Source organism: Manihot esculenta, chromosome 9 (assembly GCF_001659605.2).
Source record: "Manihot esculenta cultivar AM560-2 chromosome 9, M.esculenta_v8, whole genome shotgun sequence".
NCBI classification, from domain to species: domain Eukaryota; kingdom Viridiplantae; phylum Streptophyta; class Magnoliopsida; order Malpighiales; family Euphorbiaceae; genus Manihot; species Manihot esculenta.
In genome coordinates, this window is record NC_035169.2 from 26,318,512 (window position 1) to 26,390,600 (window position 72,089).

General features: G+C 37.7%; 1 protein-coding gene across 1 annotated transcript; it reads right to left on the bottom strand.

The window, feature by feature from the left end:
• Window positions 1–28,898: 28,898 nt before the first annotated feature.
• Window positions 28,899–39,419, bottom strand: LOC110623254. Its single transcript, XM_021768182.1, has 2 exons — window positions 38,584–39,419; window positions 28,899–28,989 (listed from the first exon to the last, which is right to left on the bottom strand). The coding sequence occupies exons 1-2, from the start codon at window positions 39,417–39,419 to the stop codon at window positions 28,899–28,901; spliced, it is 927 nt and encodes a 308-aa protein (XP_021623874.1).
• Between the last annotated feature and the right edge of the window lie 32,670 nt (window positions 39,420–72,089).

The window sequence follows — 72,089 nt, forward strand, 5'->3', positions numbered from 1 at the left end:
AGAAAAACACTAGGGTTCACAAAAACTTACACATCAGAACATTCAAAAGTGAGCATACCTGGCACCACCATGTTCGATGTGTCTGCCTCTTGCTGAGCTTGGGTGAAGATCCGAGCTGGAGCTGACGGACCTTCTCCACGGGAACCTGAAGAATGAGGGACTGACCCTCTTCCTCTGCCTCGATCACTAACCTGAACTATGGCTGGAGCTACTGGCTGAGCTAATCTACCTGAAACTGCTTGCTGGGACAGAGCCAACCTGGGCGCAGTGGGACACTCACGTGCTATGTGTCCTTCCTGTCCACACCTAAAACAAGCTGTCGTTCCAACCCGACAGGCTCCTTTGTGCGGCCTTCCGCACCTCAAGCACCTTGAACTGCCCGAGCCAGAGCTTGAACCACCAAAACCCAAACTAGCCTTCAGATTCTGCCAAAACTTCTTCTGCGACTTCCTGAGACCTCTCTTCCATTTCTTACCTCTCGTGGCAGCTGTACTCAGAGTGGAGGGATCAATCCCTCCTGAACCTGAAATCCTAGAATCCTGAGTCTGAGCATCCTCCTGAGAATCTCCCATACCTTCTTCAGGTACTCTGACTCCCATACTGACATCCCTCCTCTGAACATCTGACTCTACTTCCCTCATACTAGCTGACATCCTTCTTGGAGCCATCGCTTCTCTGCTTGCATCAAAAGACCTTCCAGGGTCCCTTGATGTTTCCCATCTGCTAACTCCCCAAGACTGCGCTCTTGGCAGAGCAGGGGGAAAGGTGTCCATACCTTCCCTCTCAGATGGAACTCCAGTCGATTCCACAGATCGACGAGCACCTCGCATTCTGGCTCCTCTGAAGAACAACACACAAGCATACAATCCATCATTAGCATCATACGGTCCATGTGGAAACACATGAACCTACATCATACATACATAGCATTTATGCACATGCATGAAATCATGGCATATCACATCATCATAGCAAGACAGGACTCAACATCCTATCCTAGTGGACATGATTGTACTCTTGATCTTTCTTATTGTGCTTGCCCTTCTATGACCTCTAAGCCAACCTCTTTCCGATGTGCAAGACACCGTACTCTCGAGGCCCAAAGCTCTGATACCATTCTGTAACAGCCCGGAAACCGATACCCCTCTGTAACGGCCCGAACCGCCACCGGCGCTAGGATCCAGATCGGCTTAAGGCCGCCGGGACCCGTAGCAAGCCAAACATACATACTATTACCTGGTCAAATCCCATACATGATTAAAAACTTTAACATGAAACCTGAAATCTGAACATACACCAAGCTTGATTCGTAAGTTGCAACATAACTGTGAACATAAACTTTCCCATGCTAGAGTCATCATCAAATGCTCTAGCTGGGTCATCATTACATACATCAAGCCTGGTTCTCAACTCAACATAAAAACATTTCATAATCATGCGTCAACAGGGATTAACCAGTCTATAGGGCCAAGCACACTCTAATCCATAAACATTAACTCTACTATCAGCTACATACATTATCTCAAATTACATTACATCATCTTATATTACATGTCCACTTCTAAAACTACTAAACTGAAACATAACTATTACATACATAACTTAACTTAGCCTTGACTTTACCCTGCTGCCTCTGAACTCTGACTCAACCTGCAACACTGGGGTTAGGGGAAAGGGATGAGCTAAAAAGCCCAGTGAGTAGAAACAGAGAAAACAGTTCATTAATTACATGCTTTCATGAAATGCGTCATAACACAAGTAAATCACATAACTTGTCCGTCTCGGGGCTCATGCAATATTTATTCCCCACGGACCCTGGTTTCTGAGAGTCTGTCTTTTTGCATGCATCTTTCCTCTCAGAGGATGGACATGACATCAAAAATCCCTCTGTCGGTGCCCGGCTCCCCCATAGGAGCTCACAAAGGCCTGTAACATACATGACATGGTGTCTGATCCACAGAGAGCTCACATGGACTTTCCTACATGTACTTGTCCGGCTCTCAAAGGACTAAGACAAGACTCGTGACAGATATGGGCTATTGAAGTCGCCTCGGTCCACCCTTCCTCTATCAACATCAAATAATGCAATGCGTCATATTCGTGAAACTAGTGCAATCAACCTACTACATATAATCATGATGCATGAACATGCTTTAGGCATTAGATTTTGTGCATAAAAGATTAAGTTTAGTTCTACTCACATCCTGGCAGACGCTGACTGACTCTGCAACTGCTAGCATTACTGGCCTCCTCGGTCCCTCGGGTCCGATCCTACACAGGTGGACTCGAATGAGGTGCCAAACACATTCTAACAACTCATAAACAACTCCCCAAAAACCCCTCTAAACATCACTTAATCATGCATGGAAAACACCCAAGAAACGGCTGGACAGGGCACTTTCGGCGGCACCTTCGGCGGCCGAAAGTCCCTTCCAGAGACGAAACTCGGGTAGGTTCGGCGGCAGGTTCGGCGGCCGAAACCCTAGGACAGAAACGAAAGTCCCTCCTTCGGGGGCACATTCGGCAGCCTAAAGACTGCCTCCCATGCAGGTTCGGCGGCCGAAACTCCTTTCGGCGGCCGAACCTGGTCCCCTCTGGACGACAGGTCCGATTCTGCCAAGCCAAAAAACCAAACTCAACATACCCAAATCCTTACATACTCTCTCCCAACATGCATACTCACTCCCACAAGCATAAAGGAGCATAAACTAACATAAACTCCTCAACACAAACATCACATAACATACACTGGGTATAAAACCCACATAAACCTAAACATGCCATTCTACCCATTCAAAACTCCAATAAACTTACTTAAAACTCATTAAAACATAAAAGGAAGCATAGATCTACACTTACCTCTTGAAGATCGAGGGTTGCGTGATCTCTAACTCGGAGGTATGGAGAATCCAAGCTCCAAAAGCTCCAAGCTCCCAAAACTCCTTTTAAGCTTTAAATCTTCAAACACAAAGGTAGAAATCATGAAAAACTTGAGAGATGGGTAGAGAAAACACGAAAACGACCAAAGGAAGGCATAAACTCACCTGAGCTCGAGAATGGGGAGAAAACTCACCCATTTCCGATCTGAGGGCCTTTTATAGGTGGCCTGGTCGAAGACCTTCGGCAGCCTAACGTGCCCCTAAACTCATGCATGTTCGGCGGCCGAACTTGACTTTCGGCGGCCGAACCTTGGCTCGTTTAAACAAGACTTTCGGAGGCCAAAGGCGCTCCCGAAGCCTTCCCATGTTCGGCGGCCGAACTTCCACTTTCGGCGGCCGAACCTGGCAATTGCCTCCTTGGTCTTTTCCCTTTCAAAACTCAATTCTCTTTCCTTTTAAAACCATGAAATCATGTGAAAAACATTTTAGAAAACACATTTTACCCCTTCTAGAGAGATCCAACACCCTTAGATTCCGCCGGAAGGCAGGAATCCCGATGCCGGATTCTAGCCGGGTATACATTCTTTTCTGTAACAGCCCGGAAACCGATACCCCTCTGTAACGGCCCGAACCGCCACCGGCGCTAGGATCCAGATCGGCTTAAGGCCGCCGGGACCCGTAGCAAGCCAAACATACATCCTATCACCTGGTCAAATCCCATACATGATCAAAACTTTAACATGAAAACTGAAACATCTGATGTACAAACCAAGCCTGACCTAAGTTGCAACATAACTGTGAACATAAACTTTCCCATGCTAGAGTCATCATCAAATGCTCTAGCTGGGTCATCATTACATACATCAAGCCTGGTTCTCAACTCAACATAAAACATTTCATAATCATGCGTCAACAGGGATTAACCAGTCTATAGGGCCAAGCACACTCTAATCCATAAACATTAACTCTACTATCAGCTACATACATTATCTCAAATTACATTACATCATCTTATATTACATGTCCACTTCTAAAACTACTAAACTGCTACAAACATAAACTATTACATACATAACTTAACTTAGCCTTGACTTTACCCTGCTGCCTCTGAACTCTGACTCAACCTGCAACACTGGGGTTAGGGGAAAGGGATGAGCTAAAAAGCCCAGTGAGTAGAAACAGAGAAAACAGTTCATTAATTACATGCTTTCATGAAATGCGTCATAACACAAGTAAATCACATAACTTGTCCGTCTCGGGGCTCATGCAATATTTATTCCCCACGGACCCTGGTTTCTGAGAGTCTGTCTTTTTGCATGCATCTTTCCTCTCAGAGGATGGACATGACATCAAAAATCCCTCTGTCGGTGCCCGGCTCCCCCATAGGAGCTCACAAAGGCCTGTAACATACATGACATGGTGTCTGATCCACAGAGAGCTCACATGGACTTTCCTACATGTACTTGTCCGGCTCTCAAAGGACTAAGACAAGACTCGTGACAGATATGGGCTATTGAAGTCGCCTCGGTCCACCCTTCCTCTATCAACATCAAATAATGCAATGCGTCATATTCGTGAAACTAGTGCAATCAACCTACTACATATAATCATGATGCATGAACATGCTTTAGGCATTAGATTTTGTGCATAAAAGATTAAGTTTAGTTCTACTCACATCCTGGCAGACGCTGACTGACTCTGCAACTGCTAGCATTACTGGCCTCCTCGGTCCCTCGGGTCCGATCCTACACAGGTGGACTCGAATGAGGTGCCAAACACATTCTAACAACTCATAAACAACTCCCCAAAAACCCCTCTAAACATCACTTAATCATGCATGGAAAACACCCAAGAAACGGCTGGACAGGGCACTTTCGGCGGCACCTTCGGCGGCCGAAAGTCCCTTCCAGAGACGAAACTCGGGTAGGTTCGGCGGCAGGTTCGGCGGCCGAAACCCTAGGACAGAAACGAAAGTCCCTCCTTCGGGGGCACATTCGGCAGCCTAAAGACTGCCTCCCATGCAGGTTCGGCGGCCGAAACTCCTTTCGGCGGCCGAACCTGGTCCCCTCTGGACGACAGGTCCGATTCTGCCAAGCCAAAAAACCAAACTCAACATACCCAAATCCTTACATACTCTCTCCCAACATGCATACTCACTCCCACAAGCATAAAGGAGCATAAACTAACATAAACTCCTCAACACAAACATCACATAACATACACTGGGTATAAAACCCACATAAACCTAAACATGCCATTCTACCCATTCAAAACTCCAATAAACTTACTTAAAACTCATTAAAACATAAAAGGAAGCATAGATCTACACTTACCTCTTGAAGATCGAGGGTTGCGTGATCTCTAACTCGGAGGTATGGAGAATCCAAGCTCCAAAAGCTCCAAGCTCCCAAAACTCCTTTTAAGCTTTAAATCTTCAAACACAAAGGTAGAAATCATGAAAAACTTGAGAGATGGGTAGAGAAAACACGAAAACGACCAAAGGAAGGCATAAACTCACCTGAGCTCGAGAATGGGGAGAAAACTCACCCATTTCCGATCTGAGGGCCTTTTATAGGTGGCCTGGTCGAAGACCTTCGGCAGCCTAACGTGCCCCCTAAACTCATGCATGTTCGGCGGCCGAACTTGACTTTCGGCGGCCGAACCTTGGCTCGTTTAAACAAGACTTTCGGAGGCCAAAGGCGCTCCCGAAGCCTTCCCATGTTCGGCGGCCGAACTCCACTTTCGGCGGCCGAACCTGGCAATTGCCTCCTTGGTCTTTTCCCTTCAAAACTCAATTCTCTTTCCTTTTAAAACCATGAAATCATGTGAAAACATTTTAGAAAACACATTTTACCCCTTCTAGAGAGATCCAACACCTTAGATTCCGCCGGAAGGCAGGAATCCCGATGCCGGATTCTAGCCGGGTATTACATTCTACCCCCCTTACAAAACATTCGTCCCCGAATGTTAAAACAACAAACACAAGCATGCAAGCAAGCAAGCGAATCCTAAAGCTTCTCTCCAAAGAGAGACACCAAACGCTGGAGTAAGAACTCCCAGGTTCCTAAACTCCACGAGCTTCTGCTGCGCTACTCTGATCCTTCTCTATCTTCCTCCTTCTCTACTCTTACTCGTCTCTTCTCATCTTTACTAACTGGCTTCTTCTCACTACTAACCCAAAACTAACTCTAACTCTCACAGGTAGTACCCGAATTTCAAATCTATCTGGGAAAACAAACAGCTCCTACTAGCTGTCCCAATAGATCATCCATCCTACATGGGAATACCTGCCCTTGGTAGTGACCTTGTTTAACCGCTTACAGTCGTTACAAAGTCTCAAGGATTCATCCTTCATTTCCCACAACCATACTGGAGCAATCCAGAGTGAGGTACTAGGTCGGACAAAACCCCTTGTCTACCAAGTCTCGCCTCTACTCTACTGCTACCTCTCTCTATGCAGGCGCCATCCTATAGGGAAGGGTAGAAATGGTTCTGCGTCCAGACACCACTCCTATACCAAACTCTAACTCCCTGACAGATGGTAAACCTGACAACTCGCCTGGGAAGACATCTAAGAATTCTCTCGAACAACTGGCACTGAGGCTGGTTCCCCGACCTGACTGCTGAACTCTCAAACAAGAGCTAGGACCCTCTGACAACCCCTCCTACGCACCCTACGAACCTTACAGGCTGACATCAAACCTCTAGGCACCCCTACTGTGTCCCCTCAGAAGAAAATCTTTGACCCATCCTGTCCTCTAAATCTGACTACCTTGTTTCTGCAGACCAAGATAGCACCACGAGTAGAAAAACCAAATCCATCCCTCGATTGACGTCCAGACAATCAAGTCTAGGACCTCAAAGTCGAGTGGAAGGCATCTACTCCCAACTGACACAGAACTGGACCGGCAGACTGACTCTGCCACAGATGGATCACAATTGAGTCTACTGACCCAAAAAGAACACTTTAGCCCAGAAGTTATCAACTCAACCTCTCGACGGCTCCTAGAGCAACTAAAGAAAGAGAAAAACACTAGGGTTCACAAAAACTTACACATCAGAACATTCAAAAGTGAGCATACCTGGCACCACCATGTTCGATGTGTCTGCCTCTTGCTGAGCTTGGGTGAAGATCCGAGCTGGAGCTGACGGACCTTCTCCACGGGAACCTGAAGAATGAGGGACTGACCCTCTTCCTCTGCCTCGATCACTAACCTGAACTATGGCTGGAGCTACTGGCTGAGCTAATCTACCTGAAACTGCTTGCTGGGACAGAGCCAACCTGGGCGCAGTGGGACACTCACGTGCTATGTGTCCTTCCTGTCCACACCTAAAACAAGCTGTCGTTCCAACCCGACAGGCTCCTTTGTGCGGCCTTCCGCACCTCAAGCACCTTGAACTGCCCGAGCCAGAGCTTGAACCACCAAAACCCAAACTAGCCTTCAGATTCTGCCAAAACTTCTTCTGCGACTTCCTGAGACCTCTCTTCCATTTCTTACCTCTCGTGGCAGCTGTACTCAGAGTGGAGGGATCAATCCCTCCTGAACCTGAAATCCTAGAATCCTGAGTCTGAGCATCCTCCTGAGAATCTCCCATACCTTCTTCAGGTACTCTGACTCCCATACTGACATCCCTCCTCTGAACATCTGACTCTACTTCCCTCATACTAGCTGACATCCTTCTTGGAGCCATCGCTTCTCTGCTTGCATCAAAAGACCTTCCAGGGTCCCTTGATGTTTCCCATCTGCTAACTCCCCAAGACTGCGCTCTTGGCAGAGCAGGGGGAAAGGTGTCCATACCTTCCCTCTCAGATGGAACTCCAGTCGATTCCACAGATCGACGAGCACCTCGCATTCTGGCTCCTCTGAAGAACAACACACAAGCATACAATCCATCATTAGCATCATACGGTCCATGTGGAAACACATGAACCTACATCATACATACATAGCATTTATGCACATGCATGAAATCATGGCATATCACATCATCATAGCAAGACAGGACTCAACATCCTATCCTAGTGGACATGATTGTACTCTTGATCTTTCTTATTGTGCTTGCCCTTCTATGACCTCTAAGCCAACCTCTTTCCGATGTGCAAGACACCGTACTCTCGAGGCCCAAAGCTCTGATACCATTCTGTAACAGCCCGGAAACCGATACCCCTCTGTAACGGCCCGAACCGCCACCGGCGCTAGGATCCAGATCGGCTTAAGGCCGCCGGGACCCGTAGCAAGCCAAACATACATACTATTACCTGGTCAAATCCCATACATGATTAAAAACTTTAACATGAAACCTGAAATCTGAACATACACCAAGCTTGATTCGTAAGTTGCAACATAACTGTGAACATAAACTTTCCCATGCTAGAGTCATCATCAAATGCTCTAGCTGGGTCATCATTACATACATCAAGCCTGGTTCTCAACTCAACATAAAAACATTTCATAATCATGCGTCAACAGGGATTAACCAGTCTATAGGGCCAAGCACACTCTAATCCATAAACATTAACTCTACTATCAGCTACATACATTATCTCAAATTACATTACATCATCTTATATTACATGTCCACTTCTAAAACTACTAAACTGAAACATAACTATTACATACATAACTTAACTTAGCCTTGACTTTACCCTGCTGCCTCTGAACTCTGACTCAACCTGCAACACTGGGGTTAGGGGAAAGGGATGAGCTAAAAAGCCCAGTGAGTAGAAACAGAGAAAACAGTTCATTAATTACATGCTTTCATGAAATGCGTCATAACACAAGTAAATCACATAACTTGTCCGTCTCGGGGCTCATGCAATATTTATTCCCCACGGACCCTGGTTTCTGAGAGTCTGTCTTTTTGCATGCATCTTTCCTCTCAGAGGATGGACATGACATCAAAAATCCCTCTGTCGGTGCCCGGCTCCCCCATAGGAGCTCACAAAGGCCTGTAACATACATGACATGGTGTCTGATCCACAGAGAGCTCACATGGACTTTCCTACATGTACTTGTCCGGCTCTCAAAGGACTAAGACAAGACTCGTGACAGATATGGGCTATTGAAGTCGCCTCGGTCCACCCTTCCTCTATCAACATCAAATAATGCAATGCGTCATATTCGTGAAACTAGTGCAATCAACCTACTACATATAATCATGATGCATGAACATGCTTTAGGCATTAGATTTTGTGCATAAAAGATTAAGTTTAGTTCTACTCACATCCTGGCAGACGCTGACTGACTCTGCAACTGCTAGCATTACTGGCCTCCTCGGTCCCTCGGGTCCGATCCTACACAGGTGGACTCGAATGAGGTGCCAAACACATTCTAACAACTCATAAACAACTCCCCAAAAACCCCTCTAAACATCACTTAATCATGCATGGAAAACACCCAAGAAACGGCTGGACAGGGCACTTTCGGCGGCACCTTCGGCGGCCGAAAGTCCCTTCCAGAGACGAAACTCGGGTAGGTTCGGCGGCAGGTTCGGCGGCCGAAACCCTAGGACAGAAACGAAAGTCCCTCCTTCGGGGGCACATTCGGCAGCCTAAAGACTGCCTCCCATGCAGGTTCGGCGGCCGAAACTCCTTTCGGCGGCCGAACCTGGTCCCCTCTGGACGACAGGTCCGATTCTGCCAAGCCAAAAAACCAAACTCAACATACCCAAATCCTTACATACTCTCTCCCAACATGCATACTCACTCCCACAAGCATAAAGGAGCATAAACTAACATAAACTCCTCAACACAAACATCACATAACATACACTGGGTATAAAACCCACATAAACCTAAACATGCCATTCTACCCATTCAAAACTCCAATAAACTTACTTAAAACTCATTAAAACATAAAAGGAAGCATAGATCTACACTTACCTCTTGAAGATCGAGGGTTGCGTGATCTCTAACTCGGAGGTATGGAGAATCCAAGCTCCAAAAGCTCCAAGCTCCCAAAACTCCTTTTAAGCTTTAAATCTTCAAACACAAAGGTAGAAATCATGAAAAACTTGAGAGATGGGTAGAGAAAACACGAAAACGACCAAAGGAAGGCATAAACTCACCTGAGCTCGAGAATGGGGAGAAAACTCACCCATTTCCGATCTGAGGGCCTTTTATAGGTGGCCTGGTCGAAGACCTTCGGCAGCCTAACGTGCCCCCTAAACTCATGCATGTTCGGCGGCCGAACTTGACTTTCGGCGGCCGAACCTTGGCTCGTTTAAACAAGACTTTCGGAGGCCAAAGGCGCTCCCGAAGCCTTCCCATGTTCGGCGGCCGAACTCCACTTTCGGCGGCCGAACCTGGCAATTGCCTCCTTGGTCTTTTCCCTTCAAAACTCAATTCTCTTTCCTTTTAAAACCATGAAATCATGTGAAAACATTTTAGAAAACACATTTTACCCCTTCTAGAGAGATCCAACACCTTAGATTCCGCCGGAAGGCAGGAATCCCGATGCCGGATTCTAGCCGGGTATTACACCTAACTCATGCTTTCGGGGGCCTAACGTGCCTCCAAAACGCATGCATGTTCGGCGGCCGAACTTGACCTTCGGCGGCCGAACCTGGGTTTTCCTCCAATGCTATTTTCATGCAAAAACTCATTTAGTTTCATACTTTAAAACCATTAAAATTCATGAAAACATTTTATAAAACATGTCTTTACCCTTCTAGAAGTTTCCGACATCCGAAATTCCACCGGACGGTAGGAATTCCGATACCGGAGTCTAGCCGGTTCTGATGAAATAAAATATAAAAATCAATTACAGAGATTTTTAGGATCTTTAAATTATATTTCAGATTTCTATCCTAATTTAAGAATTTTTTGTAAACCATTGTATAACAGATTAAAAACAAATCCTAAACCATGGACAGAAGAACATACACAGATAATTCAAGAAATTAAAAAATATGTTAAAAATTTACTATGCTTAAACATTTGTAATCTAAATTATCCAAAAATAGTGGAAACTGATGCATCTGACCAAGGTTATGGCGGAATTCTTAAACAAAATATACATGACAAAAATTATATTATAAGATATTACTCTGGGATTTGGAATCCTACACAAGAAAAATATTCTACAATTAAAAAAGAAATTCTAGCAATAGTTTTATGTGTTACTAAATTTCAAAGTGATTTATTAAACCAAAGATTTACCATCCGAGTAGACTGTAAAGCTGCTAAACATGTATTAACAAAAGACGTAAAAAACCTTGCAGCTAAACATATCTTTGCTAGATGGCAAGCCTTTTTATCTATATTTGATTTTGATATTATTCATATTAAAGGTACTGACAATTCTATTGCAGATTTTTTAACTCGAGAATTTTTGCAGGGAAAATGACAGACAAAGGGAAAGAAGCAGAAAAGATCTCTTTAAGATCACAGACCAATAGTTCAAAGACCAATTTGACCAAATTACAATTATTTACTTCAGGACATAGTCCTATACAAAGTCTCTCTTCTGGACAAAATATTTCAGGACAGTTATCTATTCCTTGACCATTGTATACTAACACCACTAGTATTATAAATAGACCAAAAGGTCATATATCAAGTGCTCTTATTACACAACCTCATTATCCAAGACCCAGATCACCAAGACCCAATTTTGTTTCACTCAATAAATTTAGCCCATTGCAAGCAGAACCAATACCCCTTCTACTTTTAAACAAATAATTGTTGGACCATCTTCTCAAAGCCCAACAGCTTCTTCAGGCCCATCATCCTCCGAACAAATTGATCCAGCCCAATACAAATATAAAACCATTGAAGACCATATCATCACTATAGAGCCAGAATATTGGGCACAGAACCCCAATCTAAATGTTTACCAACTTTGTGACTCTATTTTCCCAAAAATCCATTATTATATACCAGACAATTTCCAAAAATCCCAACCATATTATGAGGCCATACTAGTTCATACAAATTCCATTCTTATCCAAAACAATTTTGATCCCAAAATCCATAATAAACTCAGATATTGCAAAGTGCGATTATTAAAGGTATGGACTCTTACTGAGTGGGGACAAGAGCCCCATCGAACAAAAGAATTTACTTATACCAATGGACAATTGAGACAAAATGCAAAGTATAATTATTACGATTATCAAATTGCTTGGGAAAGAACCTTCCTGAAGCAAAATGACCAATTATCCATTTCCTTCTTTTTCTATATTTCTGACAATTTTACATACCCCATACCATATTGGTTTCACCAATGGTGGAACAAATTTGGACTCAATAAAGACATTATTCCTGACCAAATTCAAATTGCACAGAACCAATTTTTTGATAGACATAAATTACCAGACACTATAATTTGCTCTCCTAAATGGCTGATATATTCCCATTATTTCCATATACCATGGATTTTTATGGTTGAATACCAGATTAAAGACCAGACCATTGATAATTTTCAGATACCAATTTTAGTCCGAAAATTCAAAATCAAATGGTGGGCCAAGACTGACCTCCAAGCCTGTGGCTCAACAGCCATAGAACAATTTTTCTCCAATTATCCACAATATTGCAAAATCCCAAGCCCATCATCCATAACCAAGCAAGAGACCTTTTTAGCCAGAAAACAGCAAATCGTGGCACAAATGGCTGCCTGTACTTCTGAACAAGAATATGAAAAATTACTTGAAGAATTAAAAGAAACAAGGAGTTCTACTGCATCACCATCACCAGTAGATCTATCTGATGAGAATGATGATTTTTTTACGCAAGTAGAAATGTAGAACCCACAATGGACCTACAATGACAAATGGCAGACAATAACAAAAGCAGACAAAGAACAAGTGGTCAACAAAAAGACAAAAGACTTGACAACAAGTGGCAGACAAAGAAAAAGAGAAAAGACAGAAAAGACAAATGACTCAGCAGACACAGTGGCCGACAAAAACAAAAACACAAGGGCCCACAGTGCACTCACCAGATGACCGCTCAACCAAAATGCATGAAGATTTGAAGTCCGGACCGCTCAACCAAATTTGATAAAATTTGAAGTCCGCGTCTATAAATAGAGGCATCCGTTTCATTTGGAGGACACACCGAAATTTCTTACACAAAGAATTTCTCTCAATGTATTCAAGGTTTAGTGTAGTTTATATTTCAACAAATTGTAAGGAAACCGTAGTTTACAACAACTCGGTTGTAGCAGTTTATTTGTAACTATTTGTAACAAAGTAAGTATTTGTATTGTATTATATATTCAGTTTTATATACAAAACTGTTACATTATAAGTCCGTGTTGACGGCAATATTTTCTCTCTCTCTCCGAATATCCATCTGACTTAACTCTGGGATACCAGGTTAAGGTTGCAGGAACCCTAAACCAAAATCAAAACATTGCATTCATACTAAGTATGCTCTGTGGTTGCAGCTTAGGCTGATCTTCCACATCAGAAATTGAGTTGCTCATTTGGAAATTAATAATTTAAAAATGGAAATTGAAATCACATTTTATTATTGTTATACTTGTAATTGTTATTATACTGTTGTAACCATTGTTAATTAAATAGTTTACTATTTGAGTTTACTGTTTGGTGAAAAAATTAATAAAAAATTATAAAATAATCACTAAAATTTTATATTAATAAATATATAAATCTTTAATTTAAATTTTACAGTAACAATTGGTACTCACTCTCACCAGACTATTCCCTTAAAGTGGGAGGTCAAGGGTTCGAGCAGTGGGGGAGGCGACCTAATTCCCAGAGGAAAGAATTGGGCCAAATCCACTCGGGCTAGGGCGGGCCGTAATGGCTCCCCCGAGGGACAAATCCTGCCTGGAACCCGTGAGGGTGAAGGGATGTTAAGAGCTGCTCACAGTGGCTGGGCCCAGAGGAAGGTCACGGGCTGTGAGCGGTAACAGGGCCTGTCGTACGGGGCCGGGCTGTTACAATGTTCATGCATCATGAATGCCATGATTTGTACTAGGTTGTTTGCATTAGAATTCACGAATATGATGCATTGCATTAATTATTGTTGATGTGGATGGATGTTGGATGATCCATCAGTCCTCGATATGATATGATATGGTATGGTACGGAAGTCCAGGTCAAGGCCCATTCTACACCCCTGGCACGATGTTAAGAGAAAGTCCAGGTAGAGGCCCATTCTACGCCCCTGGCACATTGGAATGTTATGTTATGTTATGTTAAGGGAAAGACCAGTGCCCATTCTACACCCTGGCACTATTGGAATGTGTAGAGGGCTATTAGTGACAATTCCATCATTGATGTGATTTGTTTGTGATGTAAACCAAGCTTGATTAATGTAATGTTGACCCAACTAGAGCATTTGATGAGGGCTCTAGTATAGGAGTTTTATGTATTCAGTTTCAGTGCATGCACAGGTCGAGCTTGGCAGTTGGAAAGTTTAAAGTTTTTATGTTAATGTATGATCATGGATGGGATTTATCAGGTATGGCAGGTTATATGTTAGGCTTGCTACAGGTCCCGACGACCTTAAGTCGATCTGGATCCTAGCGCCGGTAGCGGTCCGATTTCGGGTCGTTACAGCTTTAGTAGCTCACCTCTTTCCCCTAACCCCCAGGTTTGCAGGATTAGAGATAGATCGAGGAAGTCGCTAAGGTTGATGATATATGTTATGTAATAGACTAGTAGTGGACATGTAATGTATTGTGGATTAGTATTGTGCTTGGCCCTAATGTCAGTTGTAATCCCTTTTATACATAATCTTTATGCAAAATATTTTATGTTTATGATATGTTGAACCAAGTGAGGCATGTATGTTGACCATACTGGAGCATTTATTGAGGGTTCTAGTATGGGTTTTATGTTTAAGTTTATGATACATGCACAGGTTGTACTTGGTTTTATGGAAAGTTTAAGTTTTTATGTAAATGTGTGATCATGTATGGGATTCTATCAGGTATGACAGGTTATATATTAGGCTTGCTACGGGTTCCGGCGATCTTAAGTCGATCTGAATCCTAGCGCCGGTAGCGATCCGGTTTTCGAGTCGTTACAGCAATCCAGAGAAATAGTTAAGGGTCCCAGATCGATGGAAAGATCCTTACAAAGACCAGACGATTACAAACATCTACCATCCCCTAATTTCACACGGAAAGGATCTGTTGAGCAGAGAGGAAGAGCAAGATGTTTAGCCAATTTTTTGGACACAAAACAATGGCTCATGCTGCTGTCAACCATCAAGAAGACACGAGTAGACCCAATCTAACAAAAAAGCTTCATGGTTTTTGGTTGAGAAATGACCCCAATTGAGAAGAATGATAGTTACATTTGAGTGAAATGGAAATCAATTCAGATCTAATTCACCTAGAGGAGACTCATCTTCATTGGCAATAATCATGCGAAAGACTTGTTAGGACATTGGTGAAGGGGAGAGTAAGGTTGTTTACACTTAAAGCAGAGGCCCTTAGCATGCAGCTCTTGAAGTTCCTGGTGAGAATAATGTTTGGTGGGATGCAATGGACTAGAGGTGGTCAGAGAGTATTGTTTAATGGAAGAGGCAGAAGAGGAAATCACTGGTTTCGTGAGAGATAAGGGCTTATCGGGAGGTTTAGCAAGTGTAGTCGATGGGTTAGTTGGGCTAAGGGAAGGACTGGGTATGGGCTGAGTAATCCAATTCTTGGGTCCAAGACCATAAGAAGCGGTATGTTTGCCAGTAGAAAAAGACAAGAAAGATGGTGGGTGAGTTACCTAAAGTTCTCTATCAATTTCACGAGCTAGAGAAATTATACGAGAGATACCAGTAAAGTCATGACTTTTCATGCGTACACGAATTTCTTCCTTTAAGCCATTAAAAAATATCCCAAATAGTGAGGATAAGAATGCGGTACCTGAGCTGCTCACATAAGGAAGTCGTCAATATATGCATCGACTAACTCGATTTGTTTCATCGCTGCAAGGAATTCAAAAGGGCTAAGCAGGGTGTCTGGGCTATAGAGATGTAACAATTCAGAGGAAAAATGCTTCCAGGTCAAATTGGGAACACGTTGGCGAAGCCAATGCAAGGCTCCCTCCTCCATACAGATCAGAGCAATCAACACTTTCAAGTCAGGCCACATATCGTTGAGTTTGAAATATTGTTTTGCTCGAGCCAACCAGCCTACAAGATCAACACCATTAAACATCTGCATATCCAGCTTCTTAGAGAGGGGAGCTCATCTGTGAGGGAAAGAGAAGAGATACGGCGGACTAACGTCGTAGTAAAGTCTTCTTTCCCTGAAAGATTCTGGGTGGAGATTTCTCTTTCCTCAACTATAGATTTTCCATGAGCGATAGTTTGCAACAGACTCTCAATAGAGGAGAGCTTGATATGGACATGTTCATTATCGACTTTGAAATTGGAGAATCCATCTTCCAGAACAGCGAGGTTCTTCTCTCTCGTCTCTATCCTATTATCCATGCGTGTATTTGGTATTCGTCGACAGGTCAGACAAAAAATGATAGAGAAAGAAAATATAAAAGCAAGAAAAAAAAGAAAATTATGGAGTAGGAAGAGAGAGTTGTATTTCAATTCTCAAAACCACCGGTCAACAAGGTTTCAGAGACTAACCTTTCAAGCAGAAAACATATATTGCTCCTAAACAACAAATACAATCACACATATCTCTTTTGTCCTTTCCTTATTCTATTTATAAGAGTCTACCCATGCAATTGACACCTCATAATGTGTTGTAACTAATTCTGCTCTCCTAAATCTCCAAGATTCCTTTTTGATCTTTGAGAATAAACTCTCCACGTGCCTCTAGTCCTTTCCTTATGTTGCGGTATCGTATCAAATTGATACTCTATTTCTTGTACTGTTAACGAATGTAAGTGCAAGAACTCCAATAAGATCTGCAGCAAGCCTCCCAAATTCAACAAAATGTAGCAATTTTTGCTGCATCTTCAATAATAATGCTTAGTTTATACCAACAAAGTAACCAATATATAATATATAAGTAATATTCTTAATTATTTTTTATCTTTAAAAAAAATTAGTGAAAGTAGAATAACAAAACATTGGAGGTTCTCTGAGCATGTCACATTTATTGTTACACCAAATAGTATGAATATAAATTTAACATTTCTAACAGCGTTTAAAAATTGTTGCTTTTTACTAATGGCGTGATACTACAGATACTACTTTGACATAAATTAAACCATAGACTCTGAAATGAAAAATCGATAAAACTACATGACACTTTTTTATATTTTTCCTTTAATTTATTGATATTAAATTTTTTTTATAATATATTAAATTTAAAACAAATGATTACATATTAATCATTCAAATTTTTACCTTAAAAATAAATTTAATATTATATTTTTTTGCTAAATTTATATTTTACTAAATTTAATAAATTTAAGGTTTATTTTAAATAATAACTTGTACAAAAACTCTTTTTTCCAGTTATGCATTATAAGGTCTATGTGTTGCTGACCCATATTTTAAGCATTCATTTGTGCTTGTGCTATACTTGATTTGAATGTCTTCAAATCAAATTAGTCTTAAGAATTACACGATAATTTGTGGGAATCAACAATCCTATTAATCAAGGTTACACAAGTCGATAACAAAATCAACAGATAACATCCATCAATAAGCCTTAAAATAATCACAAGAGTTAAGAACTCAATATGAAAATTCATGAACAATCTATTTCTTTTATTCTAGTGGCAAAATAGTTAAAGTACAATTACAAGAGAACAATCATAATAATAATCCTCACACCATTTATAGATAAGAAAAAAATATCTATAAGGAATGGAGGCATAGTATATGAACTCAACAAGCCTATGGTAGCTAACTGGGTACAATTCTCATTAGTGGTCAATTATCACTCCCTCTTAAAAGCCTTAAGATTCAAAATGTCTTGGAGCAAGAAGAGACATTAATATGTTTAAGGTGACACATTTACTAAAATAAATAATTAAAAAGAAATTACAAGTTACTGATATAACCCTTTACTTATTACTACTAAGTATTAATTATTCCCCATATAGTCTTTAAAGAATTACACTGTAAGAAAAATTTTTATTACTTAAACAGTCGATGTCCTCGTCAACTTGACACCCAGATCAGAAAGCTGAGAAACAAGGAGATACCAATGGTGAAAGTTCTGTGGAACCACCACAACCTAGAAGAGTGCACTTGGGAGACTCGGGAGTCTATGCTCCAGCAATATCCATATCTGTTTAGGGACATTCGGGGACGAATGTTCTTAAGGGGGGGAGAATGTAATACCCGGTTCGAGTCCGGCATCGGCATTCCTGTCGTCCGGTGGAATCTCGGGTGTCGGAACCCTCGAGAAGGGTAATGCATATGTTTTCCAAGGTATTTTCACTTGTTTTCATGTTTTGAAGTGTTAAAAGACTTGAGTTTTGAAAGAAAAGCAACAAGGGAGAAATGCAAAGGTTCGGCCGCCGAAGGTAACTTTCGGCCGCCGAACATTGCATGGTTGCGGCTTCACGTTCGGCTGCCGAAGGTGGTCTGGCCAGCCACCTATAAAAGGGCCAAGGGTCGGTGGAAGGAGGTTATTTCTCCTCCACTTGCAGCCAGAGGTGAGTTTCAGCCTCTCCTACGTTGACTTTCATGTTTTCCATGATTTTCATCAAATCTTTCAAGAGTTTTAAAAGTTTAGGTGACTTATGAAGGTTTTGAGCAAAAGAACCAAGTTTTGAAGCTTGGAGCTTTGGAAGAGTTTTTCTTCATATCTCCACGTTAGGATCCTTCATCCTCAAGTTGTGTAAGAGGTAAGTGAAGATCCTGAGCTTCTTTGATGATTTTGAAAGGTTTTATGAAGTTTGTATGGGTAGTATGCATGTTTAGGTTTAGGTGAGGTTTTGGGTGATTTGAGGACTATGTTTGTTTGGGGTTTTAGGATAGTTTTAGACCCCTTTGTGCATATATATGGGTATATGCTAGTTGGGAGTAGTTGATATGCATGTTTGTAGGTTTTTGGGCAAAGTTTGTATGAAACAGAGCAGGGTTCTGCCCTTCGGGCAAAACCAGGTTCGGCCGCCGAACCCCTTGTGGAGGCAGTTCGGCTGCCAAAGGTTGCCCCCGAAAGCTAGGCTTTCGATTTAGAAAGAGACTTTCGGTCGCCGAAAGAGGGAGTTCGGCCGCCGAAAGTGTGTGAGTTTCGTCTCTGGACGAGACCTTCGGCCGCCGAAGGTGCCGCCGAACATGCATGAGTTTCGTCTCTGCAGTGGGGTTTCGGCCGCCGAACCTGCCGCCGAAAGTGCCCTGTCCAGCTTTCTTTTGCATGTTTTATGTGTTGATTTTAGGATCGTTTAGAGGGGTTTTGGGGAGTTTCTTAGAGATGTGCTTGAGTAAGTTTGGTCCCTCATTTGAGTCCACCTGTGTAGGTACGGACCAGAGGAATCAGGGAAATCAGCAGTGAGTCCAGTGTCAGAACCTGCAGAGTCAGTTCAGAGATAACCAGAGGTGAGTGGAATTTAACTTAATGTTTTAATATGAGAACTGATATTTTATCATGCTTCATGCATCATGAATATGCTATAGGGTGAATGCATTAGTGTACACAAAGATGATGCATTGCATTTATCCTTGTACTTGGCATGGCTCCTGGTACATTGCTTATGTGAGACGGCACGGACTTCGTGAGGATTCATTAGCCCTCAGAGGAAAGACCTGGAACAGCCCTACGGGGACCAGGCACACAAAGACCTGGAACAGCCCTACGGGGACCAGGCACATGGTACTCCGGTACCCCAGATGAGATAGAGGGAGTTTTGATCCGTCCGGCCGAGGTGATGTGCTTATGTGTTGCATTCCATGAGAGCATGTTTTATCACCTGTTATTTGCCTATTCTACTCACTGGGCTATTGTAGCTCATCCCTCTCCCCTAACTCCAGTTGTGCAGGTTCAGAGGTCAGAGAGAACTCAGCAGGGTACAGGAAGAGTACACAGTAGTGTAATAGCTAGTGTGGACATGTAACTGTATAGAGATATTGTATATGTATAGAATGGTGCTTGATTTATAAGACGTGTAATCCTTTTGTGGAGTCACATGATCAGTTTATGTATATTTCCTTATTCTTGTATGTTTATGAGCAAAACCAGGCTTAACATTATGAGTTTGATCCGCCTAGAGCCATGAGGAGCTCTAGTAGGGATTAGTAGAGCACAGAGAGAGTGCATGCACAGGTTAAGCCTTGGGAATGAAGAAAAGTTTTATGTTTTACAGAAACTGTATGATCATGTGTGGGAGTTCACAGGTCTACAGACAGGATAGCAGGCTTACTACGGGTCCCGGCGACCTTAAGTCGATTTGGATCCTAGTGCCGGTGGCAGTTCGGTTTCCGGGCTGTTACAGATTGGTATCAGAGCCCTAGGTTCATATGGTCGGACCTATAGAGCTAGAGTTGGGCTCATAGAGAGGTTTATCAGGTCAAGCACTATAGGAAAAACATGTCCACTAGGATAGGATGTCGGTTCTGTCGCTATATGCCGATGTGCAATGCCATGAGTTATGCATGTGCATGTTTTTTATGTGTTGCTGATGTGTTATGTGATTTGTTGTTTCAGAGTGAAGTAAGATGCGAGGAACTCGTCGATCCGCGAGATTGACTGGAGTCCCACCTGTAAGTGAGGGTACAGCTGCTCGTCCACCTGCCTTGCCAAGGGCAAGATCTCACAGGTCAAGCAGGGAAGGAACGTCACGAGACCCTAGAAGGTCTTCTGACGAGAGCAGGAGAGGAGTAAGCAGAGGGGGAAGGTCATTAGAAGAAAGAGGTGTGATGGAAGAGGATCAGAGTAGAGATGTAAGCATGGGTGTAGGAAGGTCAGAAGAAGGTATGGGGGAGTCCCAAGGAGGCGCACAGGCCTCGGGGTTTGGCTATCCACCCTTTCCCCAGGGCCCAGAGTATCCGATGGGAGGCACGTCGGATTACTCTAGCTTGGCTCCATATCCACCCTACATGCCATATATGCCCTATCCTTCCTTCTATCCACCATATCACATGTATCCACCCCCACCTGTTCATCCAAGTCCAGTACAGCCTGAAGTGAGAGAACCAGTGCCTCCACCACCACCTCCTGAACCAGTAGCCCCTGTTGTGGAAGCACAGCAACCCAGGTCGTCAGAGGGAAGTAAGGTGAAGATGACCGAGTACTTAAAGTTGGATGCTCCTAAATTCAATACAGGAGATGATCCCTTTGAGTATCTCAGTGCAGTCAGAATGATAACAAGTGAGTTGGGAGCAGATGACGGTAGAGCCATTGAGATGGCAGGGTTCACGTTAAAGTGCAAGAAAGCTAGAGAATGGTTCAAGAACTATGTGGACCCGAGACTTGAGAGTATGACATGGGAAGAGTTCGCCAACGAATTTGCTGGATGGGCTTTTCCTGACAGTTCCAGGGAACTAAAGGTTGTAGAGTTTGAGCAGTTGCGACAGACGGAGGAGATGAGCGTTGATGAATATACAGATAAGTTCCTGGAATTGTTGCCATATGTCGGTCAGGCATATGATACAGATCAGAAGAAGGCAAAGAGATATGCCACAAGGCTTCATCCCAGGTATTTCTCTTTGATTCTTCATGCGGAGAAGGAAAGTTTCCACTCTATTGTGGATGCTGCTAGAAAGATGGAGGCCAGTGCCATAAGTCAAGGTGTAGTCAAGGCACAGTCTTCTGGTGTTAAACTCGGTTCCTCCTCACAGAGTACAGCAAGTGCAAGTAAGAAGAGATGGGAGAAATTCAGAGGAAAGAGAGGCAAGTTTTGGAATAGGCTTAAGTCGGGTCTGGGAATGAGTAGTGGCTCCAGTTCTGGCGCAGATTTTCCAGTGTGCAAGAGGTGTGGCAAACAGCATAGAGGAGCTTGTCAGTTGGGATCCACAGCCTGCTATAGATGTGGGCAAGAGGGACATTATGCACGGGAATGTCCTCAGGCGACTTTGGTTGCACCATCCCAGCAGATGAGTATGGGCAGTGTAGTACAGCCAGTAGCTTCAGCCATTCCACCAAGCAGTGGCAGAGGAAGAGGAAGAGGGGCAGCCTCTTCATCAGGGATGGGTTCCCGAGGTGCAGGTCCGTCAGCCCCAGCACGGATTTTCACCCTGACTCAGCAGGAGGCAGACACGTCGAACACGGTGGTGTCAGGTAATCTCATCATTGGGTGTTCAGAGGTGTATGCTTTAATGGACCCCGGTGCTTCTCACTCTTTCATTTCTTCTAGAGCTGCCGAGAGGTTGGGCCTGATAGTGTCTGAGTTAGAGTGTCCTCTATGGGTCAGTGGACCCAAATGTGATCCATCTTTGGCAGAGTTAGTCTGTCGGTTCAGTCCAGTGTGCATAGAGGGTAGATACCTTCCAGCTGACCTGGTGGTTCTAGAGTTGACAGATTTTGATGTCATTCTAGGGATGGACTGGTTATCTACGTATGATGCAACCCTGAACTGTAGAGACAAGGTAGTCAGTGTCAGAGACCAGGATGGGTCAGAATGTGTCTTCAGAGGAGACAGGAGAGGGACACCTAGGGGTTTGATATCAGCCCTCCAGGCTCGTAGGATGTTAAGGAAGGGGTGTCAGGGGTTCCTAGCTTATGTGAGAGAGCTAGACAGTCAGGTTAGGGAACCATCCTCCGTACTAGTTGTTAGAGACTTCCCAGATTTGTTTCCTGAAGAGCTTCCAGGACTGCCACCAGATAGGGAAATAGAGTTCGAGATTGAGTTGATGCCCAATGCCAGACCGATCTCTATTCCTCCCTACAGGATGGCACCAGCAGAGTTGCGAGAGTTGAAAGAGCAGTTACAGGATTTGGTAGCTAAGGGTTTCATCCGCCCGAGTACCTCACCCTGGGGTGCTCCAGTATTATTTGTCAGAAAGAAGGATGGACCTCTGAGACTTTGTGTCGACTACAGACAGTTGAACAAAGTCACTATCAAAAACAAGTATCCGTTACCCAGGATCGATGATCTATTCGACCAGCTGGCAGGAGCAGGTTGTTTTTCTAAAATAGATCTGAGATCCGGATACCATCAATTGAAGATCAGGGAAGGAGATGTATCCAAGACTGCTTTCAGAACCAGATATGGGCATTATGAGTTCCTGGTGATGCCGTTCGGGTTGACGAACGCCCCTGCAGCATTCATGGATCTCATGAACAGGGTTTTCAGGGAGTACTTGGATCGTTTTGTGATCGTCTTTATTGATGATATCTTAGTGTACTCCAGGAATGCAGAGGACCATGCCCAGCATCTGCGGATAGTGCTGCAAACCTTGAGAGAACATGGCTTGTATGCCAAGTTCTCCAAGTGCGAGTTCTGGTTAAGGAGCATTTCCTTTTTGGGACATGTTGCATCAGAGGAAGGTATAGCAGTAGATCCCAAAAAGGTAGAGGCAGTAGCCAACTGGCCTACACCCACTACAGTGACAGAGATCAAGAGTTTTCTGGGTTTGGCAGGCTACTATCGGAGGTTTGTTCAGGACTTCTCGAAGATAGCTGCTCCTATGACCAGACTGACCAGAAAGAATCAGAAGTTTGTGTGGTCAGAGGAATGTGAGGAGAGTTTAGCAGAGTTGAAGAGACGATTGACTTCAGCACCGGTGTTAGCACTGCCGATCAGTGATGAAGATTTCACAGTGTTCTGTGATGCGTCCCGAGTGGGATTAGGTTGTGTGTTGATGCAGAATGACAGAGTGATAGCTTATGCTTCTAGACAGCTGAAGAAGCACGAGCTGAATTACCCGACACACGATTTGGAGATGGCAGCTGTTATCTTTGCACTTAAGATGTGGAGGCATTACCTCTATGGGGTAAAATGTGAGATCTATACGGATCATAAGAGCCTGCAGCACATCTTAAGTCAGAGAGAGTTAAACTTGAGGCAGAGACGGTGGGTAGAATTGCTCAGTGATTACGATTGTAAGATCCATTATCATCCAGGCAAGGCTAATGTTGTCGCTGATGCCTTAAGCCGAAAATCACTTGGCAGTTTATCCCACATTGCAGTAGAGAGAAGACCGGTGGTGAAGGATTTCTACAAGCTCGTGGAAGAAGGGTTACAGTTGCAGTTGTCTGGTACAGGTGCTTTGATCGCACAGATGAGAGTGACACCAATGTTTCTAGAGCAAGTGGCTCTGAAACAGCACGAAGATCCCGAGTTAGTGAAGATTGCCAGGACTGTTCAGTTTGGCAACAGTGCAGAGTTCAGATTTGATAGTGAGGGGATTCTTCGGCACGGTAAGAGGTTATGTGTACCAAATGATAGCAGTTTGAAGGCCGATATTATGAGGGAAGCTCATAATACGCGGTATAGCATTCACCCGGGAGCCACCAAGATGTATCAAGATCTGAGAAGGGTGTATTGGTGGCCAGCAATGAAGAGAGAAGTGGCACAGTTCGTGTCAGCCTGCGAGACATGTCAAAGGGTGAAACTAGAGCACCAGAAGCCGGCTGGAATGCTTAACCCACTGCCGATTCCAGAATGGAAATGGGAGAACATAGCGATGGATTTTGTAGTGGGGTTACCGGCGACGTCTAACAGACTAGACTCCATATGGATGATTGTGGATAGACTCACTAAATCTGCTCACTTCATTCCAGTCAGGAGTAACTACTCTGTGGACAAGTTGGCGCAGGTGTATGTAGACGAGATAGTAAGGTTGCATGGAGTTCCAGTGTCGATAGTATCAGATCGAGGACCTCAGTTCACCTCCAGGTTTTGGCGGAGTCTGCAGCATGAAATGGGCACAAGGTTGGATTTCAGCACTGCTTTCCATCCACAGACAGACGGTCAGTCAGAGAGAACCATCCAGACCATTGAAGATATGCTGAGAATGTGTGTGTTAGACTTTGGCGGTTCTTGGAGGCAGCATCTACCTCTGGTGGAGTTTGCCTACAACAACAGCCATCATGCTAGCATAGGGATGGCTCCTTATGAAGCGCTGTATGGGAGGAAGTGCCGATCACCTGTTTGTTGGGAAGAGGTAGGAGAGAAAACTCTTGCAGGGCCAGAGTTAGTTGAGATAACCAGCAAGGTAGTGCCTATTATCAGAGAGAGGATCAGAACAGCTGTAAGCAGACAGAAAAGCTATGCAGACATCCGTAGGAAGCAGATAGAGTTCCAGGAGGGGGATATGGTATTGCTCAAGGTGTCTCCGATGAAGGGAGTGGTTCGGTTTGGAAAGAAGGGTAAACTGGCCCCACGGTACATTGGTCCCTTTGAGATCTTGCAGAAGATCGGGCCTGTGTCATATAAGCTAGATTTACCGGCTTCGATGGAAAGAATTCACCCGGTATTCCATGTTTCTATGTTGAGAAATTTTGTGTCAGATCCAGAGAAGGTTCTTAGTGAACCTGAGGTGGAAATCTTAAGTGATCTCACCTATGTAGAGCAACCAGTGCGGATCCTTGACACCCAGATCAGAAAGCTGAGAAACAAGGAGATACCAATGGTGAAAGTTCTGTGGAACCACCACAACCTAGAAGAGTGCACTTGGGAGACTCGGGAGTCTATGCTCCAGCAATATCCATATCTGTTTAGGGACATTCGGGGACGAATGTTCTTAAGGGGGGGAGAATGTAATACCCGGCTCGAGTCCGGCATCGGCATTCCTGTCGTCCGGTGGAATCTCGGGTGTCGGAACCCTCGAGAAGGGTAATGCATATGTTTTCCAAGGTATTTTCACTTGTTTTCATGTTTTGAAGTGTTAAAAGACTTGAGTTTTGAAAGAAAAGCAACAAGGGAGAAATGCAAAGGTTCGGCCGCCGAAGGTAACTTTCGGCCGCCGAACATTGCATGGTTGCGGCTTCACGTTCGGCTGCCGAAGGTGGTCTGGCCAGCCACCTATAAAAGGGCCAAGGGTCGGTGGAAGGAGGTTATTTCTCCTCCACTTGCAGCCAGAGGTGAGTTTCAGCCTCTCCTACGTTGACTTTCATGTTTTCCATGATTTTCATCAAATCTTTCAAGAGTTTTAAAAGTTTAGGTGACTTATGAAGGTTTTGAGCAAAAGAACCAAGTTTTGAAGCTTGGAGCTTTGGAAGAGTTTTTCTTCATATCTCCACGTTAGGATCCTTCATCCTCAAGTTGTGTAAGAGGTAAGTGAAGATCCTGAGCTTCTTTGATGATTTTGAAAGGTTTTATGAAGTTTGTATGGGTAGTATGCATGTTTAGGTTTAGGTGAGGTTTTGGGTGATTTGAGGACTATGTTTGTTTGGGGTTTTAGGATAGTTTTAGACCCCTTTGTGCATATATATGGGTATATGCTAGTTGGGAGTAGTTGATATGCATGTTTGTAGGTTTTTGGGCAAAGTTTGCATGAAACAGAGCAGGGTTCTGCCCTTCGGGCAAAACCAGGTTCGGCCGCCGAAGGAAGGTTCGGCCGCCGAACCCCTTGTGGAGGCAGTTCGGCTGCCAAAGGTTGCCCCCGAAAGCTAGGCTTTCGGTTTAGAAAGAGACTTTCGGTCGCCGAAAGAGGGAGTTCGGCCGCCGAAAGTGTGTGAGTTTCGTCTCTGGACGAGACCTTCGGCCGCCGAAGGTGCCGCCGAACATGCATGAGTTTCGTCTCTGGAGTGGGGTTTCGGCCGCCGAACCTGCCGCCGAAAGTGCCCTGTCCAGCTTTCTTTTGCATGTTTTATGTGTTGATTTTAGGATCGTTTAGAGGGGTTTTGGGGAGTTTCTTAGAGATGTGCTTGAGTAAGTTTGGTCCCTCATTTGAGTCCACCTGTGTAGGTACGGACCAGAGGAATCAGGGAAATCAGCAGTGAGTCCAGTGTCAGAACCTGCAGAGTCAGTTCAGAGATAACCAGAGGTGAGTGGAATTTAACTTAATGTTTTAATATGAGAACTGATATTTTATCATGCTTCATGCATCATGAATATGCTATAGGGTGAATGCATTAGTGTACACAAAGATGATGCATTGCATTTAGCCTTGTACTTGGCATGGCTCCTGGTACATTGCTTATGTGAGACGGCACGGACTTCGTGAGGATTCATTAGCCCTCAGAGGAAAGACCTGGAACAGCCCTACGGGGACCAGGCACACAAAGACCTGGAACAGCCCTACGGGGACCAGGCACATGGTACTCCGGTACCCCAGATGAGATAGAGGGAGTTTTGATCCGTCCGGCCGAGGTGATGTGCTTATGTGTTGCATTCCATGAGAGCATGTTTTATCACCTGTTATTTGCCTATTCTACTCACTGGGCTATTGTAGCTCATCCCTCTCCCCTAACTCCAGTTGTGCAGGTTCAGAGGTCAGAGAGAACTCAGCAGGGTACAGGAAGAGTACAGAGTATTGTAATAGCTAGTGTGGACATGTAACTGTATAGAGATATTGTATATGTATAGAATGGTGCTTGATTTATAAGACGTGTAATCCTTTTGTGGAGTCACATGATCAGTTTATGTATATTTCCTTATTCTTGTATGTTTATGAGCAAAACCAGGCTTAACATTATGAGTTTGATCCGCCTAGAGCCATGAGGAGCTCTAGTAGGGATTAGTAGAGCACAGAGAGAGTGCATGCACAGGTTAAGCCTTGGGAATGAAGAAAAGTTTTATGTTTTACAGAAACTGTATGATCATGTGTGGGAGTTCACAGGTCTACAGACAGGATAGCAGGCTTACTACGGGTCCCGGCGACCTTAAGTCGATCTGGATCCTAGTGCCGGTGGCAGTTCGGTTTCCGGGCTGTTACACAATAGGTACACTTTTTCATGTATCTCAATATTTCTCCATGTTTTAACATTTTTTTCAATTTGATTTGGCTCATGAGATCACTTATCTACTCGATCACGCGGCTAAAATTGGACTTGATTCTAGCAAAAACATATTATTCTCCATTTTCCTTTCAAAAAAGATACACACTATATGTTATTAATATCGGTTAGCACAAATTTATTGAGTCCAACACAAGGTGGAACCTAATTGATTAGAATAAAAAGATATCCAAAATAATTTATCTAAATAAACAGATCAAGCAATTCATGAGACACTGTATCAGTTTCACTCGAGAAGGTGCCCTCTTATTTCCCTTGTTTGATTCCGATTCATCTATAGGAAACTCCACCTCTAATCATCACCTTGAAAGTATTATATAGTGTCATCGTTAGAAATTGAAATAACGATACCCTTATTATCTTTCTCAATGGTTGTAACTTCTGTTGGTCTTTAGTTATCTGCCATTATCCTGTTGGTGAATTTAAACAAGTTCCGGTCTATTTGATCACACCATTCTCCACTTAAGGCTAGTAGTAACTATGCTTCATTAAACCCCCCCTTTTAGGACATATAAATTACCCTTGGTCATTATTTATATTATCGTTTATCCATCATTGCCTACTTTTCCTTCTTCCACTAATTCTACCAAATCACTAGGATCTTCCTTTACCTTTTTTTTTTCAGATATGTTTGCTTAATAAGATTTATACTTTGTTATTGAATGAGTAAGTTATTTGCTTTTTAAAGCTACTATTCCCACTATTAACTGATGCATATGCAAATCCATTGAAGTTTTTTGGATCGTGCGCCATTTAGAAGTCAAGCTCTAATTGACATTTCCGTCCCTAATATCACACTATATTTCTTTGGTTATAATTTTAAAGGGTTCACTTATCTCCAAGAAAGCTAACATGTGCTCTATCATTATGGCTTTCTTGCCGGTGCCACATACTGTGTGACACCCCTTTATCTTTATCTCCTTTTATCCCTTCTCAGTAATCCTCTATTATGGTCCTTTAGGGTTCTTCTTTACTCGATTATGTGTCAAGAAGTTGATTTTGGCACAAGCAACAACACCATTCTCTTCTCTATTTAGCCCGGCGACTAAAATATGTTTTAAGATAACTAGAAATATATTATGTTATCAAACTTTAATTACTATAGATTTATTGAGTAGATCATAAGAAACTTGATTTATTATAATACAAATATATTCCAAAAATAGTTAGTGTAGAGAACATGCCAAGAAATTCAAGAGATGCTATACCAATTCCATTCCTATGGGTTTAAACTTGTTTTCTTTCTTGGTTTATTTTCGTCATTTAGAAACTTTGTCTCCAATTACCACTTTAGAATGCCTTTTTTCTTATTTCGGTACTCATCATCCATTTCTTGTACAATCAGTAGCTCTAACTCTTTCCTTGTATAAGAACTGCTCAAGAGATGAAACATCAACAATCTTTAAACTGTTACAATCTCAAAACCCAATGGTTATTATCAAAGTCTCCAAGGAATTACTTTTACTTTAGAGCTAGTAAAATTATAATACAACATGAAAGTGTAAAAGAAGCAACTTTATTCATAAGTATTGATACCAAATAGCCAATGGAAGGAACTCATAATATTTGATAACTTATTTACCTGAATGTTAATCCAACTTACTTTTAATCCATAGGTTGGATAACCACTAAACTCTTCTTATACCATGTCGGTCTCTCTCTCCATTATAAAGAGGCCATCATTAATTGGAATAGAGATAACTCGTGTTATTTTAAGAAATTCCATCTCTATTGTCATCTCAAGGTCATCAACAAAGGTTATCATGAAATTTACCTCTACCTCGCTTTTCCACGTCCCAAGTTGAAAATATACATCAAGGACATTTTCACAATGTTCCATGCCTTTGAGTTGATTGCTTTATTTTTCATTTGTCTTACTATACTCTTAGTTTTGTTCTTATCGTGATTATAACAACCGTAAAATGTTCAAGAGATATTGTGACCATAATCGTCTCGCCTCTATTACTTCACCATTGGCATATCTATCAATATGCATTATTCTCTTCTCACGAAATAGTTTTGCCTTTTGTTTCCCTAGAGTCACAAGCAAAAGCATAAGGCAACTATCGTAGATAACTCTTAAACTTCAAACTCATAAGGTCTTTAAATACATTTAAAGCACTCTTGGTGTGAACGTTTTATAACAAAAGGTGGCCCTTCATAGAGAACACTACACTTTGCTTCGCTGTGTCACTTTTATGATGCTCAACTCACTATGTTTTCCTCACTACTTTTTCCATAATTGTTCAGCTAATATGTATCTGTCATTATGGAATGTGTGACACTTTTTTATGCTCTCCCATTTACTGCTCCGACCCATTTGTTTGGGAGGTTATTTATGTGATATGAAGATTTGAATTTCTTCTTAAACTAAGTGTTAGTGTATCCAACTAACTCTTAGCTATCACTAACATTTTCTTGTATTTCTTCACATATCCCAATAACCATTGGTTCCTTACCTTAGGTTTGGACCTTTTTTTAGAAAATTATACCACTAATTAAGTTTCATCATGTCTTTTATATTTAACATAAGTGCTAAGAATTCTCTCACACAATTTCATTTTTTAACTCATTTTCACAGTTTACCTACTCTATTGTGAGTCAAATGCTACACTATCAAAGTAAAATTGAGTCTACAATTCCCTTTCACAATCTCACAGGTATGAGTTGGACACTCTTTGTCCATAGGATCTTCAACTTTAGTTCTTCATCACGATTAGTATTAACAATCAAACATATAGATGCTATTTTCAACCTATCTACATGTAACAATTTTTTAATAACATCAAGAAATAAGTTTATATTGAAGAGAAAACCATTTACCTCCATCATATCACAAACACAACATAAATTTTTTTTCTATTTCTAGGATTTCAACCTTGCCTACTTCATAAATGCTCACATTAGAATCAATTAACAGTTCTCACAATTGTTACTGATCCATATCACACTCAATGTTGCTCAATAGTTCCTGTAAAATAGTTGCGAGATTTCACACAGAAGGCCACTACCACGATTTTATCTCAAGAGGCTTATGCCTCAATTCTCGAATGTGATATTACTGAGATTTTTGGATGGTATCAAGCACTATTAGCTCACCCTTACCCTAATCTTATACCACAAAGTCATTACTCTCTCTCTAGAGGTCACTAAGAGTGTGTAGCACCCAGTCATTATCCTCCCTTCAAAAGACACAACTTGATGGAGTGTGTAGAATTAGGTCATCACTTTCGATCCAAACAGTGCACCTAGTGAAGCATGCAACACCCATTCAACATGGTTACCACAACCAAAATTTTCACAATTTCTTTCAAGCGCCTCAATGATCTTATCTCATAATTTTAACGTAAGGTGAGTCGACTCCAGCTCTCGTGTTAGCCTTTCTTAAGTAGGACATTCACTAATCTAAGCAAAAAGCTTCTCAACCCTTTCCTCTAGAGTATTAAATCTCATAGTAGATTTCATCATATATTTTTTATTGTTCATTGATCTTAACTCGCTTTAATATCAACTGTCACGTGTCCAGATTTTTAAATGCTCATATATTTCTGTACAATAATTGGTTTGAACGTTTTCCAGCAAGTTATTCTTAAGAATCACGTGATAAGCTATGGGAATTGATAATCCTGCTAATCAAGATTAATGTGTTGGTATTTTAATTATTAATAATTATATTTAAATTTTAAAGTAAAAAATATTTTTTTATTATTTAAATTAATTTAAAATTAGTAAATAGAAATTTGAACTTTAAGATATACACTAATAGAAAAAAAATTTTTTTGATATAAGATTATTAAAATAAACTTTGATTTTGAAAATATTAAATTATCAGAATAGGATGAATATAACTCATTTATATGATAATGACAATTCAATTTTTAACTTAAAAAAAAAATACTATGATCATAATATTAACTAAATATATAATTTGACCCTAAAATTTATGCAAAAAGTCAATTGACATCCTAATCCTTTAAAGTTATAGACTTCTGAACTTTATAAAAGTGTAAATAACTAACTCAAAAACTTTGTAAAATATAATAATTAAACCCTTAAACTTTATAAAATATAACTATTTAACCTCGAAAATTCAGAGTATATATAATTCACATTCTTTGGTTATAAAAATTAAATATAAAAAATTAACAACGAAAAAACAAAAGTGCCAATTCAAGGCTAGCTAAATTATATATTCAGCTTAATTATTAGATAAAAATTCAAATTTATAATATTAAAATTATAAAATAATATATAGAGGGATTAGCATAATTTTAAGAATTAATTTAATTTTAAATTTTTACAAATTAAATATTATATATATATATATAGTATTGGGATAATGATAAAAAATTAATAATTTTGATAATATTAAATTATCATATGATAATTTTTTAATTAATAATAATTATATTTAAATTTTAAAGCGGATACTAATTTTCATCTCAATTAATTTAAATTTAAAAAATAAATAATGTCATTTGTCATGATTCATTTTGGAAAAAAAAAGATTTTTATAAAATAATGTAAGAATTTATAATTTTTTTTTAAAATGAAAATTTTTTAAGTTAAAAAATATTGAATTATTTCATCTTAAATAAAAATTAAAAAAAATAATTAAATTAAATTTTTGTGAAATTTTTTATTTCAAATAAGTGTTATATGATTACAAAGTGATAATAGCATAGTTCAATCATATGATAACGAAAATTTAATTTTTAATTAAAAATAATCAAATAGTAAAATATTATTATAATATTAATTAAAATTTATAAAATGATAAATTGATTGATATAATTTTATGAATCACTTAATTTTTAAAAGTTAACAATTTTAATAACATTTTTATATATTTATATGTATTCAGGATAATTATAAAAAAAAATTAATAATTTTGATAACATTAAATTATTATATATTAACTTTATTATATTATTATGTTATTTTTTCTAAAGTAATTGCCGCTCTTAGATCACAGAGTTGGTAAATGAGCCCAGATCCTGACAACTTGGCATCGGAGCAGGTCGGGTTTGATGACCCGATGATCGCTCAGATTGTCAGTGGTGGAAAACTAGTGAAGAAAGAAGCAATCAATGGAACGCTCTAAGATTCTGCTGCTGGAAGATCACATGCAAGCCATGGAGTTGTGATTCCTGGAGATGAACTAAGAGATGCTTGCGATTATGAGAAAAAGTTCTGTGAGATTGGAGGAACTGATAAAAGCGTGTCAATGGAAGAATAAAGAGGATAAATGAGAGCTGAAACATGAAATCAGGATGATGAATCAAAAGTTAGACTAGTTAATCAATTAAAAATTAAAATATCGCATTAATAGGATAATTTTTTTCATTTTAAAGCACATATTAATTTTAAATTGGATGAATATCGATAATGTGAGATCTAGAAAATAGAATTTTACAAGGGGTTTGTAAGTTTGCTCTGAGAGTAGGGTGTTCGTCTCCTTTTATTTTTTTTCTTGCCTATTAGTGATGTGTAAGGCCCTCATTGCCATGGACCACCTGTCTCTACCATACGGATACGATCGTATGAAGATATCAGACATCTGTTCTACGCGTAATGACCATTCAATTCTCCCTTTCAGTACGCGGGTTAATCGAGCAGTTTGGGGCTGGACCACTGATTCTCATGTTGCTAAGTTTCTAGGCCGGGTTTGGGAAGAGTAGGTTGGGTCTAGAGAAAAGTCTGACCTCAAGGATGAATGGGCTGGACCTTTTCATTTGTGGAACTCTGCAGGTCTTGGCCGGCCCTGTCACTGTGGGCTTGACCTCTTTTCAGGTGGTGAAACCCAGCGGTGATCAGACATATACATCCGAATGCATATAATTTTTTTTTAATAATTTATTTGTTAAAGAACCCTAACCCCTAAATAATTCCTATCTCTACCTACATACATATAGGATTCTCCTTTTCTTCTTTGAGTTTAATCCTTTATTATTAAAGCATCAAGCTAAGAGTTAGCATATTCTTTTATGCTTGCTTTTCATCCATCTTTTGAGTTGTCCCTAAACCCTCTCTTTTTCTTAGTGGTTCAGCCAACATTAAAGGATTTGAAGCAAGGGTGATTCGACCAATGAGGAGGATCTTGCAAGAACTCTTGGTTCATATAGACAAACTAGAGGATCCATAACTGATGGTTTTCAGATTTTAATGAGTACGAAAGGAACTGTGCTTCAAGTGGTAATCCTAGACTTTTACTCTAGGATAGATAACTCTGCTTTTCACCTTTTTTTCTTTATCAATGAAATATTCAATCGAGAGAAATTTGATTATCACTGTCACGTCAAACTTGAAAACATTTATTCCATTGGTGTTTCTGTTATATTAACTAAAAGAAAAAAAATATATACTTCTTTAGTTGGCATTTTCCAAATCCTAACACTGTTTTTATAAATAGTTTCACAACTACCTTAAATGTATAAATTGTTTTTTTTTTTAAATTATATATTTCAAATAATAAACCTCCAAATAGGCGTATAGGCTTGTTAATAATCTTCAATCTTCTTTCCATGGATTATGAAAGGCAACCAAATATTTATGCTTAAATATATATATATTCACATTTACATTTTTATATTATAAATTAATTAGTTTATTAAACAATTGAATTAAAATTATAATCTATTTAATCTATGTGATGTGACTGAAAATAAAACTAAATTGCAGTTTGTCAATTTGCAAAAAAGAAAATGTGAAGTGGTTGATATCTATGTATAGTTACTCTTACCCTCAAATCAATCAATTGATAGAATAGGCAATATAATAAATTATTTAAAATTTAGAATAAATGTATAAGAATGTATACTTTGATCTCTGTGTACGTTAACTTTTATATTGTAAGAAAGTATAGTTGATTATCGAATCTCCTGAAAATCCGATTAGTAGCGACTAGTTGGATAAGGGATTCCACAATTATTGGTGCAATGAAAATTTGCTGGATTGCATCAGTTAAACTAATGGTAACTTTCTATAAAATCTCATCCTGTTTAAGAGAGATCGAGTTTTGATAAAAATGGTGTTCAGATCTTTCTTTTTATGGGTGATTAGCCTATTACACTCTTGTTATCTTACCCTATTTCACGGTAATGACTCGTGACTTATTTTGAGAGATTGTTATGTGGCATTACTGTAAATTTATAAAAATTATAATAATTAAATATAAATTAATTATATTATTAATAACTTATATAAAAAATAATTATAATTAATAATGGATTTGCATTCACAGACTTAATTTAATGGTAAGTATATCTGAATAAATTTGATATGTCTCATGTTCTACTCTCCCAATCACAATCCCTATTTCAAAAAAATAAAATTAATAAATTTTATTGACTCTATGATTAATTTTAATAAATTGAAAAGTTAAAAAATATTAATTTTATCAATTTATGAAAATTTAAAATACAATCAATAAAATTTAGATTACTGTAAATAACATGTAGAATTAATTTTATTTTTTTATAAATTAATAATAGTATAATCAATTTATATTTAGATGTTTTCATTTTTATAAGTTGAGATAATAATTTTAGTTCAAATATTTCATAAATTAATTCCTGCTGATCCAACGTGTAATTGTGATCATCTCTGCCTACGCTTTCAATTGGAGTTGTGAGTATCCGTTAAAAAAAAAGGAGTTGTGAGTAATGTTTTTTCAATATTTATGCATAAATTTTGATTTATTGGTAATAAATGATTGGCTTGATTGACATTTGGGGATCTCTTAATGGAAGAAAATAAAAAATTTTATGGTGGTCACACGAACTAATAATTATTATTTTATATATATGGTTGTGTTATTATTTTAAATAATTTTCTTATTAGTGCTTTAAAATATTAAATTTTAAAATAAAAAATTATCTTTTCCATCCTATAATTTTTATCTATCTTTCTTTTTGTGATTGTTATAAAATTATTATCCACTGTTATTTTTATATTACAGTAGTATATAAATTAACTATTATAATTTTATTTAATTTTATCATATTTTTAAAAAATATTTTAAAATATCTTTTAGCATTTAATAAAATTTAATATTTTTAATAGGGTATAATTAAAAAGTTAATAAAAGAAAATTATATTTTTTAATATGTATGAAAATGTAAAGCGAAAAAAAAATTATGGAATGGATAGAGTAAAAAATAATTTATAATTAAAATATTCTAAATTTCTATAATAATAATAATACACACAAAATTTAATATTTTTGTAATTTTTTTTAAAAAATATCATAACTTATAATAAAATGTGAATTCAATAATATTTTTTAAAAAAAATTATTTAGTCTCTAAAATATAAAATATGAAAAACTTATTAGTTCATACGGGAAAGAGAGGCTCAAAGTAAGAGAATGAACCTGCATTTCTCGTTATTAGAAGAAACTTTATATACAATTAGTTGCCAACTCACTTATATTGACATGAAAGAAAAACAAAAAAAGAGAGAAGAGCTTTAGCTCTCTACAGTTATTCTATAGTTACAAGCTTACTAACTATTTAATTATTCTAACTAATAACTAATAGAATAAATACACTTGGAGTTACAAGTTAGCTATCATTCTTCTTGAGAGTTGTAACACTCCCTGTTAGGGGTGAGCATTCGGTCGACTCGGTTCAAAATCGAACTGAATCGAATAAATCAAAAATTAAAATTTTAGTATTTATGAAAATCGAATCGAATCAATTTTAGTCAGAAATCGAATCGAACTGAACCGGTCTGATTCGATTCGGTTTGATCGGTTTCGATTTTTAATAATTTTTTTTATTTTTTACACTTTATTTTTAATATTTTAAAATTTAATTAAAATATTTTAATCTTAATATGATTTAATTTCTCTATATTATTGAAAAAATATATTATTATCACTAATCGGTTCGGTTCGGTTTTTTCGATTTTTTTCTGATCAAAACCGAACCGAACCGAAATAACCGAAATTTCTGAAATTTAAAACTGAATCGAACCGAAATGTATAAAAAATAAAACCAAATTTTCAAATCGGTTTGATTCGGTTCGGTCGATTTTTTCAATTTGAACCGAATACTGCTCACCCCTACTCCCTACAAGCTGGAGAGTGAATGTTTATTGCTTCGAGTTTGGATACAAAAGGCCTAGAAAGGAGCTATGCCAAGTCTTTAGTATGCAAATTAGCAAGCAGGATAAATGAGTGGACTGGCATGAGCTTGATAAGACCTTATTGAACTTTGTCTCCAATAACATAACAATCCATTTTTATATATTTCGTGTGGTCATAGAATGTTGGATTAACTATTATATGAAGAGCATATTGATTGTCATAATAAATCACTGCTGGTTGGCAAAAAGTAATACAAAAATCTTGTAACAGATAAAGAAGGGTAGCTAACTTGTAGGTCCAAATGTATTTATTCTATTAGTTAGAATAACCGAATAGTTGGTAAGCTTGTTCTTGGACAATAATGCCATTTTCAAAATACGGGACCAAGGGTGATAATTCTACACGTAATATATATTTTTAATCAAAGCCCACCACCTCAAATACATATTATGAAATAGCATTAACTTACTTCAGTTTAAAATTAAATTGAATAAAAAAAAATCAAAGTCATAAAACTCATTTGGAGCTGAAAAAATTAAGATACAACAGGAGTGAACCATAACTCATAAAGCTTGGATCCATTTACAACAAATATGAATTAGGCAAAAATTGCAGCAACTTCGATGCAAATCCATAAACAAACACAAGCATTTTAAATTCCCAACAAAAGATTAAATATCAACAAAATGCAAAAATAACTAAACAAACACAAAATATCCAGAAATAATATACATAGTAAAATAGTGAAAAATAGTTAAGAAATTTATTGATAAATTGTTGGTAATTTCATGATCAATATTTTAAATGGTGGGTAATTTATTTTAGTGACTATTTTTTCATAATTTAATTGGTCAATTTCGTTATTATTTTTTTATTTTTTGATAGCATAGAACGACACTTAATAAATAAGTATAAAATATTTAAATAGGAATTGCCTTTAAAGGAAAAATATTAAAATAATTAAAAATAGGTAAAAAATTTTCTTGAAGCAAATGAAGAAGATGAGGCATGCAACGATAGATCAATAAGAGAAAAAGAGACCTCGATTGGATATTGATGTGCAAAATCTGTAAATACACGAAACCGCTGCAAGTAATAAAGTGATAGGTAGGGTATCGTTTTTATAATGATTGTGATTGAGTGCTAAAAAATTTATACTAATTTTATTAAAATTTAGATTATCAATAAAGCTAATGTGTAAATAATTTAATTATACTAATGTTAAAAAAGTCCTAAAAGAGAGATTTAATCCAATTAAATTAAATTCTACGTACTTGGTTTCACTCGAAAAATACTCAACTCCTTCGCAAATGTTGAACAATCTAAATTTAATTATTAATGTAAGGGTTTACAACTCTAAATTTTTTAAGTTGTCTTCTAATATTTAATGAAAATATTAATTAAAACATGAACTCTATTATTTAATAATGAAACAAATTTCAATTAATTCATTAATATTAAATTATAACATAAAACCGTATAGATAAATCGCACTGCCTCCACTCACATTATTACTCTTATATTGCCTACAATTTTCCATAAAATTATAAACTTTCCTTCCGATAACATTTTTTTTTTTGAAATAACAAGAAAATTTCATTAATTCAAAGAGAACAAAGAAACAATATGAGGAGAAGGGATATCAATCCAAACTCCTTGACCTGACTCAGAATGAGCCGATGTTGCTAGAACATGAGCGACATCATTCGCAGATCTATGAACAAAAACACACTTTGCTTCCTCATAACTAAATAGAAGTAGTTTACAATCTTGAACCAAAAGGCCAAAAGACGATAAATCATCTAACAAAACACAATTAACTGACATCACAAGAACCTGAGCATCCAATTCGAAAAGAACTCGATCCCATCCACACTCTTTAATCCAGCTCAATGCTTTCCGGAATGCTATAGCTTCAGCACACTTTGCATCCATCTGGCTATAAAAAGAGCCTGCTCTAGCAGCCACAAAACTCCCATCATCCTTCCGGATTACACAACCGAAACCTACCGAACCTTGTTGCAAGCTTAAAGAGGCGTCAATGTTCGCCTTGATCCAACCGTGCGGCGGAGGAGACCAGATCGGGCGAGCCGGGTTGACAATGGTGCTTACTGAGGACACGACCCGAGCTGCTTTCCATTGCTGCAAAAAATTCAGAGCCATGAAGAACACACCACTCGCAGTCTGACCCTGGCCCTTCCATACAACATTGTTCCTATTTTGCCACAAAGCCCATAAGATCATTAGCATAAGGGAGGCATTTTCCACAGAAGCAGAAGAGAAGGCTAAAGAAAACCACTCATTTAAAGAAGATGCAGAAGGCGCAGGCCAACCCAACGGCGAGCTTAACCAGCAGCTGCGGGCAAAAGGGCACTGAATCAAAATATGCAAGACATTCTCAGGGGCTACATGACACAACGGGCATGAAGGATCAACTGGGACTCTCTTGGACTGAAGTGACGAGAGGCAAGGGATAACATTAACTAGAGCCCGCCAGCAGAAATTGAGCACTTTTGGGGGAACTTTAGCTTTCCAGAACCTTTTCCATATCTCGCTCCCTTCCCTATGTTGAAAGCCATCAACCAGTAACCTATATGCACTCTTAACCGAATAGTGACCTTTGGACTCGAATTTCCAGCACCATGTATCAGAATACGATGAAAGACTAAGAGGGATGTTCAAAATACAACTTCTATCTCTTTCGTTGAACATCCGTGCAATTAAACTCTCGTTCCATCTGTGGTTAATTATGAGATCTGAAACAACAACTCTAGCACAGTTCAAAGGAGGGGTTGTGGAAACCAGGGACTCAGGCAGCTCTCTCAACCAGGGTTGCCCTCAGACTGAAACTGACTGACCATTCCCAATCCTCCAATAAGCCCCAGCTCGAATCAGACCCCGAGTTTCCCATATGCTGCGCCACAAAAAACTAGGGTTACTTCCCAAAGGAGTTTCAAAGAAAGATTGTGTCGAAAAATAGGCCTTAAGGACACGAGCCACTAAGGACTGAGGCCTGTTGATAATGTGCCAGCCCTGCTTCCCAAGCATGGCCAAGTTAAACTTATGAAGAATTTTGAAACCTAGCCCGCCATCAGATTTGTGCTTTGCCATTCTGTGCCAACCCAGCCAATGAATACCCCGATTTTGATCCGCCCCCTTACTCCACCAATATCTAGTCATCATGCGTTGCAGTTCATCACAAAGAGTCCGAGGAAGTAAAAATAAGCTCATCACATAGTTTGGCAAAGCTTGGAGGACTGTTTTCAAGAGAACCTCCTTACCTGCTTGAGACAGTGCCCGATGCTTCCAAGAATTCAGCCTTTTCCACAATCTATCCTTGACAAAACTGAACACTTCCCTCTTATTATTCCCAACATGAGAAGGAAGGCCTAAATAATTTCCAAAATCTGGTTTCTCCTCAACCTGAAGTACTGAACATACAGAGTCCCGAAGAAACACAGGAGTGTACCTACTAAAGGAGATAGATGATTTCTGAAGGTTTATCACCTGTCCAGATGCATTTTCATACATGTGAAGGATACGCTTGAGTTCCAAAGCCTCCTGAACACTTGCTCGGAAGAAGATCAAGCTATCATCTGCGAAAAAAAGGTGAGAAATCTGCGGGCCACCCCGAGAAACCCTATACCCATGAAGGCTTCCACTGCTTATACAATTTTGCAGGAGACGGGAAAGCCCCTCAGCCCAAAGAATAAACAAGTACGGCGATAAGGGGTCTCCTTGCCTCAATCCCCTTGTAGGAACAATAGGACCTAACTCCTTGCTATCATGCAAGATCCAATAACGAACAGTGGAGATACAAGAGAACAGCAAAGCAACCCATTGTTGCGCAAAACCCAGCCGAAGAAGCATATCCCGAATGAAACCCCACTCAAGTCTATCATAGGCCTTGCTGATATCCATTTTGAGGGCCCCAGAAAACTCTTTTTTCCTTTGATGCACTTTAAAATCATGTAAGGCCTCAAAAGCTAAGATTATATTATCCTGAATACTTCGACCAGCAATAAAAGCACTCTGACTCTCCGAGATGATGGTGGGCAGAAGGGACTTAAGCCGATTAACTATCATCTTAGTGATGATCTTATAGACCACATTGCAGAGGGCTATAGGACGCAAGTCGCTCATTCGCTCAGGCACAAACTTCTTTGGAATCAAAACTAAAGCCGTCTCATTCAACTTTAGAGGAATAGACCCGGAATGCAGACACTCAATGCAAAAACTAGATACATCATCTCCTATAATATCCCAATATTGCTGGAAAAAACCAGGATTGAAACCATCTAGCCCAGGGGATTTATCAATTTTCATGGAAAAGGCTGCAGACCTTACCTCATCACATTGCTTCCGATAACATTTAAGCACATAAAAATACTCAAAAGCATTAAAACCAGATAATAAGTAATTGCATTAACAAAGAAAATTAATATATAAACGAGGGGTATCTGTGTTCAAGCTATATCAAACACCCTAAATTAGAAATTTGTTACACATGAGTTTAAAAATCTCAATAAAATTTTTAAAAACTAACTCAATCACGGTTGAAAAATATCACAATCATACAACTAAAAGAAGTTTAAATGAGAGAGAGAAATAAACTCTTGATGATGGAGACAAGCTCTAGCTGTTTAGGGGTCAAATTTGCATTTTAATTATTTTTTTTAATACTTTTATAATTTTGTATATTAATATTTTTTTATTATAAATAGCTTTTTCTTGGCTATTTGAAACTTATTTTTCAATTTTTCAAGCATTTTAATAAGACTTTCGGCTTGTAGCCTCTCGTCTCTCTTTTATATTGTCTTAATCAAACGATATTGGTTAAAACTCCAAATAGACTCTAATAAGTCATTTATCAACTATATATACATTATATTAAATAATGGCAAAATACATATTTGGATATCTGTATTTTAACATTTTTACTTATCAAATACCTTAATTTTAATCGTGACATAATAAATATCTTGTAATACCCGGCTAGACTCCGGTATCGGAATTCTTACCGTCCGGTGGAATCTCGGGTGTCGGAGGCCTCTAGGAGGGTAAAACCATGTTTTCATAAAATGTTTTAATGTGTTTTATGTTTTTAATCAAGAAAGAAAATGAGTTTTTGCATGAAAATGACCTTGGAGGAAAACTTAGGTTCGGCCGCCGAACCTCAAGTTCGGCCGCTGAACATGCAGGCGTTTCGGGTGTGCCTTAGGCCCCCGAAGGCATAAGTGAGGCAAACCAGGTTCGGCCGCCAAACATGGCATGCATGCGGAGGCACGTTCGGCTCCCGAATGTGGCCTGGCCAGCCACCTATAAAGGGGTCCCTTAGCCGAAATGGGCGAGCTTTCCTCCCCATTTTCCGCCAAGGTGAGCTCTCTGCCATCCCTCACCGATTTCGAGTTTCTTCCTTCAGATCTTTCACGATTTTCACAAGTTTTCACTTTGTTTTGAAGATTTTTTAGCATAAAGCAAGTTTTGAAGCTTGGAAGACTCAGGAGCTCTCTCCCTCCGTTCTCCAAGTTTAGGTCGCCTCCCCTCTTGATCTTCAAGAGGTAAGGGTCGATCTTGAACTCTTTTTATGTTTTAAGTAAGTTTTAAGTTGATTCATGGGGTAGAAATGCATGTTTAGCTTAGATGAGCATTGTTAGGTTTTATGGGTTTTATGGACAATGTATGTTGGATATGCATGTTGATGTGTTGTAGATGGGGTTTAGGATAGTTTGAAGCCCCTAGGAGCTTGTATGTTTAAGTATGCATGTTGTAGAATAGGAAAAATACATGTTTGGAAGGTTTGGGAGGCATTTGAGGTTGAGGAGCCGAAGTTTCTGCCCTTTGGCAGAAACCAGGTTCGGCAGCCGAAGGACTTTCGGCCGCCGAACCTGCCTGGGAGGCCAGCCTTTCGACTGCCGAAGCCTGCCCCCGAAAAGAGACTTTCGTCTCTGGAGGGCACTTTCGGCCGCCGAAGGTGCCGCCGAACCTGCCTGACTTTCGGCTCTGGAGGGACTTTCGGCCGCCGAACCTGCCGCCGAAAGTGCCCTGTTCAGCCTTCCTTTGCATGCTTTCCATGGATGTTTTGAGGTGTTTTAAGGGGGTTTTTGGGGAGTATTTTAGAGTCATGTTCTAGTATGTTTGGTCCCTCATTTGAGTCTACCTGTGTAGGTTCGGACCCGAGGAACCGAGGACCCCAGTAATGAGTTAGCTGCCTCAGTCATTGTCAAAGCTAGTTGAGGTGAGTAGAATAAACTCTTATCTTTTAAATAAATGAAAATCTTAGCATGAATCATGCATCACGGATGCCATGTGATATTTTAGGTTGTTTGTATTAGAAATCACGAATATGTTGCATTGCATAATATGTTGTTGATGTGGATGAATGTTGGATGATCCTTTAGTCGCACTACGTTATGATATGATGTGGAAAGACCAGATGTGGCCTGCACTACTCCCCTGGCACTATGTAAGAGAAAGACCGGAAGTGGCCTGCACTACGCTCCCGACATGATTGGATATGTTATGACATGTTATGTATAAGAGAAAGACCAGATGTGGCCTGCACTACGCCCCTGGCACTATTGGATTCAGTAGTGGGCTATTGGTGACTAGTTCATCCTTGATGTGAATTGTTTGTGATATGTTGCATTTCATGAAAGCATGAAAAAATAAATTGAATGTTATATTATTCTGCTCACTGGGCTCTTGTAGCTCACCCCTTTCCCCTTATCCCCCAGGTTTGCAGGTACAGGGTAGACCAGGAGGTCGGCAGGAGTAAAGTCTGATTTCATGTAATAGTTAGAAGTTGTGGACATGATGAAATTGTAATGTAATGTCTTATGTAGTCATGATATGTAATAATGATATTGAGGATTAGAGGTTGTGCTTGACCCTATATGTATGGTTATCCCTTTTGATACATGATCTATAGAATGTTTTTATGATGTTTATGTTCAACCAAGCTTAATGTATGCATGTTGGGTTACCCCATTGGAGCATTTGATGAGAGCTCCAGTGTGTGGGTTATGTTATGTTATGAGTATATATATACGGGTTGAGCTTGGTTTATGGAAAGAAAAAGTTTACAGGTTTTTTGAGTATGTATGATCATGTATGGGATTTGACAGGTTCACAGGTTATGTCAGGCTTGCTACGGGTCCCGGCGGCCTTAAGCCGATCTGGATCCTAACGCCGGTAGCGGTCTGGTTTTCGGGTCGTTACATATCTAAATTTTAAAAAGTATTATTTTAAAACCTTTAAATTTTAAAAAATTATTTTAAATACCTAACTTTTAAAAAAAAATCTACCTTAAACACAACTTTAAAACCATGGATTTGAAAAATTACTTTTAAACACAACTTTAAAACTATAAATTTGAAAAAAGTGTGTTTAAAAGTAATATATATTTTTTTAACTTTAAGTATTTATTAAATCATAATTAAAGTTGAGGTATTTAATAGGTAAAAATATTAAAATATAGGTGTACAAATATGTATTTAGTCTTAAATAATTAAATATATTGTTGCATAACATTATTACGAAACGTTTTGTTAGTTTAAAAATAAATAATGATGCTAAAATTATTGATTTGGTGTGGATGTTAATGTATAAATGATGCAGTTAATTGAGAGCATGACACGACAGGTTAATTGAGAGTATGGCATTAGACGGGCCCTTAAAAAGTCTCTTCTTCTGTTAGCAATGAGTAATTGACTACTTGCTAATGGTTAGACATTGATGTCACTTTGAACAATCGGTGTTGCATGTGTTATGTGATAATAAATTAGGAGCCATAGATATAGTCAACACAACTATTATGAAATAAGACCGTTTAGACTCCGTTAAGAATTTTAATTAATATCGTTTAATTAAGATAAAATTCAGAAAATAAAAGATTAGAAATTAAAATTTCTTATTGAATTTTTAAAAATTGAAAGTGTCTCAAACAACTAAGAAAATGGTTATTTATAATAACAAAAATTCTAATCCGAAAGTTTGCGAAAAATTTAAAAAATAATTAAAATGAAAAATTGACCCCTAAGTGATAGAATTTCGGTCTCGAACTTTGTGATAGGCCTATGGCCTTTGTCACATTTTTAAAAATCGTCCGTCTCAAAATTTTATTTCCGGAAAGCTATTGTGGGTCTCCAACAGACGTCGGTAGCAAAAGTTAAGTCCGGTCTAAGCCTTCCACAAATTCCAAGGCTAATTGCTCTGCATCATTCCCTTGCACTTGTAAAGAACTCGATCTCGAGTTGTTATCAGCAGGTTTGTACTGAAACAGATTTGTCACGTTAAACGTCTTGAAAATTTTTATATAATCTAGGAGGTTAAGAATATAGGCATTATTATTAATTTTTTGAATAATTTGAAATAGACCAATCTTATTTAGGTCAAGTTTTTTTTCTGTTATCCACCACGTTCATTGCGTAAATATACCATAACTTGATCACTAACATTGAAGAACTTGAAACACCTATGTTTATCAGCTGCAGTTTTATACTTGTCATTGGCTTCCATAAGATATTGTTGTACTTATTGGAAAACGTCCACATGCTGCTTTGCCAACTTGTGTTGCTGCAATACTGTTATGAAAACCTGTAGAAAGAGCAATAAGATCAACTGTATATGTTGAAATTTTTTTGTACACAACTGCAAAGAGTGACATCTTTGTAGAGCTGTGGACAAACTGTTGATAGAGCATAAATTAGTCCATTTTATCTTGATATTATTGATGATTATTTACATGATTTCTGCTTAATTTAGTGCTTTTGATATTATTTTGCAGAAAATAGTGTAAAAGGACATTTTAGAGAAAATCCTCCTAAAACTGCCTTAATTGGAGCAAAAGAGTGCAAGCCTGCCAATTTGAAATCAAGTCAAGCTAAATAAGGAAAGTGGCAAATATGGAAAGAACATTCAGCCAAGGCAATTTGAAATTCAAATTTTAAAACTCCAAGTAGCCTTTTCCTTATTTAAGAAGCTAAGTCTCAAGTTGCCATAAATGAAGAGCCAAATAAGGAAAGCATTTTGAAATTCAAATCTCCAAGATTCATATTCAAAATTTGAATTTTAAGATTCAGCTTAGTAAGGAAGCCAAATCCCAAGATCACATGTTTCCCACTTCATGTCATGTACATTCAAAATTCAAATTGCAAAAGGAGGCTCCACCTTCCTTAATTGTGCATGGGCGGCAATGATAGTGTGAAGACAAGTCTTAGGCACCTTGGACAGTAACTTGACGACTCTTGGGCAGTAAGTAAAGACCAAAGGCCCCACTCCTTGTACTTGAACACATGCCCCACGTTTTTCCCTTCTCACATGTGCATGGATGGCACATCTTGGACCAAGGGCATTTTGGGCAGCCTCTTGAAGTCTTTTGGGTAGCCTCTTGACACCTTGGGCAGCCTCTTCACTAATTAGGAAGCAAGTATCATCTAGGGCAACACTTTTCAAGTATAAAAAGACACATAAGGAGCCTCTCCATACATTTTCAAGACCATCTTGGACACACCTACAGGATTGCAAGTGATACCATCTCTTCTTCTTCCTTTCTTTATTTTTTGATTTTTGTTTCAGCCATCTTCACTAATTAGGAAGCAAGTATCCTCTAGGGAAACACTTTTCAAGTATAAAAAGACACATAAGGAGCCTCTCCATACCTTTTCAAGACCATCTTGGACACACCTACAGAATTGCAAGTGATACCATCTCTTCTTCTTCCTTTCTTTATTTTTTGATTTTTGTTTCAGCCATGAGTGGCTGAAACCTTTTTTTCTAGTTGAAGATTGGTTGAAACTAAAGTTGTTTTTATGGATTATGAGATCTGAACACACATTGTTTGTCTTTTAGTTATTCAATATTCATACAGTTCATGCTTGATTCTATTATTGTTTTGTTATTTTGATCAAATTGGCCACTTGATTATTGATTGCAAGGTAATATATTGTTAGTTTGGATAATTTTAAGTCCGTAATTGCTTGGATTATTCAAACATAAGAACACTTGGTGTAACAACTAAGGAATTGTATGATCTAGCAACATCTCATGCGTTTGAGTAGTTAGGATTGGATCTCTCTGTTTCTTCATGCAATTAACAATTGTTTGATGCCTAAGGCCCAAGGACGTTCCTTGGCAATTTGTTAATTAGTAATTAATTAGAGGACGTTCCCTAATTGGTTTAATCATAAGGAGAGACATAGTGGTGAGAAGCGTTTTTCATCTCCATAACTAATCTATTGAATCAATCAAAAGAACATAAGTTTCAATGATCAATCCCAACAACTGAAGTGGATCCAATTCTTCATTAGATCTTTTCTATTATTGATTTCTCTTTATTTTTATTATTTGCTTTATTTTATTGCTTTCAGTTTTAGATCAATTAAATCAATCTCAAACCCCCCCCATTTTACTTTCAGTTGGTTTCAGTTTTATCTCGTTTCAGTTTATTTTGCTTTCAGTTTATTTTGCTTTCAGTTTATTTCGCTTTCAGTTTATTTTGCTTTCCGTTTATTTTGCTTTCAGTTTTTTTCGCTTTCAGTTTATTTCGCTTTCAGTTTATTTCGCTTTCTGTTTATCTCGTTTCAGTTTATTTCTCTTTCAATTTATTTTTGTTTCAGTTAATTCTCTTGGTCTTGATAAGGAAAATAGGTAAGTTCTCAATTCCCTGTGGATTCGATCATTTCACCACTATCTACAATTGTAAAATTGTTGATAAGTAGAAATGTTATTTTTGATCGGTTTCGACAACCGCGAGTCAACTGTTGTAAGCAAATTCTACTTAGGTAAGGGTAAGATCCCAAGCCGTTTTCTTATCACTGTAGATGCAATGCAGAAGACTGCCAAGAGTGTGGTTCATTACTTCAGTTTGGCCATTAGTTTGAGGATGAGCAACACTACTGTATCAAAGTTCAGTCCCAAAATTCTTTCATAAAGTCACCCAAAAGTGAGCTAGAAACTTCACATCTCTGTCAGAAATAATGGTGTTAGGAATGCCATATAAATGAACAACCTCCTGAAAAAATAGTTGTGCAATATGAGAAGCATCATTAGTTTTCTTGTAAGGGATGAAATACGCCATTTTGGAGAACCTGTCAACTACAACAAAAATGAAATCAGATCCGCATTGAATATGTGGAGGACTAAGAATAAAATCTATAGAAAAGTCCTCCCAAAGATATTCTAGAATAGGTAACGGAGTGTATAAGCCTGTATTATGTGAATGACCCTTCTGAGTTTGACAAACTGAACACTTCTGAACCATCCGACCTGTATCCTTTAAACCGCAATAGTCTTATCATGCCCTAAATGATCACTTAAACCTCCTCCATGGACATCTCGAATCAATTTTTCCTGCAGAGAAAAACGATGAATGCATAACCTGTTATCCTTAAAAGAAATCTATTATGTATAAAAAACCCATTAGTAGGCCGGCGAGCCTGAACCTTCGCCCATATATTAGTAAAATCATCATCTGCAGCATACAAATTCTTCAAAAATTCAAAATCCACGACTTCCTAACTAATTATAATCAACAAAGCAACGCTTCTACTCAAAGCGTTTACTACCTTGTTACTATGGCTAGCTTTATATTTTATGATATAATGAAAAACTCCAAAATAAGTTATCAATTAAAAATGCATCTTATTCACATGTTTTTGAGTCTTAAAATGAATCAAAGATTGATGATTTGTGTGAATAATAAACTCCCACCGTATCATATATTATTTCCAAGTCTTAAAAGCTCGAAACACTGCGTATAATTCTGCTCATAAGTAGACCACTTCTTCCTAGCATCATTCAATTTGTCACTAAAGAAGGCAACATGCCTACTAGACTGTGATAACACATCACCAATTTCAACTCCACAAGCATTACATTCAATCTCAAATAGTTTATCAAAATTAGGTAGAGTAAGAATAAGGACAAAAGTAAGCTTATCTTTAATTTCCTCAAAACTTTTGTTGGCAGTTTCAGTCCAAGTACATTTCTGTACTATCTCTTTTTTCAAACAATTTGTAATAGGGACAACAATATTGCTGAAATTTCTTATAAACTATCAATAGAAAGTAGCAAGTCCATGAAAGCTGTGAACTTCTGAAATATTTTTGGGAATGGGCTAGTTTCGTATTGCTTCTACCTTCTTCTCATCAATATGTATCCCTTCTACACTAATAATAAATCGAAGAAACATAATGCACTCTATCATATAAATACATTTTTTAAAATTAATAACCAGCTTATTTTCTTGTAAGTCTATCATGACTTGACGGAGGTGTTGTAAATGTTCTTCTTTATTGCGACTAAAAATCAAGATATTATTAAAATAAATAACCATGATTTTGCATAAGAAAGGATGCAAAATCTGGTTCATAAGTTATATGAACGTGCTAGGTACATTCGTCAAATCAAACGGCATAACTAGCCACTCATACAAACATTCCTTAGTTTTAAAGGTTGTCTTCCATTCATCTCCCTCCTTAATTCAAACTTGGTGGTAACCAATTTTAAGTTTGATTTTAAAGAAGACTTTAGACCCTGATAACCGATCCAATATGTCATCCAAGTGAGAAATAGGAAATCGATACTGAACAATAATCTTATTGATGGCTCTGCTATCCATGCATATTCTCCAAGCTCCATCTTTCTTTGGAACCAATAAGGCAGAGACTCTGCAAGGGCTAATACTTTTCCAAATGTGCCTCTTCTTTAATAATTCTTCAACTTGTTCTTAAAGGATTTCTCTCTCCTTTGGGCTCATCTTGTAATAAGGCAAGTACGGTAATTTGGATCCAAAAATAAGATCAATCTGATGTTGAATATCCCGCAAAGGTGGAAGATTTGAAGGCTCCTCCACTACCCTAGGAAACTTCTCCAACAACTTTTTGACGGGTGGTGGCAAAGATGGTGCATCCTCCACTTCACCCTTTGCTCTCACCAATAAAGCCAGTGTATTTCTAGATTTCTCAACTGTGCCTGATAGTCTTTGCACTCCCATAGAGACAACAACAACCATTTTTCCTTCCACTTTAGAATATTTTGCAAAACCAGAAGGCAAAATAGTAATATTCTTTTGATTCCATGTAAAGATGTATTAATTCTCTTTCCCCTTATGCAAAGTATCAACATCAAATTGCCAACGACGACCTAGCAAAATTTCTTAGCAATCCATATCCACAACATCGTAATTAACAAATTCAATGTAAGATGTACTAATTGAAATAGGCACGCTGCAGATTCTGTTGACTTCAATTGTCGAACCTTCCTTAATCCACCCAACTTTGTATGGCGATGGGTGAGACTGTATAGGTAACTGTAGTTTCTCCACCAATTACTTAGCTATTAGATTCTCACAACTACAACTATCTATAACTAGCTTGCAAATTGTTTCTCCTACTCGATACTTCGTCCGAAAAATCTTCCTCCTTTGCATCTCATCCTCCTATTTCGTCGAGTATAAAATTTCTTCACCACATAGGTGACCTCCCCATCTTCAGAACCAGCAATAGACCCATCATCTTCATCCACTTCCTCCTCAGATTCAACCACCTCCTCAACTATATTAACCTTTCGATCATCATTATTAATTCCACTACGTTCTGGACAATTATTTGATCAATGTCGAGGTTGCCTGCAGCGATAACATGTCTTTAATTGGTTTCTAATAAGGATTAGTTTTGTCTCCTTTGTCTACTATATTGATGACTGCCTTCCCTTATTTTCTCCCCTTTCTTCTATAGTATTTTGATGATTACCAAAATTTACAACCTATAAGGCTGTCCGCTGTAATTATCTCTATACTGCTGATTTCCTGTCGAATCAGAATTTTTGTAATAAAAATTTCGATTAGACTGTTGTTGAGGCTACCATTCAATACATTCTTTCGCTCTTTTCGCCATCTCAATGGTATCTGCCAAAGTAAAAATCGTAGCTATTCCCATCATACAATGAATTTTGTGATTCAGTCCCCTCTGATAATGAGCAACATGTTGGGCTTCGTTCTCACTGTTATCACATCTCGCCTGCAACCTCAAAAACTCCTCTGTATATTCATCCACCCTTCGACTCCCTTGAACATAGTCATGATACCGGTTATATAAAATCTGGGCGTGATCGCTAGGCAAGAACCACTGTTTAATCATCTGCTTTATCAACAACCAGTTTCGTATAGGTTCAAGCTTCCTGCAATAACGTTCATTTTGAATAGAATTCTACCATGCTGCAGCACTACCCTTTAATTTATAAGCCACAATCAAAACCTTTTGATTCTCTTCCACATTCATAACCTCAAAAAATTGATCAACCCACTAACCAATCAAGGACATATTCTACATCCAATGAACTAGAAAAGTTATGAAGGTCTATCTTTATCTTGTAACCTTCATGATAATCTTATCAAAGATTTGCGACCACAGTATTTGGAATAGACTGTGCGTGTTTGGCTGCGGCGGTTGGTTGTTACCCTGTTGTAGGATTAGCTGTCTGATAATCTCCCTCAATTCTACCAAGGATGTCTCAATTACAGCGAGTTGCGCCTTTTGATTGTCGGACATGGATGAATTTCGCTCTGATACTAACTGAAATAGGACTGTTTAGACTACGTCAAGAAATTTAACCACTATTATTTGATTAAAACAAAATTCAGAAAATAAAAGGCTAAAAACCAAAATTTTTTATTGAATTTTTAAAAATTGAAAAGTGTTTCAAATAGTCAAGAAAATGGCTATTGATAATAATAAAAACTCTAATGCGAAAATTTACAAAAAAAATCTAAAAAATAATTAAAATGCAAAATTGACTCCTAAACGATAAAATTTAAGTCTTGAACTTTGTGACAAGCCTATTGCCCTCATCACACTTTTAAAAGTCGTCCATTTCAAAATTTCCTTTTCGAAAGGCTATTGTGGGTTTTCAGCAAACGCCGACAGTAGAAATTAAATCCGATCTAAATCTTTTAAAAAATCCAAGACTAATTGCTCTGTATCACATCAACTTTTATGGGTAGTTGCATAGTTGCATAGTTGCATATCCCTAATCTATGCAATGCATAAAATCATGAAGAGTATGGATGATATCAAGATTGTTGATTTAGGGAGGCAAACTTTTTAACAAAAGTGGTTAGTAACTTAGCAAAGTGCTTTCTTTGGGCTTTCACATTTTTCATTTTCCTTTATTGAGATTAAACATGGCTGTTTCATAACTTAGTGAGAGTTTCTTATTCTCAATATTCTTTTCTATTGTGTAAAAAATATTATTATAATTTTAAAAATTTTCAATTGAGATTAAAACCACATCGAAATAGAATAATTTCAAATTGAAACTACTTGAAACTGATAAGTTAATGAATTGATGGTTCTAACATGAATTCGGCGAGTGGCGAGGTCTAACCACTATCATCACCACTACTTAACTACAATTATTACCACTTTAATTATCACTACCGTCACTACCCACTACATGAAATTACCATAATTATTAACATCATATACAAACTAAACATTAAAATCGAAATTATAAATATACTATATTACTTCTATTTTTATTTTGCAACAAACATAGTAAAGCAACGACAATCGCATTAAACATCATATATTACATTAAATAACTTATTACATTATTACATGACGTCACATTACCAAACGTAGTCTTAAATCCAAAATAATAAATAATGACACTAAAATTACTGATGTGGTTCAGATTTTAATGCTATAAGTGCGCTATATTAATATATAAAAAAATAAAATTTTATATTTTTTAATATAAAATATAATTACAATATATTTAAAAATGTATCTGAATAAATTTAAGAGATCTTATATTTTACTCTTTCAATTTTCAATCTCTTTAAGAAAAATTGAACTTTTCTGATATTAAATTAGATGGAATAGAATATTCTATTGTTATTGTTATTTTAAAACAAATGTTAAAGTATTCAGTTTTAAATTAATTATCTACGGATTTGACGAATCTCATATTATAAAATAAAAATAAAAAATATTAAAAGAAATCAAATCGTGAAATGACATTACAATTTTTTTTATATTTACCTTATTTATGGGACCTTTAATATGGATTTCACATGTCCCAACTAACCTTCAAAGTGAAAATTGGCTACTTTAAAAATTGCAAAGCTCAGTAGGGGCTTTCAGGCAATTCCGATTAAATTGCAAAATTCACCCCAAACTATTATTAAAATATTAAATAATTTTAAATAAAATTAAATTAAATAGAAATAGTGTAAGTTATAATTTAAAATTACAACGAATATAAACGGATGATTTAAAATTTAAAGAAAAATAAAATTTTAGTGTGTATAAAAATGGTTAGTTTGAAAGGTTCACACTTTTTTTTATTCTCTAGTAATATATAACCGTCACTTTAGTATAGTATTATATGATATTATCATACAAAGTCATACATACTATAATATCTGTTTGTTCATTCTCATTAGACGGCCATTTAATTTTCTTCTGACACCCGTGTTGATAGGGTCACGACATAATTGAGCTTAGTTTCCTATTCTCTGATACGTCAAATGAGCTAAACTCCTTTTTGGTGAGTCTAAATTTTCGGTCAATTCGACCTGTTTTAATCACGGGCTGATAGTAATGGATTCTAATGAGTTTTGGATCTGTTTCTTCCTTTAGAATTCGATTGAATGTCATAAATTCAGGAATCATTATAAATTATTATTTATTAAAATTTTAAAATTTAAACTATATTTTACTTAATTTATTTAATTTTATTTATCATTTTAATAATAATTTAAAAATAAATTTAAATTGAAAAGTAAAATTTGATTTTTTTTAATCTTATTATATAATTCAGAGGCAATTTTAATTTTGACTATGAAGTGCTTCAAATAATTAATAATAATAATAATAATGGTCAGATTCATGTAACGCCCATAAATCTAGGATATGGATAATCACCACCTCACACCTTTCCTTAAATTTTAATAAAATATAATAAATAAAAAAATTAAAATTATTCAAGCCATTTACTACTGCTTTTAAAACCCTACCTTCTTCTCTCTTCTGACTATACACAGTCACAGCCAAAGCTCCTCTCTTTCTCTCTTTCTTCCCAGCACTTCTTTGCTTTCTTTGATTTTCTCTCATCCCAAACACCCAACAAAGATGTCGGAGAAACCTAGCCGCCACCGGAGAAGGCCTTCACAGAGTGTGAACCTTTCATTTTCTGATGAGGATCTCTCTGCACCTCTCTCCAACATTTGTGGACACAAGTTTGCATCACATTCAGATCAGCAACAACCACCGCCGCAGCAGATTCGTTCCCCACTGCCTCCTGCTGCAGTAGCAGCAGCAGCATCAGCACCCCCGGCGCCTGAGACGGTTGAAAAAGATGATAAGAAAGTGACAGATGTGGCTCATTAATGGCGTTTATTGTTATCAATCTCAACAGGGTTTCTGTTGAGAGTTGATTATAGGGTTGAGTTCTTCTTTAATTAGCTTCAGTCATTTTCTTTGGTTGATGTGCTTGAGTTTCGTTGTCGTTTTGTATTCTTTTTAGCTGAAAAGAATGGTGTTGAGTTGAAAAACACTCTGTTGTACTTTCATGGGGATCAGTTTTTAGAGTTAAATATGTGTTTGAGCTAATTATTCTCTTTTCTTACCATTTTGATTTAAGAGTTGAAGAAACTAAAATTGGAGCACTATATCACAGAAATCAGAAAAAAAAAAAAAAAAAACTCTATTTTGCAGGAAACAAGATGAGAAATGAAAGCTTTTTGGTACTTGGGAATTTAGAAAATATCGAATTTAGAAAATATTATTATTTTATGTAAAGGATTGATTTGATTACATGGGGAAATGTCATGTAAATAAATAAATAAAAATTATAAAATAAAATGAGTTTATAATTTAATTTTTTTAAAACATTAAAACATAAAAATTCTCATTTTTACTAAAATATATTTATTATAAGTTAAATATATAAATACGAATATATAATTTAATTTATAGATATATTTTTAGCTAATGAAAATATAAATTTGATATAGTTTTTATTAGTTTATTCACAGTTATCTATACTTGGTTAGTAATCTTAATATGATATATATTTAGAAGAGGATTAATGATAATTCATAATAATTGTATATTCTATTTAATATCAAAGATGTTTTTTTTTTTAAGGAAAAATGAGATTATGATTAAGGGTAACGGAAATAAGGGTGAAATCTAATCAATAATAAATCATTATCCCTTTATTGGAAAAGTTACATTCTCAAAAAGGCAAAAAAAAATTATTCATTAAATTGTTTTGAAACGTAATAAAATTAATTTTTTTAATTTAAACTAATACATTCTATTTCTACGAAATTACGAATATCTAATCTAATACATATAGTTACCTATTTATATTTTTATATAAATTAATAATTATAGAAAAAATGGTATTTCCAAAGAAAAAAATACTCTTGAATTTCTCATTCAACTATTTCATTGTAGTTTCTATTTAATATAATTCTTTTTTTTTAATGGAAATTGAGAATTAGGGGAGTAGAACATGAAATTTCTAGATTTAATCAATTATACTGAATCTTTCAAATTTACTCAGATGCACTTACCATCAGACTAAACCTGTGATTGTTATTTAATATTATTTATATCACGGGTCCAAATTTTGGTACTCATACAACACTGTGTATACTTGATTTGAATACTATTAAGACAAATCAACCAATGTATCTACACGTTAATCTGCATAACAAAACATCGATTAGTTAAGAGGCTAAAATGTTATTAAAGTGAACAAAATATATATATATATATATATATATATATATATATATATATATCAAGACCTAAATATTCCATGTACACACAAATATTTTAATAAAAGGACTACTCATTTCATTTTAGGGGTAAAACAATCATTACACAATTCAACACCCTTAATAAAATGACTACTTTACACAATCATAGCTATTCTCACACCACTTGTAGATAGGAGGAACACTTATAAGGGGTGGAAGCATAGCATAGGAACTCAATAGACCTTCAGTGGTCAGCTAGCTGAACCTAGTCCTCCTCCTAAAAAATCTTAGGAATAAATTGAACTCTGATTGTGAAGTGACACCCTTATCCTTATATGAAAATGAATTACAAGAAACTGAAATAAATTTTTTAATATTATTAATTTATACTAATTTATGTGGATCTCGTTTTCAAGAATTTTTATGTTGAAAAAATTACATTTTAAATAAATTCTATTAAAAATATATATAACTTTATTTTTAAAAAATAAAATTTCATAAATAAAAAAATAAATTAAATTTTTATAAAATTTTTTATTTCAAATAAGGGTGTTACAGTTTTTGCTTATTTCAAATAAGTATAAAATTTTATTGGGAGCAAATCTAATCTCTCTGCTCAGTATTGGGATTCTGCTTTATTTAACTTTTAGTTCTTTTTTGTTCTTTCTGTGAGGTCTTGTTTTCTAATTGGGTGAAGTTGAATTGTTTCTTGCCTATTGAATGGGCAATTTAGTAGTTCAAGATACACTATGGATCATTGATTAGTTTTTGCCTAATACTTTGGATCCATAATGGATAATGACTTCTACCAATAAAACCTAGTAATGTGGGCCATATTTTTATTTATGCCTAAACTCTTATTCTTTTGCCAGCAACAAAAATAGTAAATTCTCGATTTAGTATAAAGAAATTATATTTAGAAAAAGAAAAATTAAGTCAAGGAATCAAAGACAAACGTCTTTATGCTTTTTTAGATGAAAACAGGAGAAATTATGTACAAAATAGAACATTTTTTAGTTATAATTTTAAAAAATAAAGAATATTAATAAACTTATATATAATAATGTAAATAAAATCCTTAAAATTTAGAAAATTACTTCCTTCTTTAAAAGGAAGAAGTCATTTTTTTAAAAAATAATTTTTGATTTTTTTTATTAAGAAAATATTTTTTATCGATTAATTCCTCTAATTCATCATCGACCTGATTCATTTTTTATAAAAAAATTTAAATAAATTCTTATAAAATTAAAATAACCATTTTTTTAATACAATGGAGTTAACAATCTTCTTCTACACTGAGTTTATCCACTTGAAAATAATTTATGAGATGATTTTTAATAAAAAGAATGATGATGAGAAGATCAAAAGAAGAAAATTCAAAAATAAAGAAGAAATTAAAAGTGCATTGGTGATAGCTCTGGCCTTTAAATGATGAAGATGACATTGTTATCTTCGCTTGAAGATTGAAGTTTTCGAGAAAAGAGAAAACAAACATAGAAAATTCTTGAAGAAGTAAGTTTACGTATAAACCTAACATACTAAAAAGCAAAGTGGGATCATTTGCTTTGAATGAAAGTGAGTTTAGATGATAAGGCATATGCATTAGTCATTATTACCCTTTCTTGCACATCTTGTATTGAAAGAGTCTGTTAAATCCTAGAGGATAATGGCTTATGCCAGAATTTCCTAAGAATAGTGTCATAACATCTCAAATCAATATTCTTACTATTGTCTTATATTATTATTTTTAACAATCTTAAGTATAATTAAATCTTCAAGTCTAGTTGTTGAGAATATAGAATTGTCGAACATGATGATATAATAATTGTGATTATTTCTCAAATTAATTTGGTGGCTAATGTCAAAGATTGGATGATAAATTATAGAGATATATGTATTTTCTTTCAATACACCAATAAGAGAAGGCGAAAAGATGGCCTACCTTAGAAACTCAAGAACAACAAAATTCTTAGTAAAGGAAATAAAGCAAACATCTAAAAAAACATTGACTTTGAATGATATGCTGCATGTTTCTAACATTTAACGCAAATTTAAGTTGAGATTAAGCTATCATTCGAGTACTATAAGATTGTTAATGACAAAGAATAATGTATTTATTGGCAAAGGACATTAAGAGACTTTTTTTTTACTTAATGTTTAAATGTGATGAATGAAAACAGTTTTTTAGGCTTATTTATTTGATTTTATTGATTTCTCGCATGCTAAATTAGGACATAATAGCTTAATTACATAGAAAAAAAAGTGGCAATAATTCAATAAATAAAATTTTAAGAACTACTCACACAAACTGAAATGATTTAAAACAAACCATAAATAGAAAGGTAATTAAAATGTTATTTCTTATATTGATGATTTTTTTTTTATATATGCAATAGAGTATATTTTTTTTAGGAATAAATTGAAGTTTTTGATGTGTTTTTTATCGTATGATGTGAGATAGAAAATCAACTAAATGAAAAAAATAAAAGAATTAGATTTGCTAAAAGTAGTAAAATTAAGGATAAAGACTAACTATAACAGTTTTATCTATTTTTAAGTATTTGAGTTATAGTTATATACTTATCTTGTATTTAGTTAGTTGTAGATATTAAGGATAAAGACTAACTATAACAGTTTTATCTATTTTTAGTATTTGAGTTATAGCTGTATACTTATTTTTAGTATTTGAGTTATAACTATATATTTATCTTGTATTTAGTTAGTTGTAGACTTGTATTATATAAGTTTCTGTAATACGTTCAGTAAATAATACAAAAACCCTTTTCTCTATATGGTATCAGAGCCGCAATCTGCTCTCACGAGTTTTCTGATCCAATTTTCTTAAATTTTAATCAATGGCTTCGTCATCTATTACTGTTATTCAATTAAATGCTCCAACGCATTTTCCTATTAAACTTACTCAGGAGAATTTTCCTGTTTGGAGAAAACAGATTCAATCAACCTTAATTGGTCTTGATTTACTTGATTTTATTTATGGTTCACGGGTTGCACCATCACAATTTCTTTCTGAAAAAGACAAAACAACCAACCCAGCTTTCGCCTTATGGTTTCGACAAGATCAAATCTTGATCAGTGCTCTTTTAGGAAGTTGTTCCGATACTATTCAACCCTTGATTTCTTCAGCCAATACTGCCAAAGAAGCATGGGATCGGCTTCACCAGAGTTTTGCTAATGTTTCTCGTTCTAGAATTTTGTCCTTAAAGACTAAATTAGCACAGAACTCTAAGGGAACCAAACCGATTGCTGTTTTTCTCAATGAGATGAGGGCTATTGCAGATGAGCTTGCTCTTACCCAGAATCCGGTGAGTGATGATGATTTAATTGTTTATATTATCATGCGATTGGGAGATGATTACAGTCCCATAGTTGCTGCGTTAAAAGTTCGTGAAACCCCAATAACCTTTTCTGATCTCTTTGAAAAACTTACTGATCATGAACGATCCTTACAAGAAAAAGATTCCACAACTGTTTCAACTACGTCACAAGTGATTGCTACTGTCAATTACACTCAACGTTCTAGAGGGCGTTCACAAAATCAGAATGGCAATTATAATCGATCTCCACAAAACTACAATTATTCTGGAAATCAACATGGTGGTCGTGGTTCTTACTCTGGTGGTCGAGGTCGCGGTTCTTATCGACCTAATGTGGTATGTCAATTTTGTGAATATACTGGGCATACTACTGCTGAATGTCGCAAATTGGCTCGCTTTCTTAAAGAGAATAATATGTCTTTGAAGACTGATACCTCTCATTCTTTAGCACCGATACTTGCAGTTAATGTTACTTCTGCTATGGCTGCTTCTTCTCCACAACAATGGTTGTTTGATAGCGGAGCTTCTCATCATGTTGTGTAGAATCCAGCTTCTTTGCAAAGCTATTCTGACTATGGAGGTTCTGAGGAAGTACAACTTGGTGATGGTAAAACGCTTGCTCTAGCACATACTGGTTTTGTGCAAATTCCTGCTTACTCTAAGAATTTATCATTGCCTAATGTGTTATGTGTGCCTAATCTGCGCAAGAATTTGGTTTCAATTGCTAAGTTATGTCGCACTAATCATGTTTCTGTGGAATTTTTTCCATCTTATTTTGTTGTGAAGGATCTGTACACGGGGGCGTCTCTGCTACGGGGAGAGAACATTGATGATATCTACTGTGCAAGTTTTTCCAGAGTTAATTCTCAACGTCCTCAGCTAAATGTTACTACTCGGTGTCTGTCTTTGCTTTCTGAATGGCATCATAAGCTTGGTCATCCCAACAATAAAGTCTTTTTGTTAGTACTTCGAAATATTGGTCTTCAGTCTATGTCTAACTATGTTTCTCGTTTTCATTGTACTTCCTGCTCTATGAGCAAGAGTCATAAATTACCGTTTTCTGAGAATTCTCTTGTTAGTAATAAGCCTTTGCAACTTGTTTATTCCGATGTTTGGGGTCCTACACAAAAATCTATTGATGGCTATGAGTATTACGTTACATTTATTGATCACTATTCTAAGTATGTTTGGCTATATCCCATGAAGAAGAAATCTGATACTCATGATTTGTTTATCCACTTTCAAAAATTGGTTGAAAATTATTTTCACACTAAAATTGTTTCTGTGTTCACTGATAATGGTGGGGAGTATCAAAAGCTTAAGCATCATTTTTTGTCTTGTGGTATTTCACATTATACAACACCTCCACATACGCCAGAGCATAATGGTACTGCTGAACGTCGTCATCGCTCAATAGTTGAAACAGGTCTTGCTATGTTACAATTTTCGTCTTTACCTTCTAATTATTGGTCTCATGCTTTCCAGGCTGCTGTTTATTTGCTCAATCGGTTGCCTTCATCCGCTATTTCGTTTCAAACACCTTTCTCTAGATTGTTTGGTATGTCTCATAATTTTAAGAGATTGAAATCTTTTGGTTGTCTTTGTTTTCCATGGCTAAGGCCATATAATAATTCTAAACTTCAGTGTCGTTCATTGCCTTGTATTTTTCTTGGATATTCTCCAACTCAATCTGCATACAAATGTTACGATCCAAAGGCTAATCGTTTGTATTTGTCTCGTCATGTTCAATTTGTTGAGCATATTTTTCCATCTGAAACTTGCACTAGTTCTCATCAATTTACAGATTATTTTCGAGATGCTTCTTGTACAGGTTCGGCACAACAACAACAAAATTCATCACCTGTTGCACCAACTGTAGTTGCTTCGGTTCCATTGGCAATTTCTATTCCAAGTGATTCTGATTTGTTAGTTTCGAGTACTGGTTCAGAATCTATTACAGCATTATCAGCAGAATCTGATCAATCTGCCATGCCATTAATTAGTACTGAGACTCAACAAGTTGAACCTTTGATGACTGAATCTTCTACTGCTGATTTAGATTTGCCACTACCGATTGTTTCACAAGACTCAGTTCCAGCTCCTGTACAACGGCAGCAGCGACAAAGGAAGCCTAACTCAAAGTATTTTAATTCTTCTTTTGTTAATCTTACAACTAAATATCCTTTACAGGATACACTCGAGTCAAGAACAGTTAAACAAGCTCTGGCAAGTTCACTTTGGCGGCAGGCGATGGATTCAGAGTACAATGCTCTTTTGCAAAATAAAACTTGGGAGTTGGTTCCGAGAGACAAACATCATCTTATTAGTTGCAAATGGGTGTTTCGGATTAAGCGTAAACCGGATGGTACTATTGATAAGTACAAGGCACGTTTGGTTGCCAAAGGATTTCTTCAGGAACCTGGGCGTGATTATTTTGATACATTTAGTCCGGTTACAAAACCGGTCACAATTCGGGTAGTTCTTACTCTTGCAATTTCTAAAGGATGGCAGTTAAGGCAATTGGATGTAAATAATGCCTTTTTACATGGCACACTTTATGAAGATGTCTACATGCAGCAACCTCCAGGATATGTGCAACCTGAGTTTTCTGATTATGTTTGCAAACTGAAGAAGTCTCTTTATGGTTTGAAACAGGCTCCACGAGCTTGGTATCTTGAACTTACTTCTTTTTTGCTCAAACTTGGTTTTCGCAAATCAAATGCTGATGCGTCCTTGTTTATTTTTTCCTCCAATGGGATTACTGCATATTTTCTAGTATATGTTGATGATATTGTACTTACAGGTAATAACAATCATTTTCTGAATACCTGTGTACAGAAGCTATCTGCTCAGTTCTCTATCAAAGATTTGGGAATATTAAATCATTTTTTGGGGGTTGAAGTAATTTCTACAGCTGCAGGATTATTTCTTTCGCAACATCGACATATTGCTAATTTGTTAGAGCGATTTGATATGGCTGGAGCTAAAGAGGTGAATACTCCTATGTCTACAGGAGACAAGCTGATATTAAATGATGGTTCTAGTTCGACTGATTCCACCGTATATCGCCAAATTGTTGGATCTCTTCAATATTTGGCAATTACGCGTCCTGATGTTTCTTTTGCAGTGAATCGGCTGTCACAGTTTATGCATGCACCGACGCAAACTCATCTTCAAGCACTGAAACGTGTTTTGCGATATTTCAAAGGAACCATACATTATGGCTTATTTCTCAATCGAAATTCTACTCATACTCTGTCTGCCTTCTCTGATTCTGATTAGGGTGGTGCCCTTGATAATGGGCGGTCTACAACTGCTTATGTTCTATATCTTGGTTCTAATATTATCTCTTGGAAATCTAGTCGGCAAAAGACTGTCTCACGATCTTCTACAGAGGCTGAGTACAAAGCCTTAGCCAATGCTGCAGCAGAGGTATTTTGGGTTCAAAGTTTATTACAAGATTTGGGAGCACCAATATCACAACCACCGGTCCTTCATTGTGATAATCTTGGTGCGACTTACTTCTGCGCCAATCCAATCTATCATACTAGGATGAAGCATCTTGCACTGGATTACCATTTTGTTCGCGAGAAAATTAATGCTGGACAGTTAAGGGTTCTTCACATAAGTTCAAAAGATCAAGTTGCTGATGTGCTTACAAAGGCTTTGGGAAGAACTCAGTTTTGTTACTTTAGAACCAAGATTGGAGTCTCCAATGGCGCCTCAATCTTGCGGGGGCGTATTAAGGATAAAGACTAACTATAACAGTTTTATCTATTTTTAAGTATTTGAGTTATAGTTATATACTTATCTTGTATTTAGTTAGTTGTAGATATTAAGGATAAAGACTAACTATAACAGTTTTATCTATTTTTAGTATTTGAGTTATAGTTGTATACTTATTTTTAGTATTTGAGTTATAACTATATACTTATCTTGTATTTAGTTAGTTGTAGACTTGTATTATATAAGTTTCTGTAATACGTTCAGTAAATAATACAAAAACTCTTTTCTCTATAGTAAATGCATGCCTTTAAATGATTATTGTGGAAAAGAAGAAATAATCCACAAAATGACTCCATCATGATCTCCAAAATCAAATAGTGTAGCAAAAAAGAAAAAATATGATATTAAAAAGAAATGATGAATACTATGCTTGTTAGTTCTTTTGCATTAGATAATTTATAATTTGAAGCTATTTTATCTATATGTCATTTATATAATATTTTTTATAAAAGAATTTTATAAATTGTAGAAAATTTATGCCTTAATTTGAAATAAATTAAAGTGTTGGGTGCTTTGCTACGATTATATTACTTAATCCTAAAATTAAAAAAATAGGTTAAAAAGCTTTTGATCGCACATTTATTGATTATGCTAAACATGATTATGCATTATATTCTTGTTTTGAATAGTGATACTTTTGCTAGAAATATAAAAAAAATGTTGAATTTTTTTATTATATTTATTTATTGGCTAATAAAATATCTCAGGTTCATATTTAATAACTGAGATCCAGTGAGGTTACCAGACGCAGATACCTGGACTTTGAAATTTCATATAGGTCTCTCAAATGTGGTTGTGGGTTCGATTCCCACAGACAATACCACTTGATAAATCGAGATTCAATGGGGTCACCAGATGCAGATATCTGAATTTTGAGATTTCATATGGGTCTCTCCATATTCGATCTTGAGGAAAGAACTTGCAAAATATGAGAAAAAAGATCAAGGGTCTACCAAGGATGCCCCGATGAATACCTTCCGACGCTAAAGTCAAATCTGGGACTTTTTAATAGTGTCAAGAGAAATAAAACAGAGAGAAAAAGAGAAGAGAAAGCTTTGGAAAGAAGAGAGAGGATATGTTCGAGAGTTTATGTATGAGTGTGGGAGAGAGAGAGAGTTCGACCCTTTTTTTGGGTTAGTTCAGTGATATATATACTTTTGGTCATTCTGACGCTCTTTATGCCATGTCTCCATGGGACTGGACAAGAATATTTTTTTGCAGGTGTGTCAGACGGAAATTAATGATGGGCGACATGATAATAAATGCGGAACCAGCTAGTTTGTACCTACTGCATGTATATTTATGATCCTGGTACTGTATCAAGGAGACGACCAATGCGTAGGAGGTCGACATTCTACCCCAGTCTTATCAAGTCATGCTTGGCTCACCCAGTCTGTATCGAGATGGGATCCCTTAAGTCACTAAGGTCAGTAATGTCCGTATTTAATTCCCGTTTGTGGTACGAGTTTTGAAGAGGTCTGCCTGTCTGTTCTAGACTTTGGCAAAGTCAAGGGTGTTGGTGGTCTGATCTTCGTACTTCACAGGTCGGGCTTCCTACTACCTGATCCGACCAAATGGAAAGGTTCGCATGATCCTTCTAAATTCCGTGTACACGTGCCATGATTTTAACGGGTCTTGTTTTTTATATATTATCAGATGCCTTTTCGCTTTTCCAATAGTTATTTATGATCGTTGGAGAAGGGAATCTGACCTTGTAGTTTGACTCCAACTGCTCATTTGATAGACGCTTATGAATTTCGAAGGGAAGTGTGATCAGTTGAATTGATCGACTAACATAGATCGAACCAAAAGAGTAAATTTTATATCTGTAAAAGCAAGAAAATTCTCAATGAATTATTTTCCCAATGTAATATGAATTAGTTTTGCCCCTTGCTTCTGAAGGTCCTTTTATTATATATTTTACATTAAGTCTTCCTTTTGGGAGATATGATCTTAGTGGTCTTCTTTATCGAAGATCTAACTTTAGTGGTTTTCCATTTGGAGGGTCTAACCTTGGTGGTCTGCCTTTTTAGATCTTTTTTATGGAAGGTTTGACCTTGATAGTCATTCCTTCTGGTCTTGTTCTTTTGACTTGACCTTATTAGTCTGTACTTTTGGAACTTCTTTATGGAAGGTTTGACCTTAATAGTCGTGCTTTTCAGCCTTGTCCTTTTGACCTGACCTTATTTATAATACCCGGCTAGATTTTCGGCATCGAAATCCCTACCTTCTGGCGGAATCTCCGTTGAAATCTGGAATTCTGAAAAGCCAGAGTCTTCTAGAGGGGTAAAATGTGTTTCTAAAATGTTTCACATGATTTTATGGTTTTAAATGGAAAGAAATTAGTTTTTTTGAAAAGTTTAGGACAAGGAGGAAGTACCCAGGTTCGGCCGCCGAACCTCAGGTTCGGCCGCCGAACATAGGGCTGTTTCGGGAGTGCTTTAGGCTTCCAAAAGCGTTGAGGGCAGAAACCAGGTTCGGCCGCCGAATCTCAAGTTTGGCCGCCGAACATACATGAGTTTAGGAGGCACGTTAGGCTGCCGAAGATGGTTCAGCAGGCCACCTATAAAAGGCCCTCGGACCGAAAATGGGTGAGTTTTCTCCCCATTCTCAAGCTCAGGTGTGTTCATGTCCTCCTTTGGTTCATTCTAGTTATTTCTTCAAATCCTTCATGTTTTTTTTTGAGTTTTAGTTTGGGTTTTGAAGTTTTGAGCTTAAAGTTCAAGTTTTGGAGCTTGGGGACTTTTGGAGTTTGGGTTCTCCACGTCTCTAGCTTTGGATTGCACCAACCCTCGATCTTCAGGAGGTAAGTGTAGATCCTTGCTTTTCCTTATGTTTTGATGAAGTTTTAAGGAGTTTTAATGGTTGAGTATAGGTAGATATGCATGTTAAGGGTTTTGATACCCTTTATGATAAAAGTATGTTAATGCATGTTCATGTGATGTTTGTTGGGGGTTTAGGCTAGTTTGAGACCCCTATATGCTTGTTGTATGAGTTGTGTATGTTTTGGAAGCGTTGGATGTGAGTGAGGGAGGTTTTGGAGGCAGATTGCAGGAGGCGAAAACGGGTTCTGCCTTGCTGGGGAACCTAGGTTCGGCCGCCGAAAGTGGTTTCGGCTTCCGAACCTGCCTGTGAAAGCAATCTTTGGCCGCCAAACCTTGCCCCCGAAAATGGACTTTCGGCTCTAGAAGGGACTTTCGGCCGCCGAAAGTGCCTGACTTTCATCTCTGGAGGAGACTTTCGGCCGCCGAACCTGCCTCTGAAAGTGTCTGACTTTCGGATCTGTGGGAGCATTCGGCCGCCGAATGTGCCGCCGAATGTGCCCTATCCAGCCTTCCTTTGCCTGTTTTGCATGCATGTTTTGAGGTGTTTTAGAGGGGTTTTTGGGGAGATGTTTAGTGTTATGTTAGAGTTGTTTGGTCCCTCATTTGAGTCCACCTGTGTAGGATCGGACCCGAGGCACCAAGGTGGTCAGCAGTATTAGCTGCTTCAGAGTTAGTTGGTCCTGAGCTAGCCCAGCAGTTGCTTAAGGTGAGTGGAACTAAACTTAATCTTTTTAATTGAGAAATTAAATGCTTTTAGCATGTTTCATGCACCATGATATGTATTAGGTTGTTGTGCATTAGAATCCACGAATATGATGCATTGTATAATATGTTGTTGATGTAGATGAATATTGGATGATCCTTAGCCCTTGATATGAGATGAGATGACTTGATATGAGATGATATGTGTAACGACCTGAAAATCGGACCGCTACCGGTGCTAGGATCCAGATCGGCTTAAGGCCTCCGGGACCCGTAGCAAGCCAAACATACATCCTGTAAACCTGTTTAATCCCATACATGATCAACAACATACATAAAAATTTTAAACTTTTCCTTACATTCCTTCATTCTTTCATTCATTCACCAAACTCAACCTGTGCATGCACTAAACAAGACATAATCATAAACATTAACCCCTCTTTGGAGTCTCATCAAAGCCCCAATGGGGTGACGTAACATGTATTGAGTTTGGTTACATAAGCATCATTAAAATCATGTACTCAAAGGGATTAACAACATACAAGGGTCATGCACAACTATAAACCTCAATAGACATCATTACATTTCATTTCTATACTATACTTTTACATTAAATTACAATATCCATCATGTCCACTACTAGCTATCACATGACCAAGACTTTACTCTAACCGACCTCCTGCTCTATCCTGTACCTGCAAACCTGGGGGTTAAGGGAGAGGGGTGAGCTACTAGAGCCCAGTGAGCAGAATAATAAAACATAGTATTTAAAACATATGATATCATGGAATGCATCACAGCATAAACATTTCACATCAAGGATGAACTTGTCACCATTTAGCCCTCTATACAATCTAATTATGCCAGGGGCGTAGTGCAGGCTCGCCTGGACTTCCATAGCATACCATACATTTTCAGTCATGCCGGGGGCGTAGTGCAGGCTCACCCGGACTTCCGTAGTCTGTCATGTCATACCATATAAGGGCTAATGGATCATTCAACATTCATCCACATCAACAACATAATGTGCAATGCAACATATTCGTGAAATTCTAATGCAAGCACCCTAATATATCTCATGGCATTTATGATGCGTGAATTATGCTAAAACGTTCATTATTTACTTTGAAAACATAGAGAGTTATTCCACTCACCTCTGGCTAGCTCTGACAAGACTCGGAAGCAGCTATCTCACTGCTGGGGTCCTCGGTTCCTCGGGTCCGAACCTACACAGGTGGACTCAAATGAGGGACCAAACATCTATGATCATGACTCTAAAATACTCCCCAAAAACCCCCTGAAACACCTCAAAACATCCATAGAAAACATGCAAAGGAAGGCTGAACATGGCACTTTCGACGGCAGGTTCGACGGCCGAAAGTCCCTCCAGAGGCGAAAGTCATGCAGGTTCGGCGGCACCTTCGGCGGCCGAAAGTGCCCTCTAGAGACGAAAGTCCATTTTCGGGGGCAGGCTTTGGCAGCCGAAAGGCTTGCCTCACAGACAGGTTCGGCGGCCGAAAATCCTTTCGGCTGCCGAACCTGGTTTCTCCCAAAGGGCAGAAACTCAGCTCTTTCCTGCACACTTTCCTCCCAAACCTTCCAATCAAGCATCCAACTCACTCAAAACATGCATATACACATACATCAACACCTAGGGGTCTCAAACTATCCTAAACCCCAACTACAACACATCAAACATGCATATCCAACACACATTGTCCATATAATCACATAAAACCTAACAAAGCTTAACTAACCTAAACATGCATTTCTACCCCATAGATCAACTTAAAGCTTGCTTAAAACATAAAATGAGTTCAAGATCGGCTCTTACCTCTTGAAGATCGAGAGAGAGACGACCTAAACTTGGAGAACCAAGGAAAAGAGCTCCTGAGTCTTCCAAGCCTCAAAACTTGCTTTAATGCTCAAAATCTTCAAAACAAAGTGAAAACTCATGAAAATCATGAAAGATTTGAAGAAAGGGACTCAAAATCGGTGAGGGACGGCGGATAACTCACCTTGGCCGAAAATGGGGAGAAAAGTTCGCCCATTCGGACAAGGGGACCCTTTTATAGGTGGCTGGCCAGGCCACTTTCGGGGACCTAATGTACCTCCGCATGCATGCCATGTTTGGTGGCCGAACATGAGGTTCGGCGGCCCAACCTGGACTTCCCTCACTTATGCCTTCGGGGCCTAAAGCACTCCCGAAGTGCATGCATATTCGGCGGCCGAACCTGAGTCTTTCTCTCAAGACCATTTTCATTCAAAACTTAATTTCTTTCTTGATTAAACCCATGAAAAACATTAAAATATTTTATGAAAACATGGTTTTACCCTTCTAGAGGTTTCCGACATCCGAGATTCCACCGGACGGTAGGAATTCCGATACCGGAGTCTAGTCGGGTATTACAATATGACATGAGATGGAAAGACCAGGTGTGGCCTAATCGCCCCTGTCAATATGTTATATGTAAGAGAAGACCAGGTGTGGCCTAATCGCCCCTGGCATAGTTGGACACGTTATGATATGAGCTGTGTAAGAGGAGACCAGGTGTGGCCTTATCGCCCCTGGCACAGTTGGACATATTACGATATGTAGAGGGCTATTGGTGACAAGTTCATCCTTGATGTGATATGTTTGTGATGTGATGCATTTCATGAAAGCATATGTTTAAATGATTTTTTATTATTGTTTTGCTCACTGGGATTTAGTAGCTCATCCCTCTCCCAAATTCCCAGTTTCGCAGGGGCAGTCAGAGATAGCACGGGATAGCAGCTAGGGTGAAGTATATGTCATAGAATAGTAGTGGACATGATGTAATGTAAAGTTATGTAATGATGTAAAAGAGTTATATTGTAAAATGACATTATGTAATGTGATCAGATTTATAATATTGTGCTTGGCCCGAGTTGGATAATCCCTTTGTACATGAATTTTATGTTATATTGATATATGTGTTGGATCGAGTTTGACATAGGGTATGCTGACCCTAGGGGTTCTATGAGTTCAATCATAGTGCATACACAGGTCAAGCTTGGTAAAGGTAAAGTTTTAATATTTTATGGAAATGTTTGATCATGTATAGGATTATACCAACTGTACAGGATGCATAGTAGGCTTGCTACGGGTCCCGGCGGCCTTAAGCCGATTTGGATCCTAGCGCCGGTAGCGGTCCGGTTTCCGGGTCGTTACATTATTGGTCTGCCTTTTGGGTCTTTTTTCTAGCATTTTGCTCTGAAGCGTCTTTTGGACTTTAAGCACTGGGTCTTTTTAATGAGTGTTTCAGCTAATTAGTTTTATGAGCATTTTAACTCTTTACTGGACTCTCTATCCCTGATTATTTTTACAAACGTTTTAACTCTTTACCAGACTCTTTAGTCTTGAATATTTTTACAAGCATTTTAGCTCTTTTTTGGACTCTTTAGCCCTAAATATTTTTACGAGCATTTTAGCTCTTTACTAGACTCTTTAGCCCTGATTCTTCGTTTGAACTCTTTGGCTCTAGGTATTCTTCTGAGCTTTTTGGATCTCTGTATCTTCTAGGCTCTTTAGCTCTGATTCTCTATCCGAGCTCTTAGGCTCCTTGTGATTTTCCAGACTCTATTGTCCTAGGTCTTTATCCGAGCTCTTTGGCTCTTAAGCGTCTTACAGGCTCTTAGTCCTGATTCTTCTTCCAAGCATTTTGCTCTTATGCATTTTTCGGACTCTTAGCTCTGATTCTTCTTTCGAACATTTTTTCCCATAAGTGTTTCTTCCAAGCATTTTTGCCTGTAAGCGTTTCTTCCGAGCATTCTTCCCCTTAAGCGTTTCTTCCGAGCATTCTTGCCCTTAAGCATTTCTTCCAAGCATTCTTGCCCTTAAACATTTCTTTCGAGCATTTTTTCCCTTAAGCATTTTCTGGGTCCTTGGCCTTGATTCTTCTTCTGACCATTCTTGCCCTTAAGCGTTTCTTCTGAGCATTTTTACCCTTTAGAGTCTTCCAAGTATTTTTGCCCTTAAGTGTCTTCTAGGCTCTCACCATGGTTGGGTTTGGTTGGATTTTTTCTTTATTTTGTTCTTCAACTCGACTTATGTGGTGTCAAGGATTAATTTCTGAGGCCGACACTTACCTTCGTTAGGTTTTTCTTCATTTTATTCTTCAACTCGGCTTATGTGGTGCCAGGGGTCAATTTCTAAGGTTGGCACCTGCCGTGGTTGGTTTTTCTTCATTTTGTTCCTCAACTCATTTTATCTAGTACCAGGGATCAATTTTCAAGGCCAACACCTGTCGTAGTTGGATTTTTCTTTATTTTGTTCTTCAACTCGACTTATCTGGTGTCATGGGTCAATTTTCGAGACTGACACCTACTATAGTTGGATTTTTCTTTATTTTGTTCTTCAACTCGGCTTATGTGGTGCTAGGGGTCAATTTCAAGGCAGACACCTGTTGTGATTTTCATGCTTATTAGTCTTGCTCAGTATTCAGTCTCGTAACCTTACTTTTGCTTTTAAAATTTATCTACAAAATAAAAGCTTGTACAACATATATGTAACGAGAATACTCATTGTGAATTCAATAATATTTATCGATAAATAATATATCGTACATGGCATTTAGTTTCATATTTCAAATGGATGTAAATATTAGTTTTGACTAATAATATATAATTCAAGGGGTTCAATAAATAACATTTCACATGTGTAACTGACTTCAAGATTTTTCAATTCATGAAATACATAATCCTTTTCTTAGAAATGTTTATGCTAATGTTAATTAAGAATAAAAGTTTTCATACGAAGTTAACATTTGAATATAGCGTATCATGCATTTGTATGCGTTTTATATATACACACAAAAATAAAATGAATGCCACAAACTTAGAGGAATGTACTATTAAGTACAAAATTCAAGATATTTAGTTTTGGAGAAACAATCTTAAAAAGGTTTTGAGTATCTCATTTATGAGGAAAGATAATATTTAAACTAATTAACTTTATTTGCATGTGCATAGTCATCCCAATTAATTTCAGAAGCTAATTTAATTTAGCATTTTATTAATTCAAGGATTTTGAGTACTTATCCCTCACTGGTCGAGAACCATGTGTGAGCAAGCTTTTGTAAATTGAGGTGACATGTCGTCAACTCCCGGTAGTCTTCCTTCCTACATGGTTCTAAATTTGTTGGGTGGCGTTGGACGTGTAAGTGATAACCAATTTCACTGGCTACCTTGATCTTGAATTTTGGTGAGCCTAATACTCTTTATCGACTCGGTCGTTTCTAGATCAGCCGACTACATCAGCACCTTGAGGCTATTCAGAGTGACAAACAAAGTAACTTGCTTGACCTGGTCCTATTAATCCCGAGCTCTAATGCGTGATGACTGGGTTCTTGCCAATTTGGTCGACCTGACTATTTTGCTTAATTGGACTATTATGCTCCATAGAACCCAAGCTCAAAGCTGCTAATAGATATTTGATCAACCTACTTAATTCGGCCGTCATACTCCATGAAAACAGAGCTCGTGATTGCCGACCTGTCGCGGGTGATCCAGTCGAGCTCCTCCACCAACCTCATTGTCGACTTGCAAGGATCATTCTAGTATGACGAGCATGATCTCATGGCGGTGCGAGCTTTTATCTGCGCTACACATTGGTGCTCGACTATTCCATGTAAACGCTTGCCCATATAGAATTTTCTAGACGGCAACTCAATTTTTATCCATTCTCCAGGTCATGCACATTCATCATACTCACTCGGATTGCTCCGTGCGGGCACAACAAAAGCCCGTCTCATTGCTTTTCTATTCCATCGATAGGTCAGGTCAGCCAGTTGAACCCATACTGCGTGCTGCCATCCTTTCATCGATCAAGCGAAGATTGACTTGCCCAAGTCGTCCATTAACCAATCGAGGTCGTCCATCAATTAATCAAAGTTGTCCTACTCGGGTGTATTTTATTGACTCGCTTAAGCTCTTC

Coding starts and splice junctions, on each gene's coding strand:
- LOC110623254 (XM_021768182.1), bottom strand. CDS start 39,419: ATGTTCAACGAAAGAGATAGAAGTTGTATTTTGAACATCCCTCTTAGT. Junction 28,990..38,583: donor GCATTGAGCTGGATTAAAGA/GTGTGGATGGGA, acceptor TCTCTTGAGCAG/TTCTTATACAAGGAAAGAGT.